This window comes from Anomaloglossus baeobatrachus, unplaced genomic scaffold, assembly GCF_048569485.1.
Source record: "Anomaloglossus baeobatrachus isolate aAnoBae1 unplaced genomic scaffold, aAnoBae1.hap1 Scaffold_347, whole genome shotgun sequence".
In the NCBI taxonomy this organism is placed as follows: domain Eukaryota; kingdom Metazoa; phylum Chordata; class Amphibia; order Anura; family Aromobatidae; genus Anomaloglossus; species Anomaloglossus baeobatrachus.
Genome location: NW_027442835.1, coordinates 1,517 through 73,605, shown reverse-complemented (window position 1 = coordinate 73,605; position 72,089 = coordinate 1,517). Strand labels below are relative to the sequence as shown.

Genomic DNA, 72,089 nt, shown 5'->3' with positions numbered 1-72,089 from the left:
ATCATCTGGCGCTGTATCCAACTCTTCCAACAGCCCTGGAGCCGGGTGGCTTGTTGGGTAATCATGAGTTAATACTGGCTTTGTTTTACCAGCCAGTATTAAGCCAGAGATTCTTAATGTCAGGCACGTTTGACCCGGCCATTAAGAATCTCCAATAAAGGGTTAAAAAAAGACACCACACAGAGAAAAAATACTTTAATAGAAATAAATACACAGACACATTAGAGACTCCATCTTTATTACCCCTGTCAGCCCTCCACGATCCTGCTCTTCTGTCTTCTTTCTTTCTAGTGTAGTAGTAGTGACGATTGTAGTGAGGGGCATCACTTGGGGCTGGGGAACCTCCATCCTAACTACAATGCTCACTACAATCGGGAAGCAGCGTGCAGCCTTCACTCCGTGAGTGATCACTGCTGGCTGCTAGCGGTAACGCTGACAGACGCGTTACCATAGCAACGGTGCTCCCGGAGCCGCGGTTAGCGGTGACGTCACCGCTAACTGCGTTGCTATGGCAACGGTGATCTCCGTTAATGACCGGCTGTGTCAGCCGGTCCCTAACAGAACGGGGAGTCGACCGTGTGCTAGAGCATGTCGCCGGTACACGGCGATACACATATGTGCACCGTGTACCGGAGAGATGCACTCGCAGGTCCTACATGACGTGTCATAGTCATGTGACCAGTGTGTAGCCAATGAGATAATAGCCACGTGACTGGTCACATGGCTATTTTGACGTCACGATAGGTCCTGCTTCTCTGCTGGCAGTGCAGGTCACCGGGAGGATTCAGCGATCATCGGATGGAATAGCGGCAGGAGACAGAGTGCAGAAGGGATCGCGAGGACCGGTAAGTGTTATGGCAATGTTTATTAACTGTTTGTGTACATTTATAATGCATTTTTATGTGTTTGTGATTGCCTCCCATTATAGCCTATACGTTCGAGTTCGGTTCGTCGAACGTTCGACGAACCGAACTCGAACGGGACCCCCGTTCGGCGAACCGGCCTCGAGCCGAACCGGGACCGGTTCGCTCATCTCTAGCTCTGACACATAGTGTGCTATATGTCACTATCTGTCTCCACTATGGGACTTGTAGTGCAGGTGACCGGATGCTACATGTCACTAACTGCCCCTCTCTGTGATTTCTGCTGCATAGTACCAACTGTATACACTCTCACCTGCACTACAAGTCCCATAGTGGAGACAGTGACATGCTCTGCTCTGACACATAGTGTGCTGCATGTCACTGTCTCCACTATGGGACTTGTAGTGCAGGTGACCGGATGCTACATGTCACTAACTGCCCCTCTCTGTGATTTCTGCTGCATAGTACCAACTGTATACACTCTCACCTGCACTACAAGTCCCATAGTGGAGACAGTGACATGCTCTGCTCTGACACATAGTGTGCTATATGTCACTATCTGTCTCCACTATGGGACTTGTAGTGCAGGTGACCGGATGCTACATGTCACTAACTGCCCCTCTCTGTGACTTCTGCTGCATAGTACCAACTGTATACACTCTCACCTGCACTACAAGTCCCATAGTGGAGACAGTGACATGCTCTGCTCTGACACATAGTGTGCTATATGTCACTATCTGTCTCCACTCTGGGACTTGTAGTGCAGGTGACCGGATGATACATGTCACTAACTGCCCCTCTCTGTGATTTCTGCTGCATAGTACCAACTGTATACACTCTCACCTGCACTACAAGTCCCATAGTGGAGACAGTGACATGCTCTGCTCTGACACATAGTGTGCTATATGTCACTATCTGTCTCCACTCTGGGACTTGTAGTGCAGGTGACCGGATGATACATGTCACTAACTGCCCCTCTCTGTGATTTCTGCTGCATAGTACCAACTGTATACACTCTCACCTGCACTACAAGTCCCATAGTGGAGACAGTGACATGCTCTGCTCTGACACATAGTGTGCTATATGTCACTATCTGTCTCCACTCTGGGACTTGTAGTGCAGGTGACCGGATGATACATGTCACTAACTGCCCCTCTCTGTGACTTCTGCTGCATAGTACCAACTGTATACACTCTCACCTGCACTACAAGTCCCATAGTGGAGACAGTGACATGCTCTGCTCTGACACATAGTGTGCTGCATGTCACTGTCTCCACTATGGGACTTGTAGTGCAGGTGACCGGATGATACATGTCACTAACTGCCCCTCTCTGTGATTTCTGCTGCATAGTACCAACTGTATACACTCTCACCTGCACTACAAGTCCCATAGTGGAGACAGTGACATGCTCTGCTCTGACACATAGTGTGCTATATGTCACTATCTGTCTCCACTATGGGACTTGTAGTGCAGGTGACCGGATGCTACATGTCACTAACTGCCCCTCTCTGTGATTTCTGCTGCATAGTACCAACTGTATACACTCTCACCTGCACTACAAGTCCCATAGTGGAGACAGTGACATGCTCTGCTCTGACACATAGTGTGCTGCATGTCACTGTCTCCACTATGGGACTTGTAGTGCAGGTGACCGGATGCTACATGTCACTAACTGCCCCTCTCTGTGATTTCTGCTGCATAGTACCAACTGTATACACTCTCACCTGCACTACAAGTCCCATAGTGGAGACAGTGACATGCTCTGCTCTGACACATAGTGTGCTATATGTCACTATCTGTCTCCACTATGGGACTTGTAGTGCAGGTGACCGGATGCTACATGTCACTAACTGCCCCTCTCTGTGATTTCTGCTGCATAGTACCAACTGTATACACTCTCACCTGCACTACAAGTCCCATAGTGGAGACAGTGACATGCTCTGCTCTGACACATAGTGTGCTATATGTCACTATCTGTCTCCACTCTGGGACTTGTTGTGCAGGTGACCGGATGATACATGTCACTAACTGCCCCTCTCTGTGACTTCTGCTGCATAGTACCAACTGTATACACTCTCACCTGCACTACAAGTCCCATAGTGGAGACAGTGACATGCTCTGCTCTGACACATAGTGTGCTGCATGTCACTGTCTCCACTGTGGGACTTGTTGTGCAGGTGAGAGTGTATACAGTTGGTAGTATGCAGCAGAAATCACAGAGTGGAGACAGTGACATGTATCATCTGGTCACCTGCACTACAAGTCCCATAGTGGAGACAATTAGTGACATGCAGCACACTATGTGTCAGAGCAGAGCATGTCACTGTCTCCACTCTGGAACTTGTAGTGCAGGTGACAGAGTGGAGCAGATTGGTCCCATGCAGCTGTGCTGCTGGGGGGAGTATATGATCACACTGCCGACACCGCCCGTTCTCCTGACAGCTGAGCAGAGCGGGCGGGTGGACAGTGTGATCAGATACTTGCGTGACAGGGGGGATTTCAGTGGAGGAAACCCCCCCTGTACTCCACACTGGAGCCCGTACCTGCCACAGCTGAATGCTGGTAAGCGTCTGCTTTCACCGCTCCACAGTAAAGTTCTCCGGCTCCTCCCCTCGATGCTGTGCTGTGACGTGCGGTAGTCACCGCCCACAGCCCTGTCACTCACTGTGAGTGGCGCCGGCATCCTGTGACGTACCCGTCTTGTTTGAGAGCCCGGAAATGCCGGGACGTCAGAGGATGCCGGCGGCCACAGCTCCAGGCGGTCATGTGACAGGCACTGAGCGTGCAGGATAGCGCCGCTCAGTGCCAGAAATGGAAATAGAGGCTATTGAAGAAGATGCAGACAATAATAAGTGAAAATCATTGGGGGAAAAAAAAAAATGGGTGGACCACCCCTTTAAATGTGCTGATATTAAAATAATTTTCATTCTTGACAGATGACTGTACTATTAGATCAGATGGACAACTGACATCTTCAATTTTTACATCAGATGACCTTGATATCACACAAGATATAACTGAAGTGAGTGACTCTATTTCAGATATACTATCATCTCTTTACAGCAAAGATCTATCATCTGATTCAATTAAACAGGTTCTACCTTCTGATTCATCACAGACTTTTAAGAAAAATAAAAATCACAAAAGTGGCATTAAAAATCGAAGTGTTCCTACAGGAAAGAAGCCATTTTCAACTTCAGAATATGAAAAAATCCATCGAAATATTCAAACAAGGGAGAAAAGATTTTTTTCAGATTCTGTTAGTTACCACAGAACTCACACAGGGGAGAAGCCATTTTCATGCTCAGAATGTGGGAAATGTTTTATAAATAAGTCTGTTTTTGTTGAACACCAGAAATTTCACACAGGTGAGAAGCCTTTTTCATGTTCAGAATGCGGGAGATGTTTTACGCGTAAATTATTTCTTGTTACACATCAAAGAATACACACAGGGGAGAAGCCTTTTTCATGTTCAGAATGTGGGAAACATTTTAACCAGAAATCAAATCTTGTTAGACACAAGAGAACTCACACGGGGGAGAGGCCTTTTTCATGTTCAGATTGTGGGAAATGTTTTGCACATAAATCGGAATTTGTTACACACCAAAGAACTCACACGGGAGAAAAGCCTTTTTCATGTTCAGAATGTGGGAAATGTTTTGCACAGAAATCACATTTTATTTCACATCAAAGAACTCACACGGGTGAAAAGCCATATGCATGTTCAGAATGTGGGAAACATTTTAATAAAAAATCAGATCTTGTTATACACCAGAGAATTCACTCAGGGATGAAACCTTTTTCATGTTCAGAATGTGTGAGATGTTTTGCAGATTAATCAAGTCTTGTTAGACACCAAATAATTCACACAGGGGAGAAACTGTTTTCATGTTCAGAATGTGGTAAACATTTTAACCAAAAATCACACCTTGTTACACACCAGAGAATTCACACAGAGGTGAAGCCTTTTTCATGTTCATGATGTGGTAAACATTTTAACTGTAAATCACATCTTGTTATACATCAGAGAACTCACACGGGGGAGAAGCCATATTCATGTTTAGAATGTGGGAAACATTTTAACCAAAAATCTGATCTTGTTATACATCAGAGAATTCACACAGGGGAGAAGCCTTTTTCATGTTCCGAATGTGGGAGATGTTTTGCAGATAAATCACGTCTTGTTAGACACCAAATAATTCACACAGGGGAGAAACCATTTTCATGTTCAGAATGTGGTAAACATTTTAACCAAAAATCATCCCTTGTTACACACCAGAGAATTCACACAGGAGAGAAGCCATATTCATGTCCAGAATGTGGGAAATGTTTTGCAGATAAATCAAGTCTTGCTAAACACCAACTAATTCACACACGTGAGAAACTATTGACATGTTTAGAATGAGGAAAATATTTTACACACAAATGTCCTATTTTTAATATCACAAAACTCATAAGGGTAGAAGCCATTATCATACATAGAAGGTGAGAAATATTTTACTTGAATATTTGTAGACCTCTAAGAAAAACTCACACGGGGAGAAACCATATATTTGACAAACTAAACAAGAAAACACAAAAGACAGTCAAAGTAAAGGCAAGTAAGTAAACAAGAAAGGGAAAGCATGTTAATGTTACATTATAATTATAATACATACAGTGACTAATAGACGTCTGTTTTCTGAAAATAAAAAGCAATATTCCATGTGCATTGAACATTTCACATTGTTATATATTCACAGTATATTACAGAAGTTAGTACATCCCATACAATGTTCTAAATATTTTATTATAACTTTTCCTTGCTCCTGGACAAAGCATTGAGGTTGCAAAACAAGCGTCAGGTGCATGGAGATACCGCTTTTTACCCTTTTTTGGACCCTGATATTTAACCTCTCCTCTGCCATCTTATTGTCTTATATCATATGATGTCCAAATGTTGTTTTTTCATTCTAATTTCTCACCCTTGTGAGTATTAATTTATTTATATTTGAATTTATATATTTGATGATACAGTATTGGGACATCACATTTTTATGTTACTTACTTGAAGCTGGTTAGTTTATTTACAATTTACATTAGGATTGTTGCCAGATCCTCCCAATTAATACCATCTGTCCCTTGGGTTGTTCCATTTTATTGTGTTTATTTTTTTATTATTGTTCAATAAAGAATATACAAATTTTTATCTTTATATTCTTGGCTTGGATATTTTTCTCCTTTGGTGTTGGTATGACATTTCTATATGCTTTGAGTCCCCACTAGTGGGTTGTGATATTGGTGTTACATCCTTGTCCCCTGTAGGAATGTGACCATCCTTGTCCCCTGTAGTAATGTATCCATGCGTATCCCCATCCTGTACTAATGTTCCACCATCCTGTAGTAATCCTTTGTCCCCTGTAGCAATGAGCCAATCCTTGTCCCCTTGAGGTAATGTGCCCATCCTTGTCCCCTATAGTAATTTGTCCATCCTTGTCCCCATCTTATAGTAATGTGTCCATCCTTTTCTCCTGTAGTAATGTTCCCTCATCCCCTGAGCTCACCCCCGCTGTACTACAGAACACAAGTGACTGCCTGACTGCAGTTTGCAACATCATGTCTGCTCTCTATCTGAAACTTAACTTTTCCAAAACTGAACTTCTTCATTTCCCTCCATCTTCCAACCTTCCTAAACCTGACATCTCCCTCTCTGTGTGTGGCACAACGATAAGTCCTAGGCAGCAAGCCTGCTGTCTGGGTGTTATACTTGACCCTGATCTCTCCTTCACCTCCCACATACAATCTCTTGCCCGCTCCTGCCGCTTGCACCTCAAGAACATCTCTAGAATCCGCCCCTTTCTCACCATGGAAACGACAAAAACCCACACCGTGGCCCTGATCCACTCTCGCCTTGACTACTGTAACTCTCTATTAATTGGTCTCCCTCTAACTAGATTCTCTCCTCTACAGTCCATCCTTAATGCAGCAGCCAGGGTCACCTATCTGGCTAACCGCTACTCGAATGCCACCTCTCTGTGCCAGTCATTGCACTGGCTGCCCATATATCACAGGATCCAATTCAAACTGCTTTTTCTCACCCACACAGCTCTCCACGGTGCGGCTCCCCCCTACATCACCACCCTCCTCTCTGTCTATCACCACAAAGCTCTCCACAGTGCGTCACCCCCCTACATCTCCACCCTCCTCTCTGTCTTTCACCCCACCCGTTATCTACGCTCTGCAAATGACTTTCGACTAACATGCACACTAATTCGAACCTCCCACTCCCAAATCCAAGACTTCTTCCGAGCTGCACCAATCCTAGGGAAAGGTCTACTCCAAGAAGTTAGGACAAATCACAACTTACTCAGCTTCAGACGCACCCTAAAAACGCATCTTTTTAGGGTGACCTATCACACTCCCTAGCCTAACTAAATTCATATAATTCCTCCACAACGTCTCAGAATATAACCCCACGTCAAACTCCATGGCACCCAAATGCATCTCAAGGTTCTGGCCAACTGGTCCAGGCAGCCATTATCTATCCCCCATTTCCTTGAGATGGCTGGATTGTCATTGTAAATAAGCACTTGTACCTTGCCCCTCCCCCCATCTCATTGTAGATTGTAAGCTCTCACGAGCAGGGTTGTCTTTTTTCCCTCTAAATATTGTATCTTCTATAACTGTTAGGCTGCTTTCACACTACGTTTATTTAACATGCGTCCTGAACGTTTTTTAACGCAGAAACGGATCCAGTGCAAATGCGTTTTCATTTCAATGCATTTGCAATGGACTCGCGTTAACATGCGTTCACCTGCGTTCACCTGCGTTTGCGTGCGTTATAGTGAGGATCCAGCGACTTGCAGTTTTTTAACATCTTTCAAAAACGCTACTTGTAGCGTTTTTGAGCTGCGTCCAACTTCTGCAAATTGCTGGATCCTGACTAAACAGCACGCAAACGCATGTGAACGCTGGCGTGCTGATAGACAGGATCCTGCTTGCTCTACTGAGCATGCACAGAAGCCAGCCTCCGTGATCAGTCTCTCTCTCTCCTCCCTCTGTCTCTCTCCCCCTCTCTCTCCTCCCTCTCTCTCTGTCTCTCCCCCTCCCTCTCCCCCACCTGAGAGCTGCGGACACTCATAACCAAGGTAAATATCGGGTAACCACTTATCTTAGTTACCCGATGTTTACGTTGGTAACGTGTGCAGGGAGCCCGGCTCCTAGCAGCTGCAGACGCTCGTAACCAAAGTAAATATCGGGTATCCAAGCAAGTATACCCGATGTTTACCTTGGTTACGAGCCTCGCAGCTGTCAGATGCCGGCTCCCAGTCTGGCACGTTTAGTTCCCCTCACTCCCGATCACATGACTCCAATGCCCGCCCCTAAACATCGAGTGACAGGATCCTGCAAAATAAGACATGCGTTTGCATGCATTTTTTGCTGTAAAAGCAGGATCCGCTTTTGCAGCAAAAAAACGTTCAGGACGCATGTTAAAAAGACGTAGTGTGAAAGCAGCCTTACTTGTTTGTATATGATCCTCCTGAATTGTAAAGCGCTGTGGAATATGTTGGTGCTATAAAAATAAAGAATAATTATTATTTGCTTGATTCTTTTGTAAAGCCTATCACATGGTATTATATGTATTTTACAGATAAAAATATTTTCATCAGTTTCAATTTCTATACCTGAATTTTCAATATGAAAATACGCAATATCCATTTTTTTTGTGTTTGATATTTTGTTCCTTTGTGCAATTCCTTGGGTCAGTGCAATATATTAAGCTATTATTATCCGGCTTTCATATAGCACTTTAATATATCTGGGTGGTGCAATAATATATCTCCTTTCTGGGCTGTGCAATAAATACTATAACCCTTCTATTTATTATGATATATTTGCACTAATTTTGATCTATTTTATTCTTGGACCATAGTGACCCATACTGATCAAATTTGAGAAATCATCTTTCTGGCTGGGTTGATGCAATAATATATTTTTTTTTCTGGGCTGTGCAATAAATATTATGAACTTTCTATATACAGTGGAACCTTGGATTAAGAGTAACTTGGTTGGAGAGCGTTTTGCAAGACAAGCAAAGCTTTTTAAAAATTTGTAACTTGGTTTAAGAGCAATGCTTTGCAAGAAGAGCAAAAACTCATCGAGCACACCTCCGATTCTGTCCTTTCACCGCACTCTGGAGGCAACTTTCTGTACATATGTACTGTATACTGTATACAATATACCATTGTACAGTATATACTATACAGCATGTCTATTGATACAGTATTGTACTTTCTTTCTGCTAACTAGTACAGCACATTGCTTGTACTGTAATCTAATTACCTGTGCAGTGTTCCTGCCCCACATGTGACTTAGTTCTGCCCTTATTTTGCGGAGAATAGATTTGGGGTGTGAGTTTTTTTTGTGTGTATTGTATTAGAATAAAGGTTGTCATATTTATACATCATTTTTTTCTCTCTATACTGTACCTCAGACACATCAACAATTCTATCGTAAGCGAAACTGCAGTTTAATTTGTTTTATGTTTTTACTGTTCTGTACAGTATTTTGTATTAGTGTACTGTAAGAATTTGATATGAATACATTATATTTTTTTGTATTACTGTATATGTGCAGACCTGCTCCTAAACCTCAGATCGCTCCTAATATCACGCAGACCATGCCGCCCACTCTCCTTTTCCCACCTGCTCTCCCTTTCTCTACTTCTCACTGCTGGTGACATATCCCCCAATCCCGGCCCCCCACAGATGGTACACCCCTCTTTATAACCCACTTCTCACTCCCCACATACTAGTAACTACCGCAATCTCTCCAATTTAAAATCCATTTCCCTCTCACCTACTCCACCGCTCCCTTCTCTGGAGAACTCTGGAACGCCAGTTCTGTCTGTAATAAACTGCACATCATTCATGATCTCTTTACCTCTAGCACTCTATCCTCTCTGGGCCTCACCGAAACATGGCTGACACCCTCCAACACTGCCTCCCCTGCTGCACTATACTACGGTGGCCTTCATTTCACCCACACTCCTCGCCCTGGCAATAGACAAGGTGGAGGAGTGGGCCTCCTTCTTTCTAACAACTGCAGCTTTAACCCAATCCCACCTCTACCCTCCCTTAGCCTGTCTTCCTTTGAAGTGCACTCTGTCCGAATATTTTCTCCCTCCAACCTTCAAGTGGCCGTCATATACAGACCCCTGGGCCCTACCACTGCCTTCATCAACCAGTTCGCTGCTTGGCTTCTACACTTTTTCTTTGCTGACATTCCCACTATCATCATGGGTGACTTCAACATCCCCACTGACACCCGCCAGTCGGCGGCCTCCAAACTCCTGTCCCTCACTTCATCTTTGGACTAACTCAGTGATAAAACAAGAAGTAACAAGGCACTCCCAATTTGGGAGTGCCTTGTTACTTCTTGTTTTATGGCTTTGGAACCTGAAGTGCACCCCGACATCTTTTGAAAATATATACGAAGGAAGTTCCGTTTTCTTCTTCATATCTATGGACTAACTCAGTGGTCCGCCTCTGCCACCCATAAAGATGGACACACATTAGACCTTATCTTCACCCGTCTCTGCTCTCTATCTGACTTCACAACTTCCCCCCTCCCCCTATCTGACCACCACCTACTGACCTTTTCAGCCCTGTCCTCCTCACCTGCCCCCCCTGTCCAGCATCTAGCACACCCCGCAGAAACCTTGCACACCTCAACATGCACACCCTCTCTGACTGTATCCTACCTCTGTCCTCCATATCATCACTCCACGACACAAACAGTGCCACCATTTTCTACAACACCACTCTCACATCAGCTATTGATTCAGTCGCTCCCCTTGTGCATGGCAGAGTGAGACGAATCAATAGACAGCCCTGGCACAGCAGCCTCACTAAAAAACTTCGGCAAGTGTCTAGGGCTGCAGAGCGGTGCTGGAAGAAAACGCACTCCCAGGAAGACTTCACCACATTCAAAAATGCAATTCACACATTTCGTTCAGCCCTCACCTCCGCTGAACAGGAATACTTCAGAACCCTCATATCCCCTGTAACACACAACCCCAAACAGTTATTCAATACTTTCAATTCCAGCCTTCGCCCACCACTGCCCCCTCCAACCTCCCTCATATCTGCAGAAGACTTTGCCACTTATTTCAAAGAAAAAAATCGACCAAATAAGACAAGTCTTCTCTGTTCAGTCACCACAACCCCTTCATATAACTCCTCAGCATCACCGAAGGAGAGCATGCACGTCTTCTCTCAAAAGCGCACCTCACTACCTGCGTACTTGACCCCATCCCATCCCACCTCCTCCCAAACCTCACCACTATTCTTATTCCTGCCTTAACTTATCTTTTCAACCTATCTTTACTGACTGGTACCTTCCCCTCTGCCTTTAAATATGCAACAGTCACACCAATCCTAAAGAAACCTTCCCTCGACCCAACCTCTACAACCAGCTACCGCCCCATATCACTACTCCCGTTCACCTCAAAACTCCTGGAACAGCATGTCCATGCTGAACTTTCCTCCCACCCCTCATCTAAGGGGTACTTTGCACGCTGCGACATTGCTAGCGATCTCGATAGCGATGTGAAATTCTAGATTGCAAGTGCGATCTTTCGAGATCGCACATGCGTAAAATGACCTACGTGCGATCTCAAAAGATCGCACTTGCAATCTAGAATTTCACATCGCTAACGGGATCGCTAGCGATGTTGCAGCGTGCAAAGTACCCCTAACTCTCTCTTTCACAACCTACAGTCTGGCTTCTTCCACATCATTCTACCGAAACTGCCCTGACTAAAATCACAAATAACTGACTTAAGGGTACTTTACACGCTGTGATATCGCTATCGATATTGCTAGTGACCATATCCGCCCCCATCAGTTCTGCGTCTCGGGCAAATCGCTGCCCGTGGCGCACAACATCGCTTACACCCGTCACACGGACTTACCTTCCCTGCGACGTCACTGTGGCCGGCGAACCGCCTCCTTTCTAAGGAGGCGCTACGTGCGGCATCACAGCGAAGTCACACGGCAGCCGTCCAATAGAAGTGGAGGGGCGGAGTTGAGCGGGACGAACATCCCGCCCACCTCCTTCCTTCCTCATTGCGGCCATCCGCAGGTACGAGGTTGTTGCTCGTTCCTGCGGTGTCACACATAGTGATGTGTGCTGCCGCAGGTACGACAAACAACCTCGCTACTGAATAGGCAACGATTTTTGGTAAGTGAATGACGTTTCACATACCAACGATTTTTGCCTCTTTTGCGATCGTTTAAGGTCGCTCATCCGTGTTACACGCTGCGACGTCGCTAACGACGCCGGATGTTCGTCACTAACACCGTGACCCCGACGATATATCGTTAGCAATGTCACAGTGTGTAAATGGCCCTTTACTGCCAAAGCTAACAAGCACTTCTCCATACTCCTACTTCTAGACCTGTCCTCAGCCTTTGACACTGTCGACCACTCCCTCCTATTACAGATCCTCTCTTCCTTTGGTGTCAGAGATCTTGCCCTTTCTTGGATCTCTTCATACCTTTCCAACCGCACTTTTAGTGTCTCCCACTCCCACACAACCTCTTCTTCCCAGCCTCTCTCTGTTGGCGTCCATCAAGGCTCTGTCCTGGGACCTTTACTTTTTTCTACCTATATAGTTGGCCTGGGATAACTCATAAAGTCCCATGGCTTCCAGTACCACATATATGCCAATGACTCTCAGATCTACCTCTCTGGCCCAGATGTCACATCTATGCTGTCCAGAATCCCGGAGTGTCTAACTGCTATAGCCTTCTTTTTCTCCTCTCGCTTCCTAAAGCTTAATGTGGCCAAAACTGAACTAATTATCTTTCCTCCATCTCACCTACACTCTCCACCTGATCTATCTATTACAATAAATAACACCATGCTCTCGCCAGTACCCAAAGTTCGGTGCCTCGGAGTGACCTTTGACTCTGCCTTGTCCTTCATACCACACATGTGATGCCCTGGCCTATCAGGTCGTCACAGGGTATTGTGCAATCTGCCCTTCTGCACAGTATCCACCCTTCTTGGTTACGGGTCCTGGTTCTTTGGTGTTGCTAACAGCTTAGCCAATCAAAATCCTAGGAACACTTTGCACTTTACCCACCAGACACACCATTGGGGGGCCTGAAGGGAATAGCGCCGCCCACATGGGGGTTGGTGAGGGGAAAGTGAAGAAAGTGACAGTTGAGCTAGAGTTGAGCTGAAGTTGAGCAAGGGAGAGGAGTGTGAAGCGGTGACTCTCTGAGAGGGAGAGGTCACCAGCTGGGAGCAGGGCTTCTGTAGTACTAGGTGGCAGAAGTTGGTCTGGGCCTGGTAGGAGCTGGAACCCCAGTCGCAGTGGATAGTGTCAAGGGCACGGACAGCCGAGGAGGGCAGCCGGCGGCCTTGAGCTATCACCGGGCAGGGGCTAGGGCACGACGGGGTACGTGGATCCCAGGCCGGAAAGTAGCTTCACGCGTTCTGGTAATTTTACCCGACGGGGTTGAAGACTTCAAGATTCATCCCCAACCCGCTCCAAAATTGGGTTCTAGCGCACCGATGAGATAGGACTTTCCCAATACAGTCCAAAGAAATCCTACGCGTGAACCCTGAGAGCAAGCTCACTCAGTTAGCCATATGGGTGAGAGGGACACAAAGAGTTTTATACCCAAGGGTCCAACAGAGACAGAGGTGCCAAGGACAGGGCCACAGGCTAACAGCAACACCAAGGACACGGACCCAAGCGTGCTCCCTAATAGCTGCAGTGGTGCTCAGAATTCTGGTTTTACAAGCTGTCAGTGTTGTTATTTCCTGGACTGAGTGAGTACACTGAAAATCCCTGTTCTTATCCCCCACGGCACCCGAGCACCAACCATCCAACGGGCCCCGGGACACAAACCCCCTACCCACGGAGGAGTTAAACATCAGCCTGCCACACAATCGTCACCGGGCTCCCCAACGGCAGCAGTGGTCCCTCACATTATCACACACCGTGGGTGGCGTCACAAACTTTCCATTCCCCCTGTAAATAGTCCCCCCCCATTTTTCTGAGTGGTCGCATGACCCCTTGGTCCAGAGACCCCTTGAGCTACCGCGGATCCGGATCCGAGCAGCCCGGCTGCTAGCACGGAGGCGGCACAACTCAGATTTTCTGGCTTCAAGAACAGCATACGAGCAGGACCCACTTACCTGGGTGACGTGCACCTTGAAAGCCGAAGACCGAAAGTCAAGATTCTGTTTCCCGCCAAGTCCGCCATTTTCTGCCATTTTTAGCGCCAAAACCCCGTCTTCTCTGAGAAAACGTGCAAAGACTAAGCTCTGCCCCTCGTCTTCCCAGTGAGGCCGGAACCGGAAGTTCCCAGAGTGCCACGGTCAGCAAGAGGGTGCTGCGAAAAGACCAAGGGGGCACACCAGAATGTGTTACTAGCGGAAGTGGAGCAGGGACGCCAGGACTCTGTTACAACGTTACTGGAAGACGCAGTGGCAAGATGGCAGAGCGAGACTGGTCCCAGAGCATGCCGTCTCTGGGACCGCGGCATGGATAGAGGAAGAAACAGAGCAGCTGTGCCGGAGGATGCAGACGCAATTCCTCTTCATTCTGAACCACTGGAGGAAGAGATGAGGAGCCTGGCGGTGGCGGTGCGAGCCCGTGAGATTGAAATCCCACGTGAAGAGAGGGTAAGCGGTTACCCAGTCCCTGTATATTGCACAAATCCGGCCAAAGAAGCTGAGGGATCCGGACCATCCCAGCTCGCGGTGAGCGCTCCACTACCGACTACCCCGTCCTCGGCGGACGCCGAGTTGCCCCACCAACCCCGGCAGCGGAACCTTCAGTTTGTTTATCAGAGTCTCTGGCTGCAGCGATCTAGAACAAGGCCCTCATTCCAGCCACAGCAGCGGTCACCCAGACACCGGCCAGACCAGACCCGGCCTTATCACGGGGCCTGTCCTCAGAGGCGGAGCACCTGGGCCCTGCAACCCCGGCTGCGGAGCAGTTGGTTCATCAGTCTACACCAGCAGGAGTGGAACCAAGATGTGTGCCTGTTCCGTTACCGAGCGGCATCCCGACGGCTGTTGGGGGCCGCCCGAGTTCAAGTAAAGCCAGAGCCAGATAGGGCGCTGAGGCCTGATTACCTGCCTCCCAGTGAGCGTGAATAAGAATGTTAAAAATGTTACATTACCAGTAGTTGCGATGCCATAGAATTGTTAGGTATCGGTGTTTTCGTTTGTTATTTTCCATAGTTTATTATTTTTCATATAGAAAACGCTAGTGAATAAGTGCCTAATCAACCAGTTTTAGTGAAAAGGGTGAAAATTACCTGATTTACAAGTAAATTGTTGAAAAGTGTACAACAAGTACATGGACTCCGTTACAAAGTTTTAAATATATTAAGTTAAAATGGACCACGGTCACAGGACTGGCGTGACCAACACAAACTTGTGTCTTGTATAATAGTTGCACCTTCTGTGCCAAGCAGAGTCGTCTAAAGTACAAAACTCGGGAACTTAACCCAGTTAAGGACCCACCTTAGGTTTCCAGGGGGAACAGGTTGTTTGGGTCGCGGGTTATTGGGATCCGGGATGTTGGGACTGGACTGTAGCAGGAAGGGGCTGCAACGGAGTAGGTTGAGCCTCCGTTGTCATGGAAACCAGTAGCGTCCCACCGTTGGGCGACGAACTCTTAACAGAATTTTAGTAACGTTTAAGTGAATTGCCTCCCCTGTGTGGGATGGACCCGTTAATAAAAATGTGTTAACCGTTATATTTTTACCTTTTCCAGTTTAAAAGCAAAACAAAAATAAACCTCTGGTATCCTGTAGCTCGCGGACGAGCTATGTTTAACCAAGGGGGAATGTGATGCCCTGGCCTATCAGGTCGTCACAGGGTATTGTGTAATCTGCCCTTCTGCACAGTATCCACCCTCCTTGGTTACGGGTCTTAGTTCTTTGGCTAAGCTGTTAGCAACACCAATCAAAGTCCTAGGAAAACTTTGCACTTTACCCACCAGACACACCATTGGGGGGGCCTGAAGGGAATATGGCCGCCCACATGGGGGTTGGTGAGGGGAAAGGGAAGAAAGTGACAGTTGACCTAGAGTTGAGCTGAAGTTGAGCAAGGGAGAGGAGTGTGAAGCGGTGACTCTCTGAGAGGGAGAGGTCACCGGCTGGGAGCAGGGCTCCTGTAGTACTAGGTGGCAGACGTTGGTCTGAGCCTGGTAGGAGCTGGAACCCCGGTCGCAGGGGATAGTGTCAATAGGCACGGACAGCCGAGGAGGGCAGCCGGTGGCCTTGAGCTATCACCGGGCAGGGGCCAGGGCATGACGGGGTACGTGGACCACAGGCCGGAAACTAGCTTCACGCGTTCCGGTAATTTACAAGACGGGGGTGAAGACTTCAAGATTCATCACCAACCCACTCCAAAATCAGGGTACTAGCGCACTGATGGGATAGGACTTCCCAATACAGTGCAAAGAAATCGTACAAGCTGCAGTGGTGCTCAGAATTCTGGTTTACAAGCTGTCGGTGTTGTTATTTCCTGGACTGAGTGAGTACACTGAAAACCCCTGTTCTTATCCCCCACGGCACCCGAGCACCAACCATCCAACGGGCCCCGGGACACAAATCCCCTACCCACGGAGGGGTTAAACATCAGGCTGCCACACCATCGTCACCGGGCTCCCCAACGGCAGCGGTGGTCCCTCACATTACCACACATCGTGGGTGGCGCCACGAACTTTCCATTCCCCCTGTAAATAGTCCCCCCCCCTTTTTTTCTGAGTGGCCGCACGACCCCTGGGTCCGGAGACCACTCGAGCCACCGCGGATCCGCATCCGAGCAGCCTGGCTGCTGGCACGAGGGCGGCACACACATCCAATCCCTCACCACCTCCTGCTATCATCAACTCAAAAATATTTCTAGAATCCGTCCTTTCCTCAATTTGCAATCTACAAAAATGCTAGTGCATGCCCTCATAATCTCCCACCTCGATTACTGTAACATCCTCCTCTGTGGCCTCCCTGCTAACACGCTCGCCCCTCTCCAGTCCATCCTTAATTCTGCTGCCCGACGGATCCACCTCTCGCCTCAATACCACCCCACTTCTCCTCTCTGCAAGTCCCTCCACTGGCTCCCAATCTTCCACCGTTTCCAATTCCAGCTACAAACACCGACATACAAAGCCGTCCATAATCTGTCTCCTCCGTATATCTCTGAACTAATCTCCCACTACACTCCAAAACGTCACCTCCAGTCCTCCCAAGATCTCCTTCTCTCCTCTCTCATTCGATCCTCCTGCAACCGACACCAAGACTTCTCCCGAGCATCTGCTACCCTTGCAAGGTTCAAACGGAACCTGAAAACTCATCTGTTCAGAAATGCCTATAATCTACAATGACCTCATTGCTTCACCACCGTGCAGAGCTGCCGCCCCACCACCGTGCGGAGCTGCTGCCTGACCACCATGCGGAGCTGCCGCCTGACCATCGTGTGGAGCTGCCGCCTGACCACCATGCGGAGCTGCCGCCTGACCACCATGTGGAGCTACCGCCCAACCGACACCCCACCTACTGTCTCCTCCCCAAAATCCTATAGAATGTAAGCCCACAAGGGCAGGGCCCTCTTCCCTCTGTACTAGTCTGTCTACTGTAACTTGTATATGTATTCTGTATGTAACCCCTTCTGATGTATAGCACCATGGAATTAATGGTGCTCTATAAATAAATAATAATAATATTACTGTAATAAGTTTGTATAAATACAGTAAATATTTCTGGGTTGTGGACGAATTGTCTACATTTCAATTATTTCCTATGGGAAAATTTGCTTTGATATAAGAGTAACTTTGTTTAAGAGTACACTGACGGAACAAATTATGCTCGTAATCCAAGGTTCCAGTGTATTATGATATATATTTGCACTAGTTTAGATTTACTTTATCTTTCATCACAGTGACCCCTAGTGACCACACTGAGTAATTTATTCTCTAGGCAAAAAATTCTGTTCATTAATATTTTGTGGATATTTGCTACTTAGCGTATTTGCACATTTGGGTAGGTGCAATAATATATATTATTTCTGGGTTACAAGTTGTTGTGATATACTTTGTTCAGACCGGCTCATATGAATATTTGGATCAACCAATTGGATTAATCTCTTTATTTTTTGCACAAATTGTGACCTCCAGTGACTTCTATAAGCATTTTTCATCCCGGGCATAAAACCTTTTTTAGTAACAGCTAATGGATATCTGTTATTTGCCATTATAAATGTTTTTCTGGTAGAAACACGTGCTTTTATGGATGATTTGTGGAGGAAGAATGTTCTCTGCATATTCCCCACTATTTATTGTCATTGTTTAGATTGTTTTTAATTTCTTCAATAAAGAAATAGATTTTTATAAAAGAGAAGACATCTTTTCTGGCTTCAAATTCAGCTTGTTTTCATAGGTTTGTTGATTAGGAGTTATCATTGTGAATGAGATTTGGCCATTCTTTTTGGTTTTGTCTAATTATCTGTATCCTAACAGTCGTTTCAGGCCAATATGGACATCAAGTCCAGAGAAGACTCATGGAAGTCAAGGAGATAAGCAGCACACTATGAGACATTTTATAACCTGCAAAACTAAAAATGTAGTACATGCTGTTTTCTGTCCCTGCGGGCACTACTACATAGGCAAGACAATAAGACCTACAGTACAGACCAAAAGTTTGGACACACCTTCTCATCTCTAGAACAACTGTTAAGAGGAGACTTTGTGCAGCAGGCCTTCATGGTAAAATAGCTGCTAGGAAACCACTGCTAAGGACAAGCAGAAGAGACTTGTTTGGGCTAAAGAACACAAGGAATGGACATTAGACCAGTAGAAATCTGTGCTTTGGTCTGATGAGTCCAAATTTGAGATCTTTGGATCCAACCACCGTGTCTTTGTAGAAAAGGTGAACGGATGGACTCTACATGGCTGGTTCCCACCGTGAAGCATGGAGGAGGAGGTGTGACGGTGTGGGGGTGCTTTGCTGGTGACACTGTTGGGGATTTATTCAAAATTGAAGGCATACAGAACCAGCATGCCTACCACAGTATCTTGCAGCGGCGTGCTATTCCATCTGGTTTGCGTTTAGTTGGACCATCATTTATTTTTCAACAGGACAATGACCCCAAACACACCTCCAGGCTGTGTAAGGGCTATTTGACTAAGAAGGAGAGTGATGGGGGGCTACACCAGATGACCTGGCCTCCACAGTCACCAGACCTGAACCCAATCGAGATGGTTTGGGGTGAGCTGGACAGCAGAGTGAAGGCAAAAGTGCCAACAAGTGCTAAGCATCTCTGGAAACTCATTCAAGACTGTTGGAAAACCATTTCCGGTGACTACCTCTTGAAGCTCATCAAGAGAATACCAAGAGTGTGCAAAGTAGTAATGAAAGCAAAAGGTGGCTACTTTGAAGAACCTAGAATATAAGACATATTATCAGTTGTTTCACACTTTTTTAAGTATTTCATTCCACATGTTTTACTTCATAGTTTTGATGCCTTCAATGTGAATCTACAATTTTCAGAGTCCTGAAAATAAAGAAAACTCTTTGAATGAGGTGTGTCCAAACTTTTGGTCTGTACTGTATGTTTGTAAGGTTTAGAGAGCACGTAAATTAAATTATAACGGGAATAAGTGTGTCGCGTCTAATTAAACATGTTCAGGAGGTGCACGCAGGAAGCAAAAAATGTTGTCTTTTCCTGGTTTAGAAAAAATGATTCCTTCCCCAGCAGGGGCAGACACTCATAAAGCCCTACTAAGAAAAGAGTCTCACTGGATTATTGAAAAGATAGCAATTGGACCTCTAGGGTTAATCGATAAAAATGATATGATAGTGTTGCTCTGAGTTTAAGAAATAGTGTAGGATATACAATGTTGCATTCTGTTAGTGTTTTTGTCGATGTTTCTATATTATTATGTTTTTAAATTGTCACATGTTTCTGAGACCCTATAAAGGGAACACAACTCACATTAATCAGTATGGACCCGTTGAAGCACCACCGCTGGTGTGAAACGGCAGCCGTAGTCCGGATGTGCTCTGCACTCACTCCCTGATGCATGAAGTCTGAATAAAACATCTACTTGCAATGACGGTGCGTGCCTCCAATCCTTTCCATTTTTGGAAGACTCTTCCTGAATGCCTACATCTAGATGGGCGTGAGAAATGGATTTCATCAGGTATCAGTACAGCCGAGGAAAGGAAGGAAACGGACCAGGAGGTCATAATATAATAATGATAATAATAGACACCCACTGCCCCTGATGAAGCTAACATAGCGACACGCGTTGGGCCAGGTTCTCCACCTCTATTTTCAGATAGGGAATCACCATGATAGGGATTTTCTGCCTATGAGGCATTGCAGTTGCTGCTCTGACTATTTGGTCACAATGCTGCTTGAAAGATAGAATGTCTGTCTCAATGTATACCTATTTATAAGATGGTTATATCTCTGATTCATTATCTGTATTGTTATACATTTTGAACTATCTATGGTGATTCTGGTACAATATTTATCTTTGAGAGGACTTATTCTGGATTGGGTCTCATTATTATTGTCCTTGGTGTTTTTTAATATGTCTGCACTGTGTTGTATTTTGTATGTGTGTTTTTAAACTTTTTGATACACAAATAAAAATCGTATTATAATCTAATTCTGGAGTGAGTGCCTTTTGGTCAAGCGCTTTTCTTGTGATTGATATAGTTGGCTTTGCTTGACAGGTGCACCCCCCCCTATTACTGATAAATTTACCGTATAAACTATGGCTGTGCACTTCTAATTGTTTTTTCTTGTAGGATTTTAAACTTAGCATGGAATAAAATTTTAAAAACTCGATCACACCAGATGTTCTCACAAAGAAGGAATGGATCGTAGATGGAAATAGTAATTTGTAACATGAACATGTTTATTATTGTAGTATAGAGAAGTTATAGACATTGATCAGACATGGAGATTGTGCGCTGAAAGTAAAGCGGGCTTTACACGCTGCGACATCGCTAGCAATTGCTAGCGATGTCGAGCGCGATAGCACCCGCCCCTTTGTACGGCCGATATGTGGTGATCGCAGCCGTAGTGAAAATTATCGCTATGGCAGCGTCACACGCACTTACCTGCTCTGCGACGTCGCTCTGGCTGGCAAACCGCCTCCTTTCTAAGGGGACGGGTCGTGCGGCGTCACAGCGACTTCACACGGCAGGCGTCCAATAGAAGCGGAGGGGCGGAGATGAGCAGGTCGTAAACATCCCACCCACCTCCTTCCTTCCGCATTGTCGGTGGACGCAGGTAGGAGATGTTTGTCGCTCCGGCGGTGTCACACATAGCAATGTGTGCTGCCGCAGGAACGACTAACTACCGTTATCGTTTCAGATCGCTCTTAAGTTTTACACACTGCGATACCGTTAATGACGCCGGATGTGCGTCACAAACAACGTGACCCCGACGATAATTCATTAACGATATCGTAGCGTGTAAAGCCCGCTTAACTGTAATGAATGGCAGATCGCTGAGATTGGGAGTTAAGAAGAAGAGGGAGGAGGAATATTGGGTATTTTTGGGGAGGGATGTAATACTCCTGTCCATATAGTGAATTTATTAATATACACTGATGAGCAAAAGGGTAACAATGTTATGAACGTGTGACTTTCAGGCTCCATATCTCATCATCCACTACATATTTGAGCATGAGACTACCATTATTTTATAGATAATCATCTCAGCTATCTCCTACGTAAATTTGACTTACAACTATTTAGCATATGATTAGTTATGCAGATTTTTGTCAGGTGACTGCATGGTTACTGTTTTGCTCCTGATGGTTGAAAAATCTGTTTTTTCCTGTATGCCGCATATTACAACTTCTTCTCATATTCACTTATAGCTCAGTGTGTTAGGTTGATTCCCAAGATAAAGATCACTAGTTTAAATCAATGGGCAGCCATGAACATTTCCCAAAAAAAGAGAAACAGCATCCTCAGTTCATCAAGACCAGTCTATCGGCCAAGAAAATTGCCAAACTGCGAAAGCCAAGAGGTGGACGTCCGGGAAAAAATATCGGAGTCAACAAGTCGGCTCGTCACAAGTAGAGATGAGCCACCCCCCTAGAGTTTGAGTTCGGTTCGGTGAACCTCTCGAACCCCATTGAAAACAATGGAAGGCAATCACAAACACCTAAAAACACCTGGAAAACACCCTCAAAGGTGTCCAAAAGGTGACAAACAACTCCCAAGACAACACAAACACATGGGAAAGTGACAAGGACAAATACCCATGCGAAAACTAAACAGCTGGATGAGGAAAAAGAGGAGGCGACACAGATATAGGCATGGCGTGCCCTTCTAAAATCATGTAAAACACAGCAAGGAGACTCCAAGCAGAGTCTCCCTTTTTTCCAAAAATTGGGCCACACACACCACTTCAGTGGCATCACTTGTGCCCTAGTTGCAAACATGATGTTTTGATTTGCATCAAGCACATTCAAAAATACGCCAGCCTTAACTTTCCCCAGGATGACACCGGGGATGGTCTAGCAAAGTCTTTGCTGATCCCAGATCTGTTCATCTTGGATCATTTTTAAAAACACAGCAAGGGTTACTCCAAGCAGAGTCTCCCTTTTTTCCAAAAATTGGGCCACACAGACACCCCTTCAGTGGCAGCACTTGTGCCCTTGTTGTACACTTCACAGGTAGATTTGCATCAAGCACATTCAAAAATACGCCAGCCTTAGCTGTCCCCAGGATGACACAGGGATAGGTAGCAAAGTCTTTGCTGAACCATGACTTGTTCATCTTGGCTCGTTTTTAAAAACACAGCAGGGGGACTCCAAGCAGAGTCGCCCTTTTTCCAAAAATTGGGCCACACACACCACTTCAGTGGCATCACTTGTGCCCTAGTTGCAAACATGATGTTTTGATTTGCATCAAGCACATTCAAAAATACGCCAGCCTTAACTGACCTCAGGATGACACCGGGGAAGGTCTAGCAAAGTCTTTGCTGTTCATCTTGGATCATTTTTAAAAACACAGCAAGGGTTACTCCAAGCAAAGTCTCCCTTTTTTTTCCAAAAATTGGGCCACACAGACACCCCTTCAGTGGCAGCACTTGTGCCCCTGTTGTACACTTCGCAGGTAGATTTGCATCAAGCACATTCAAAAATACGCCAGCCTTAGCTGTCCCCAGGATGACACAGGGATAGGTAGCAAAGTCTTTGCTGAACCATGACTTGTTCATCTTGGCTCCTTTTTAAAAACACAGCAGGGGGACTCCAAGCAGAATCACCCTTTTTTCCAAAAATTGGGCCACACACACCACTTCAGTGGCATCTCTTGTGCCCTAGTTGCAAACATATTATTTTGATTTGCATCAAGCACATTCAAAAATACGCCAGCCTTAACTGACCCCAGGATGACACCGGGGTAGGTCTAGCAAAGTCTTTGCTGAACCATGACTTGTTCATCTTGGTTCGTTTTTAAAAACACAGCAGGGGGACTCCAAGCAGAGTCTCCCTTTTTATTCCAAAAATTGGGCCACACAGACACCCCTTCAGTGGCAGCACTTGTGCCCCAGTTGCAAACTTGACAGGTACATTTGCATCAAGCACATTCCAAATCCACAAGCCTTTACTTTCCCCAGGATGACACAGGGGTAGTAAAGTCCTTGCGGATCCATGACTTGTTCATCTTGATGAACGTTAGTCTGTCCACATTGTCACTGGACAGACGCGTGCGCTTATCTGTCAGCACACACCCAGCAGCACTGAAGACACGTTCTGAGACAACGCTGGCAGCTGGACATGACAAGATCTCCAAGGTGTAAGTGGAGAGCTCAGGCCATTTTTAAAGATTTGAAGCCCAAAATAAGCAAGGCTCCAGTTGCAAAGTCATGGCATCGATGTTCATTTGGAGATACTCCTGTATCATCCTCTGCAGCCGTTGACTGTGTCAGACTTGTTGTCTCTGGTGGCCTTGCAAAGGATGGTCTAAAAAAATTATGAAACGATTCAATAAAATTGCTGTTACCAGCAACAGATACGGTGCTACTGGTACGGGTACTAGGGACCCCAACATAGAGAAATACTTTGGCGTAGTGTTGGGGCTCTATTGCATTGATCAATTCAGTAGCTAAATTTCTCTTGATTCATATGTTCATGGCAGTAATGCAGATTCCATTTTTCACATTTTCACTCTTGCATATAGCTATTGGATTTTTCAAGTCAGTATTCACACAGCAGTTTCTGCTATTTCATGTATTCCCCTTACATAGTCACTGGTGTGAATACCTTATCTCCCCATACTACTGGTACGGGTAGACTGTTGATGACGAGACCGTCCCATGTTTGTCAAGTTACAACTGGGAGATTTACTCCGTGCACCACTGGTGTTTGGTGGAAAAGCCGAGCTAAGATTGAGTAACAGCTTCTGCTGATACTCCTGCATACGTGCGTCCTTTTCTATGGCTGGAATTATTTCACATGCTACCATGCGTTCTTGTTAATCCCTCTCCCCCATCGTCCCATGCCTGCCGCCTTGGTGATGAATGTCTGGACCTTGGTGATGTTGTTATCCCTTGCGCATATGAATCCTCCTGTACTTCCTCCCCTTCCTGTTGTCCCACCCCCGACTCCGAATAGTGTTTAGCGTGTGCTCCAGCATGAAAATGACTGAAATTGTCATGCTGATAATGGCATTGTCAGCGCTAAACATATTCGTCGCCATGTCGAAACTGTGCAGAAAGGTGCATAGGTCCTTGATCTGAGACCACTCCATCAGGGTGATCTGCCCCACCTCTGCATCTCGTTGGCCCAGGCTGTACATCATGACGTATTGCACCAGTGCTCAGTGGTGCTGTCACAGTCGCTGTAACATGTGGAGAGTCGAATTCCAGCGTGTTGGCACATCGCATTTCAGGCGATGAACCGGCAGGCCGAAAGACTTCTGGAGTGATGCAAGTCGGTCAGCTGGGAGGGTTGAACGGCGGAAGTGAGCAGACAGTTTTCGTGCCCTGTGCAGAAGGCCATCTAAATTGGGATAGTGTGTTAAAAATTGCTGGACAACAAGGTTCAACACGTAAGCCATACAAGGCACGTGTGTCACCTTGCCCAGGCGAAGGGCCGCACCCAGGTTTGCAGCAATGTTGCTCACGGCCTTACCTGGCTGCAGGTTGATTGGAGACAACCATTTATGAAACTAGGACCGCAGAGCTGCCCACAACTCAGCCGCTGTGTGACTCTTATTTCCAAGACATTTCAAGCTAAAGACCGCCTGATGACGTTGCGCTCTGCTGCCAGCATAGTAAGGAGGTGTGTGTGATTCCTTGTGCACAGTTACAACGTTGGTGGCCTGACCAGGTAGGCTTGGGGCAGAGGTGGAGGACCCAGACGAGGTTGAGGAGGCAGAAGCATTGGATGAACTCATACATACAGAGGATCGACGCACAAGTCGTGGGGATGGCAAGACTTGTTCAGCAGACCCTTCTCCATCTATCACCATAGTTACCCAGTGCCTAGTCAGCGACATGTAATGCCCCTGTCCATGCTTACTGGTCCAAGTATTGGTGGTGAAATGCACCCGTTCACACACAGAGTTTGTCAAGGAAGCGGTGATATTGTGTGCGACATGCTGTTGTAGCGCAGGCACACTTTTCTTAGAGAAGTAGTGGCGACTGGGCATCTGGTACTGGGGCACAGCGATGGACATAAGGTCTCGAAAATCCTGTGTGTCCACCAGGCGGAAAGGCAGCATTTCGGTAGCCAAGAGCTTACAGAGGGATAAATTCAACCTCTTAGCTTTGTCATGGGTCGGAGGAAATGGCCTTTTATTTGTCCACATCTGAGGGACAGAGATCTGGCTGCTGTGTGTAGACGGTGGTGAGTAGTGTGTCCCTGGAAAAATGCAGGTTTGTGAGGAAAGTGCAGGTGGAGACATAATGTTGTCTTCATCCAACGTTGGTGCTATCGATGTCTGAGAGAGCTGTACACCCGCACTTGTTTCCCCTTCCAAACCAACTGACAACCTACCAAGCACACCGCCTGTTGCGGTTACAGTGGTGGAAGGTGTGCGTGGAAAACCAGGTGTGACAGTTGTCCCCACAGTCATAGAAGATGAAGAGCGCGCGCATGCACTGGAAGGGGCAGGCGGTGGTTTGCCCGCTATGCTAGGCCGCATTGCAGCACAGTGAGCTTCTCACTGGGAATTATGCTTGGTATTCATGTGACGATTCATGAAAGAAGTTGTCAAACTGGTGAGCTTTTTTCCTCTACTTATAGATTCCCAACAAATTTTACAGATCACATGATTTGGGAGATCCTTTGCAAGGTCAAAAAAGGACCAGGCTAGGCAAGGCTTAGAGGACATGTGACCTGTAGAGCCACCCCGACTTGTGCTCAGAGGCAGAGTGATGGCTGAGGATGCAGTTGTAGACGTGCTACCAGTACTCCGACTCTGTCCAGGAAGGCGCAAGATAACTTAGTTGTCAGTTGCTTCCTCCTCCACCGCCTTTGTTGACCTCCTCAAGTGCCTGACTGTGGGTTGACAGTAAGTGGGATCTAGAACTTCATCATCAAGCATTGTGTTTGCACTCCCCTCGCCCTCTCTTCCTGCCCTGACCGAATATTTAAGTTGTCATCCCAATCTGGTATCTGCGTCTCATCGTCATCAGTATGTTCCTCATTGTCTACACCAACAGGTGTTACAGTTTGTGAATGAGGGTCTACAGTATGCTCATAAACTTGGTCATCAGGGTCTGAATCTGAGTCACAAAGCTTCTGGGCATCACTGCAGACCATTTCCTGGTCTGTACTCACTGTAGCTTGGGAGCAGACCTCTGATTTCCAGGCTATAGTGTGACTGAACAGCTCTGCAGACTCAGCCATCTCTGTTACACCATACTGTGCAGGGCGGGTGGAGACTTGAGAGCTGGGAGAAAGCAAGTGTCATTGGGATGACAACTCAGAGGACTGTTATTTTTTTGATGTGGTAGTTGAGGTGGAGGAGAGGGCACTTGTTGGAGCACTTGAGATCCATTCAAGCATGTTCTTTTTTTGTGCATCATCTACCTTTGTTACAGTTGTTCGGGTCCGTAAAAAAGGAGCACATCAGATTGTCCATGGAAAGTAGTAGACATCTTACTTTTGCTGGAAGATGGCTTATCTTCAGCAGATGTTAATGTAGCTTTGCCACCTTCCCCACGGACACAAACTTTTTTTTCTTTTCCAACACGCCTGTTCCCCTTTCCACCAGCATCTGTCCTTTTGCCACTCATTTTGTTAGCGACAAGATTAGCCACTTAAAATGTAGTAGCAAAAATTGAGAGGTGGTGTAGATTGCAGAGGTGGTCTAGCTTTATTGACAGCTGAAGAACCAACACTGACTATCCCTGACAATGCAACTATGGCCCTAAAACTGGCAGCACTGTTTGCTATAAAAATAGCTTAGCAAAATGTCCATGAGGGTTGAATGCAGAGGTGGGGGGACTTGCTTGGCACAAGTGGGACACTAAATTAGTATAGCAGATACTTTGTGGATGCCACTAATTTTCACCACTGTTTGCTATAAAAATAGCGTAGCAAAATGTGCATGAGGGTTGAATGCAGAGGTGGTGGGACTTGCTTGGCACAAGTGGGATACTAAATTAGTATAGCAGACACTTTGTGGATGCCACTAATTTTCACCACTGTTTGCTGTAAAAATAGCGTAGCAAAATGTGCATGAGGGTTGAATGCAGAGGTGGTGGGACTTGCTTGGCACAAGTGGGATACTAAATTAGTATAGCAGACACTTTGTGGATGCCACTAATTTTCACCACTGTTTGCTATAAAAATAGCGTAGCAAAATGTGCATGAGGGTTGAATGCAGAGGTGGTGGGACTTGCTTGGCACAAGTGGGATACTAAATTAGTATAGCAGACACTTTGTGGATGCCACTAATTTTCACCACTGTTTGCTATAAAAATAGTGTAGCAAAATGTGCATGAGGGTTGAATGCAGAGGTGGTGAGACTTGCTTGGCACAAGTGGGACAACAATGGAGTATAGCAGCCACTTTTTGGATGCCACTAAGTTTCAGCACTGTTTTCTATAAAAATAGCGTGGCAAAAGTGGGTAGGTGGGTACAGTGGCCGGGTTCTCTGGGTCAGTGGACAGGAAAGGAAGCCTCACTTTCTATCCCTCCTAATGGTGAAATGCAGCAAGGAATTCCCTGAGCTTTGGTACACAGACGCTGTTATCTGAAGCTGTATACAGCGTTTCCACGGACTTTCCTGTCACCTATGGCTCTGAGCCCCAGGAAATCAGCCCTGAAAAGGACTGAAAAAAACTTCTGTCCCTAATCTGTAGAGCGCTGTGTGTATAGCGTACACAGCAGAAGCGGCGACAGGAGCTGCGTGAGCGGTGACTGTCACTTACCCACAGAAGGCAGATAATGGCACCGTGAGGGAAAATGGCCGTATTTATAATGCAAGGACATGTGACATTCACAGACTGTGACACATGCCCTTGCTTGTCTGGCAAAAAAGTCCACTTAGCTGTGTGTGTGTCTGTGATTGGCTGACATACTGGCCCACCCCACTGCACACGCACTTAGGGGGCTAGGGGGGGAAATGGCGATCACCATTATCCCAGCAGCACTGATCTAAACGCGCCCCCTCCCCGCACACTATACGCTGAAATTTGATAATAGTGTGAATCACAGAGTGACTCACACTATTACAGTGAAAAGCCATCTAGTAACTAGCTAGGTTTTTTGCTGATCGAATTGTTCTCGAACGTAACTCAAGCTGTCAAGCTTTTAGCAAAAAGCTCGCGTTAGAGTTCGATCTCGAGCACCCCCAAAATCACTCGAACATGAAATTGGAAAACCTCGAACATCGCTCAACTCTAATCACAAGGTCTGACAGTTCTAGCGATAAACATATTAGTGGAGGTGGTAGGAATGCTTCGTAATAGTAAGATCACAGACGTTCATGCAAGTACCGTACGACGCACATTACACAAGTCTGGAACGGTTGTCCAAAAAAAAGGTGAAGAAGCCTGTTTTTCAAAATTATCGTAACAAGTGTCACCTTGAGCTTGCAAAAAGTATGAAAAGTGGATAGTAGAAGACTGGAAACTGGTGATTTCGAGTGATGAAACAAAAGTCAATAGACTAAGCTCTGATAGGTGCAAATGAGTCTGGAACAAACAAGGGAAAGATGGGGTAATGGATGGAGAAATTGAGGGAACTATCAAGTTTAGTGGAGGAAGCTTGATGATATGGAGTTGTTTCACAGCCAAAGGCAGGACATACTTGATCGGGATCATGGGTGATCTCAATGTTGAGCTATATATTATTTCAACTTACTTCATACCCTCCAATACTATGGGTATGAAAAGGATAACAATATTGCAGCAGGACAACAACCCGGAGCATAATTTGAGATTGGTGAAGAAATGTTTAAATGACAATAAAGTAGATTGTCCCCACAGTCCCCAGTCCTTGACCCAAATGAACACTTGTGGGTAGAGTTAAAGAAAAAGCTATATACATACTCAAAAGAGTAGACCAGTATGCACAAACATTGGGACCGTGTAGAAGAGACCTGGGATCAGATTTCGGTGGAGACATGCTTGAATCTGATCAAGAACATGCAGAGAAGGATTCAGGCAGTGTTGGAAGCCAAAAGGTGGATTTCCAAACCCTAACAAATTAATACAAAAATTTATTTTTAGGAGCAAAACAGAAAAATGCAGTGACATGAGAAGAATCTGCATAACTAATCATATGCTAAATAGTCACAAGTCACATTCATGTATGAGATAGTCAAGATGATTGTTCAAAAAATGATGGGAGTCTCACATTCAAAGCTGTAGTGGATGGGGAGATATGGAGCCTGAAATTAAAAGTTTAAAACATTTTAACCCTTTTGCTCATCAGTGTCTAAAAATGTAAATGTTCAATGCACATGGAATATTGCTTTTTATTGGATTTTTAGAAAACAGACGTCTATTAGTAACTGTATATATTATAATTGTAATGTAACTTCTAACGTGCTTTCCCTTTCTTGTTTTCTTACTTGCCTTTACTTTGACCGTCTCTTTTGTGTTTTCTTCTACACTTTGTCAACAACAAGTACATCTCAATTAATTAGAAAATCATCAAAAAGTTAATTTATTTCAGTAATTCAATACAAAAAGTGAAGTTAATACAGTCATTACACACAGAGGGATCTATTCCTATATATTATACAGTCATTACACACAGAGGGATCTATTCCTATAAATTATATAGTCAATACACACAGGGATCTATTCCTATATATTATACAGTCATTACACACAGAGGGATCTATTTCAAGTGGTTATTTTTGTTAATGTTGATGATTATGGCTTACAGCAAATGAAAACCCAACAATCATTATCTAAGAAAATTAGAATATTATCTAAGACCAACTGAAAAAAAATGGTTTTATAGTAAATCTACTCAATACTTGTTCGGGGCTCCTTTTGCATGAATTACAGCATCAATGCGGCGTGGCCTGGAGGCGATCAGCCTGTGGCACTGCTGAGGTGTTATGGAAGCCCAGGTTGCTTTGATTGCAGCATTCAGCTCGTCTGCATTGTTGGGTCTGGTGTTTCCCATCTTCCTCTTGACAATATCCAATAGCCAATCAAGCACAGTCATACTGTGGTTATTAAACCAGGTTTTGGTACTTTTGGCAGTGTGAACAGGTGCCAAGTCCTGCTGGAAAATTAAATCTCCATCTCCAAAAAGCTTGTTGGCAGAGGGAAGCATGAAGTGCGCTAAAATTTCCTGGTAGACGGCTGCACTGACTTTGGTCTTGATAAAACAGAGCGGGGTCCTACACCAGCAGATGACATGGCTCCCCAAACCATCATTGATTGTATAAACTTCACACTAGACCTCAAGCAGCTTGGGTTGTGTCCTCTCCACTCTTCCTCCAGACTCTGGCACATTGATTTTCAAATGAATTGCAAAATATACTTTCATCTGAAAACAACACCTTGGACTACTGAGCAAAAGTCCAATTCTTTTTCTCCTTGGCCCAGGTAAGACGCTTCTGGCGTTGTTAATTGGCCATGAGTGGCTTGACATAAGGAATCCATAGTTGTAGCCCATGTCCTGGGTACGTCTGTGTGTGGTGGCTCTTGAAGCACTGACTCCAGCAGCAGTCCACTCCTTGTGAATCTCCCCAAACTTTTTAAATGGCCTTTTCTTAACAATCCTACCAAGGCTGCGGTTATCCCTGTTGCTTGTGCACCTTTATCTACCTCACTTTTTCCTTCCACTCAACTTTCCATCAATATGCTTGGATTCAGCACTCTCTGAATAGCCAGCTTCTTTAGCAATGACCTTTTGTGGCTTACCCTCCTTGTGGAGTGTGTCAATGATTGCCTTCTTAACATCTCTTAAGTCAGCAGTCTTCCCCATGATTGTGTAGCCTACTGAACCAGATTAAGGGACCATTTTGAACGCTTAGGAAGCCTTTGCAGGTGCGTTGTGGTAATTATTCTAATTTTCTGAGATAATGACTTTTGTGTTTTCATTGGCTGTAAGCCATAATCATAAACATTAACAGAAATAAACACTTGAAATAGATCACTGTGTTTGTAATGATGCTATATAACTATATGTGTATCACTTTTTGTATTGAATTACTGAAATAAATTAACTTTTTGATGATATTCTGAGATGCACCTGTATATGGCTTCTCCCTGTGTGAATTTTTCTTAATGGTAAACAAATTATAATTTTCAAGTAAAACATTTCTAAAACGTCTAGGTATGATAATGGCTTCCACCCGTGTGATTTTTGTGATGTTCAAAAAGATTGCATTTGTATGTAAAATATTTCCCACATTCTATCATGAAAAGGCTTCTAATCTGTGTGAGTTCTCTGATGTGAAACAAAATCAGATTTATGTGCAAAACATTTCCCACATTCTGAACATGAAAATGGCTTCTCCTCTGTGTGAGTTCTCTGATGTGTAACAAAATGAGATTTACGTGCAAAACATTTCCCACATTCTGAGCATGAAAAAGGCTTCTCTCCTGTGTGAGTTCTCTGATGCATAACAAGAAGTGATTTACGTGTAAAACATTTCTTACATTCTGAACATGAAAACGGCTTCTCTCCTGTGTGAGTTCTCTGATGTGTAACAAAATTTTGTTTATGTGCAAAACATTTCTCACATGCTGAACATGAAAAAGGCTTCTCTCCTGTGTGAGTTCTCTGATGCATAACAAGAAGTGATTTACATGTAAAACATTTCTTACATTCTGAACATGAAAACGGCTTCTCTCCTGTGTGAGTTCTCTGATGTGTAACAAAATGTTGTTTATGTGCAAAACATTTCTCACATTCTGAACATGAAAAAGGCTTCTCTCCTGTGTGAGTTCTCTGATGTATAACAAGATGTGATTTACGTGAAAAACATTTCCCACATTCTGAACATGAAAAAGGCTTCTCTCCTGTGTGAGTTCTCTGATGCATAACAAGAAGTGATTTACGATGAAAACATTTCCCACATTCTGAACATGAAAAAGGCTTCTTCCCTTTGTGAGTTCTCTGATGTGCAACAAAATTTGATTTATGTGCAAAACATTTGCCACTTTCTGAACATGAAAATGACTTCTTCCTTGTGCGAGTTCTCTGATAACTAACAGACTCTGAAGAAAATCCTTTCACCCCTGTGTGATTTTTTTTATCTATTTTTTCAGATTCTAAAACTGAAAATGGCGTCTTTCCTGTAAGAGCACTTCTATTTTGAATGCCTGTTTTGTGACTTTTATTTTTCTTAATAGTCTGTGATAAATCAGAAGATAGGACCTGTTTAAAAGAATCAGATGATAGATCTTTGCTTTGAAGAGATGATGCTTTATCTGGAGCAATGGCATTTGCTTCAGTATTTGCTTGTGTGATATCAAGATCATCTGATTTAAAAATTGAAGATGTCAGCTGTGCTTCTGATCTCCTGGTGCAGTCATCTGCCAAGAACAAAAAAATATTTTTAATATATAAAAATGTAAGGATATAATTTGTAAAATAGCTATAGAAATTGCAAGTTATGTAGCAATCTATAAATTATATTTACTGAAACAAAAACAGTTCACAATTTAACACTAGAGCTCTGAGCAGAAACCAGTAGACCATGATGTTCAATCCTCTTTGTTCATATTTGAATAATAATCCAACAAATGATTTGTCACCAAAATTAAACCAAAAAACGTCTACTCCATCAGTTAAAAAGATAGGGTGTTTCCACATTGGTTATAGCTGAAAACTCTTGAAAAATGATGTGGCTTCATAATCCAATCCATAAAAATCCACAGAACCCACAAACATTTAAGGTTTGCGTGTTTCCTGAAGCCCAAGCTGGGTGCTATGTATTGGGCAGTATAATGGTATAGTTGAAATTTTCCCTCTACAACATCCACTCAGAGACTGCCTCTACAGTCAAAATAGTAATTTAGGCTAAAGCAGAATACGGTAAATGCTATTTATTGACTATATGTTGTGGTATCACTATTTGTTTTAAGAACATCCAAAAGCAATGTTTGAAGCGAATTTCAGACTTTTTTTTTCTTAAGTGAACAGGAGACAAATCAATCTTACATTACAGCTAAGATAAAGTAAAATGTGTCACGAAAAAAATCTCAGAAACACTGGGATCAGATTCAGCATTACAAAGGTGTTATGTACAGTGACAGATGTCAGATTGGAGAAATGGGGCCTGGATAGGAGCAGAAAACTGGCTGCAGTGGAAAGCCATGAAATAAGAGCGGCTTTGGTACTAACTACTATAGAGAAAACTGTGACTATAGACATAACACATCTACTAAGATGACCGCCCTCCACCCCGACAGCCTTCACCGTCAGTGATTTAGTAACTAGAGGTGACACATCTGGAGTAATTACAGTATGTAGCTCGGGGGCTCTCGGCAATCCAAACTATTGCATGGGCCAATATCTTCTGTCAGATGAGTTTCTTGAAGAAATATTAGACATTTAGAGAGAACTTTTTTTTTTTAAACTTTGAATTTTTATTGAGATTTTCAATTTACGTTTTTCATACATAAAATAAAACATAAAATTCACAATTCTTATCGAACCTAGACAAACAATGACAGGACAGGTGAGGAGGGTTAGGAGGGGAGAGGAGAAATAGGAGGGAAGAGGGAAGGGTTTCAAGAGTCCATGCTCCTTCCATAGGACCCATAGGCCTCAGTCTCACAGATCCTCCTGTCCCGCAAAGTAGTCCCATGGTGCCCACACGGCCTGGAAGCGGTCAACTGTGTCATGCAATAGTGCCGTGAGATGTTCCATGCGTCTAACGTCCAGTAATCTATACTTGAGGCTCTGGAGTGAGGGTGTCCCTGGCTGCCTCCAATTCTTTGCAATTAAGCATCTGGCCGCCGTAAGGATGTGGGACAAAAGCTTAGAGGCCGTTTTTCCCAATCCCCCATTCCCAAGACCCAGAACATAGATCAGGGGATCAAGATCAACCTCTATATATAGTACTTTATGGATCAACCCTCTAACCCGCTCCCAGAAGGGGACTATCCCTGGACAGGACCAGAATATGTGCAGAATGGTGCCCCTGCCTCCCCCGCATCTCCAGCAACAAGCCGGTATGGAGGGGTCTATGCCATGAAGGAAATCTGGAGTGTGGTACCAAAATAGCAAAATTTTATAGATATTTTCCTTATATAGTGTGCATATTGACGTCTTGGCGGCGTTTCCCCAGATTGCTGCCCATTCCTGAGGAAGTATCCGCCTTCCCAATAGAGACTCCCATTTCCGCATGTATGGAAAAGACCCCTCGGGCCCCTCCCGTGAATCAGAAAGCAAAATGTAAATTTCCGAAATCAGCCCCTTAGTATCAGTGCCCCTTCTGCAAATTTTCTCAAAATCTGTGGGAATCGAGGCCCCTGCCCTGCCAAACAAGGAGCCAGCCAAGTCTCTGATCTGCAGATATTGGAAAAACTCTCGATTAGAGAGAGAGAATTTATCTCTAAGGTACTCAAAGGAATGGATCTGCATTGTACTTCCATCTATAATGTCTGCAAATCTGAATAGACCTGCCTTGAGCCAGGGGTGCACCATGTCCGACTCCAGACTGCTTGGGAGCAAGGGTTGGTATATGAAGGACACCAGAGGGGAGCAGGGGGATGCCAAAGGAAATCTTCTAATGCAAAATGCCCAGAGGTCCCTAGTGAACTGCATCGGTCCAAGAAGAGGGGGGGGCGAATCACACTGGGCCGGGGGCCACAGGAGCGCGTTTGGATGTATAGGCGCCAGCCAAAGTTTTTCAATCTCAGTCCACCTGTTGTATGCCCAAAGGGACACCCAACAGGGGATCCTCCTAAGATGGGCCGCCCAATAGTATTTTAGGATGTCCGGGACAGAAAGCCCCCCCCCTGTTTCTCCGAGCCATCAACACCTCCCTGGCCACCCTATGACGTTTGTTACACCAAATAAATCTAAGGATAGCCGCCTGAAGGGACTTCAGCTCCTTTATTGGTACCTTAACTGGGAGGGTTTCAAAGAAATATAATAATTTTGGGAGCAAGCTCATTTTAACCGCCGCAATGCGCCCCATCCACGAAAGAGGGAGGGGCAACCACTTGCTCAAAAGAGTTCTCAGCTCTCGGAAAAGGGGGGGGGAAGTTAAGGTTATAGAGGGAATCATAAGTAGATGTGAGGTTAACCCCCAGGTACTTGACCGCATCTGTCTTCCAACGAAACTTAAAATTCAAACGCAGGTAATCCAGGGCCACCGGGTCGAGATTCAAGGGCATTGCCTCCGTTTTGCTAGAGTTGATCTTATACCCCGAAAGGCTCCCGTACCTACCCAAGGTGCACATTAAAATTGGAAGGGACACATGGATGTTAGTAAGTGTAATGAGCACATCGTCGGCAAAAAGTGAGATTTTAAACGGTTTATTCCTGACCAGGACCCCCGAGATGTCTGGGTTGCTCCTGACCGAGGCCGCGAGGGGCTCTATGCATAGTGCAAAAAGGAGGGGGGACAGGGGGCACCCCTGCCTGGTGCCATTGGAGATGAGAAAAGGCTTAGAGATGTGGAGGGGGAGTTTGATAGAGGCCGTAGGAGCGCTATACAGGGACTTCAAGGCCCGCATAAAGCCACCCGAGATCCCAAAGACCTCCATTGTCTTGAAGAGAAAAGGCCACGCAAGGCGGTCAAAAGCCTTCTCTGCATCTAGACTCAACACCAACGCCTGTTGCTTCGTCCGATTTGCCACATCCACCAGGTCTATGACCTTCCTGGTGTTGTCCCCCCCCTGACGGCAAGGGACAAAACCCACCTGGTCTTTATACACGAGTTGGGGCAACCATCGATTAAGCCTGGCCGCCAAGAGCTTGGTGAACATCTTCAAATCGGAGTTCAAAAGGGCTATTGGTCTATAATTAGCACAGTCCAATGGGTCCCTGGGTGGCTTGGGCAGGAGGATTAAATGGGAGTGTAGCATGGATGGAGGGATAGGGTCACCCTGAAGGAAAGAGTTAAACAAGGCGGCCATGTGTGGGAGGAGCTCCGCCGCAAACACCTTGTAATAAAAATAAGTAAAGCCGTCCGGGCCCGGTGACTTCCCGCCAGGCAGGGCTTCCAGAACTTGCTCCAGTTCCTCTGTAGTAATCTCTTCATTCAAAGCCGCGGCTGCTCCGCAAGGCAGTGAAGGGAGCTCAAGGGCCGAAAAATAGTCCCCAAGTGCCCCAGCCCCGCGCGAAGCCATGCCCGGGGGAACCGGAAGGTTATAAAGCTTGTTGTAGTAATTGAAAAAAATGTCAGCTATTGAAGCGGGGTGATAGTGGATAGTGCCCTTTTCGTCGCGCAGAGCCTGAGGGCATGAGGATGTAGCGCGCTCCTTAAGCTGCCTGGCGAGTAAGGTATGAGCCTTATTACTCCTTTCATAGTATCTTTGTTTGGAAAAGGTTAGCAATTTTTCTGCTCTGCCAATTGCCAAGTCTCTCAACTTTTCCCTAAGGCTGATGACTCTCCTAAGAATAGTCAGTGATGGGGCAGCCGCCAGTCTCCCCTCCTGTAGCTTAAGATGGGCCGTTATAGAGTCCCACTGGCTTGTGGCATTCTTTTTAGCCCTGGCGCCCTCTCTAATGCATAGTCCCCTCATCACTGCCTTGTGAGCTTCCCAGAGGGTTGCCGGCGACGTGACCGTGCCCGTGTTCAACTGAAAGAATTCGACCAGTTGCTTATTTAAAAAGGCCCTAGTGTCGGGATTTTTGATCAGAGATTCATTAAGGCGCCAATGCTGAGGCCTAGGTCGAGGACCATCTTTCTTGAAGTCCATTATGAGTGGGGAATGGTCTGACCACGTAATGGATCCCATTTCCACCCTCTCAAGACGCCCCAGCAGCTGTGAGTCAATGAAAAAATAGTCTATTCTGGTGTGCGTCTGATGCGGATGCGAGTAGAAGGAAAAGGCCTTCTCTCCCGGGTGGTCCACCCTCCAAGCGTCGTATAAAGCCCCTGATCTAATGAGCCTACGAAAGTCCCGGGACAAATTTTTCAAAGCACCCGATGGAGGGTGTCCACCCACAGAGAGTCTGTCGGCCACCTCCGAAAAAGGGATGTTAAAGTCTCCCCCCAACACCGTAGAGGCCGGTGCCAGTCCGCCTATCAGATCGAGTATTTTCTTAAGAAAGCGTATCTGCCCTTCATTAGGTGCATAAATGTTGGCCATTATGTGCGGGGATCCCCCCAGTTGGCCCTCCAGAATCACATATCTACCCTCTGGATCGCAGTGAGAACCCGTAATTTGTAGAGGACAACTGGAGGATATTAAAATAGCAACTCCCCCCCTCTTGGAGCCCGAGTAAGCCGAGTAATGGATGGGAAAGCGGTGGGACGCAAATTTGAAAGTGTTTGATTCCACAAAATGTGTTTCTTGGATAAAGGCTATGTCTGCACCTGATGTTTTCAGTTCCTGTAGCAGCAATTTCCTCTTACGGGGTGAATTCAGACCTTTTACGTTAAGAGAGATAATGCGGGTCATATCTAAAACTTAGAAGTAAGAAAAAGCTAATGGCACACCTATACCGTCGGGGGCATGACTTCCCCTGTGAAGCCGGCCAGAGGAGATGGTCCATACGACAAAGGGCCGCAGCTCCCAGGGACTCTAGAAGGGGTGGTACCTGAAAGGACACATAAGGAAAAAACATCGGGGAGGGGGGAAGACAAGGACAAACATAGAAATGAACATGAATTAAGAACATTAACCAAAATGCATAAACCTTAGGCATAGATTCCCGGGGGGTCAACCCGGAAGGGAGAGACCTAGAGGGAGGTTCCCCAACCCGTCTGAGCTAAGAGAGCCACCCACCTCACTCCCCAGTAGCCCTCCCACGGGGGTCAGTCCAGTGGGCACGGGCCCGTGCCAAAAGGAAACAAGGGAAAAAAAAAAACAAAACAAAAAACCTCAACCACTAACTCCAAGTAAGGGGACCGGGCTCCCGCCAACCCCCCTACCACCCACGGCATCATTGTGGCTACAGCCCCCCCCCTTATGCAGCTCAACAGACCCAGAGGGCCGCAGATGACACAATGGACAGTCAGAGGCTTGCTGTAGAGAGAGTCACAGTATCACAAAGCATGCTCAGCCACTGGAACTCAGAGGGTATAAGAAATAGGCACCAACCAGGTTAAGAAGTGTCCTCAACGGTGAGCCGGGGAGGGGGGCGACCCGCGGCCCCTACCTCCTCTCCCCCCCAAAGCCCCACGCCCTCCACCCCTCACCTTAGACCACACGGGAGGGGGCGGCCCTTCCAACCTTTGCAAGTCCCAATCTGGGATACAGACCGCTGGAATGTCCAGTGCTTCACAGAACAGAGTGGTATCTGCTGGAGTGCGAAGGGTCGCCGATTTACCCCCTCTGCGCGCTGTTAGTGCAAACGGGTAACCCCAGCGGTATGGAACCTGGTGCTCCTTCAGGCTCGTGAGGAGGGGTTTGAGGTGCCGCCTTTTCTGGAGTGTGATGCGAGAAAGATCCGGGAAAAGCTGGATTTTCTTGCCATTGAACACAGGTGCCGTGCGCCTCATTCTAGCCTTAGCCATGATCAGTTCTTTGGTGGAGAAGTCGTGAATGCAACAAATGATGTCCCGGGGTTGGGTGGATAAATTCTTCGGCTGTAAAGCCCTGTGTGCCCTGTCCAGCTTGATGATGTTAGAAGGGGGAGCGTCCAACACTTCATTAAAGATGGATTGTAGTATGGAGTTTGTGTCCTCGGGCCCATCTGACTCTGGGACCCCCCTCACACGGACATTGCAACGGCGTCCTCTGATGTCGAGATCCTCTATGTGAGACTGCATATCCTCCATTATTTTTTGTTGCGATGTTGCCAGTTTGTGTAATTCTGATACATGGGATCTGGTGATGTCATGCTCTTCCTCCAGGGATTCAATTCTGCTAGACAATTGCTGCAAATCTCTCCTCACTTCAGCTATTTCTGACCTGCAAGTTGCTTTAACCTCACGTATGAGGCATTGAAAGTCCTCTTTAGAAGGAAGTTTACTTATGAAATCATGCATGTCCTTATAGAAGGTGTCTGGCCCTTTAAGGTGAGCACCTGCAGTAATAGACACTGGAGTTTTAGTCTGGTGCTGGGGAAGCTGGGAAGGTTGATCTCCACACCGAGGCCCAGAGGGGGGAAGCAGGCTGCTCTGTTCCCTGATATTACCAGCTGTGGCTGCAGTCCCTTCTCCCGGCAGTGGGGAGGGCTGCCCCCCGACCTCCACCTTATCTCCCACAGCCACTATGTGCTCCTGGGCCTGCTGCTGCTGTGCCTGAGGATCCGATGCAGTGCAGGGCTGCTGAGCCAAGGCATTCCCTGTTGGAACTGCTGCAGAGATTCCTCCACTTTCCCCTGTGTCCCCGCTCACCCACTCCTCCTTCTCTTGCTGCTTAGCAGGCCGGGCCAGTGCCTCCATTTCCCCTCCATGCTCCTGGAAAGATGGCGTCCGGGCCTCCCCTGGACCCTGTTCCAGGCCCAAGAAAGTATCCAGCGCCGTGGTGTGCAGCGGGGGGGCCACCGATGCCTGCTGCGATGGTTTAATCCTCCGTGGTCCCATTCTGAGAGCCGGTGAGTAGGTTTGTGCTTATGATAAGTGCTGATTTAGCTGAGGGTCAACAGGAGCTCCTCTTCCCCACGTCCACTCAGCTCAGCATCCTGGACACGCCCCCTAGAGAGAACTTTTTAACCTAGTCTAGTAAAGCGGAGTTGTACGCATTTAAGATAAACCATTGGAGCTACTATGAGTTTTCGCGAGAAAAGTAGAGGAAGTATTAGTGCTCCCCATATTGTACAGTAATCTGAATTTCTTAGGATTGCAAACATAATAGAATTCATGACGATTCTGTACATGTGATTAAATGTATTTTATAGCCATCAACCACGCACAGCTTAGCAATTTATCATGGCGTAGGTGTCATGTTCTTTGTGCAGTTTATCACAATCCTCTTTCAAGGAGATTGGAAAGAACATCTGTGCTCAATCCCCACAAAGCAGGACCTGGAGGCCATGTTTAATAGACTAGAGGAGACTCAGACCCGGGCCCTGTATTCTGTTAAACAGGACATCACACAAGTGGGCATCAGAGTGGATGACAAGGAGTCTGACGCAACATTTTTATATGTAACAATAGAGGACCAATATCTTATATCTGAACAGATGTCAGATCTCAGATATTCTAACATTTAAAGATGACATAGAGAGCCATCTCTGTATTTGTGGCCTGTCTGAAGAAATCTCTTCCCATATGCGGGAGAAAACCATTAATACTTTATCCTATGATTTACTTGGGAGGAAAGAGGACTCGCTTATGGAAATTGATATAATTCAGAGATACTGGTCCCAAATACACCTTGGCCTGAAGACCACGTGATGATGTGTCCTGCATTCATTTTTACAAGGAGAAGTAAACTATTTTGCAAGCTGCAAGATCTAAATAGAACATACAACTGGAAGACTATGACATTGTTATCCTCCCAGATCTGGCCAGGAGCACACTTCAACTTCGTAAAGCCTAATAACCACTCACTGAGTTACTTTGAGACCAAAGGGTTCTCCTACCACTGGGCGTTTCCTCACTTCAACTGTTTGCAAAACAATATGGCCGCTCCGCAGAATTAAAAAACTTGGGGGACCTCCTGACCAAATTATCTACCTTCGACTCAGATCCATCTGCCAGAATGGCCGGCACTTCGTACTCTACCTCCTTTAATCCCACATGCTAATTGGGAAACAGAGAAAGTCACCAAAATTGCAATGCTTATCCCTCAGTGATGGGCATCTCAGAGACATGAGGTCTTCTCCAGGATGACTGATCTGTACTTATTACTATCACTAGATTTACAATTCAGTCATTATTAATGCCTATAAATGGTAGGCAGGAGTTTGATTTGAGAATTCGTATCAAGAAGTATTTGTATTTTTTTTTTTTTTTTTACACCTAATGTATCATTGTCACTTCATTTCCTACTCTGATTATCTTTCTTTTCTGCTTTCTCTCTTTCGTCTTGATTTTCTCTATATTAGTGGGTATACTATACATATTTTGGGTATTTGAGTAATACGGGTCTCTTGTGGAGACTATCCCTGTCTTGGCTTCTTTAACCCCACTTAGATATTGGGACCTGTTCATAAGGTTCAGTTTTCTCCTGCTAGGAGTTAACAGTTTAGTGTGGCCTATGGAAGTTGTCCCTTCGAATATCGCATTTCTCCCCAGGTTTGTCTCGTCTATATCCTATCTTAGTCATTCTCCCTCCCTTTTTCTAATTGTGACTATGGCTAAGTTAACATTTACATCTTATATTGTAAATAGTCTTATGAAAAAGAGTCAGATATATTAGTATCTACATAAAAAAGGGTCTCAATAGATATGCTTTCGGAAACAAACATTAAGTTCTCTTCAGTTTTTACGTATTCAAATAGATACTACAATGCCTGTTCCCTTTCTACTAACCCAAATAATAAAATCGAAGGGTGTTTCTATTGCTTTCCACAAATCCCTTACACACCAGATTTTGGAGTCGCAAGTTGATTCGGACAGTTGATACATTTTCTTTAGAGCAGGGGTCTCAAACACGCGGCCCGCGGGCCGCATGCGGCCCCTGAGGCTGTTTGTTGCGGCTCGCAATCGCGGCTCTATGCTGAGGGTCGGCGCCGGCAGGAACTTTACTGCATTTGAATCCATCTGCGGTGCCGCGCAAGGAGCTGTCAGTTCTATCCCAGTTGCTGCTGCTGTCTGCCAATCAGATGCAAGGAGGTGACGTCATACAGCGACGTCACTTCCTTGCATCTGATTGGCAGGCAGCAGCCATTGGTCCAGACACAGCTCCTCTGCGCTGCACCACAAATGGATTCAAATGCAGTGAAGTTCCTGCCGGCGCCGACCCTCAGCACAGAGCCGCGATCGTCACGGGCCGCAACAAGCAGGTAAGGTACGTGCTCAAGATCAGGACCCGCTGCGTGCTGGACACAGCACGTCCTGATCGGCGGGGCCGCAAGTCTACTCCTTAGGAGACCGCAGCTGCCCGTGCCTGTGATCAGGGGTTCGGGCTGCTGCGGTCTCCTCGCTGTGCTCTGCCTAGGAAGGACGCTTCCGACTCCGCAGCATAAATTCACATGCTGCGGCCTCTGGAAGCCACACCGCAGTTCCGTTTTCACTGCGGGCCGTACACGCACAGTGGGCATGGGGTTTTTAGAAATCCCATGCCCACTGTGCTTTTACCATACATAGCAGGGTTTTGGACGCAGCTGAAGCATGCTGCATCCAAAACTCTGCAAGTACTGATCATGGGCACACAGGGAACGGAGGAAAGGTGAGGAGAATTTTTTTTGTTTGCGTATTACTAAAGGATGGGCACAATATTACAGGGATGGCCACAATACTACAAGGGTGGGAAGAATATTACAGGGATGGCCACAATACTACAAGGGTGGGCAGAATATTACAGGGATGGCCACAATACTACAAGGGTGGGCAGAATATTACAGGGATGGCCACAATATTACAAGAGTGGGCAGAATACTACAAGGGTGGGCAGAATACTACAGGGATGGGCAGAATACTACAGGGATGGCCACAATACTACAGGGATGGCCACAATACTACAGGGATGGCCACAATACTACAGGGATGGCCACAATACTACAGGGATGGCCACAATACTACAGGGATGGCCACAATACTACAGGGATGGCCACAATACTACAGGGATGGCCACAATACTACAGGGATGGCCACAATACTACAGGGATAGGCAGAATACTACAGGGATAGGCAGAATACTACAGGGATAGGCAGAATACTACAGGGATAGGCCACAATACTACAGGGATGGCCACAATACTACAGGGATGGCCACAATACTACAGGGATGGCCACAATACTACAGGGATGGCCACAATACTACAGGGATGGGTTGAATACTACGGGGATGGCCACAATACTACGGGAATTGGCAGAATACTACAGAGCACAATACTACAAGGATGAGCACAATACTACAAGGATGGGCACAATATTACTGGGCACAATACTACAAGGATGGGCACAATACTACAAGGATTGGAACAATATTACTGGGCACAATACTACAAGGCACAAGGATGGGCACTATACTACTGGGCACATACTACAAGGATGGGCAGATACTACTGGGCACAATACCACAAGGATGAGCACCTTACTACAGGGCACATGGATGGGGACATTACTGCAGCATGGGCACATTACTACAAGATTTTGGCTAAGATTACTATATGATGCTGCTAATTGTAAAACAATTACAAGAAGGTGATAAAATGTAAAAAAAAAAAAAAATCCTAAAGCATGACATTTTTTTTATTTACATTAAAAATGCTTTTCTGTACATAAACTTAACAAAAAAACTGCACGTTTGTTATAATAAACAAGCGAAAAATGTTTACAAAAGTGATCCAAGATGTATAGAAAAAAAAACATGGATTCATTAAAAATGTTCACTTTGTCCTGCAAATAATGCGGGCCCCCTCATTTTTTTTTTTTCTATATGCGGCCCATGCACCCAGCTGAGTTTGAGACCCCTGCTTTAGAGTGTGTATTGCTCACATTTATTTCCTCAACACCGAACAAAGACCATTTGGGATCAAAGTTTTGCAGTCACTGGCTGAGATCACCGGGGGAATCCTCTATCATTCTGATGGGATTCTATGTAGATACAAGTGGGAGGAGCTCTGCCTCTAGCTCCTCCCTCTGCCTCTAGCTCCTCCGTGTCCAGCTTCTCCCTCTGCTTCTAGCTCCTGTCATCATCAGAGAGTCTCATCAGTAACAACCGCCATCTCCTACCTCAGTAATGGGAAAGTCTTCATTGAATACAGATTTTTACCTCAGGATTGAAAATTTTAACTGATCAATTCCTCCAGAGAATAAGATATATGACAGAATTGCTTACTTTCATGTGCACTAATTATTTATGATATAAAAATTAAGATCATGGTTATGCTTTAAACATCCCGGCTCCATTTCATGGGGCGTGTGAATGGGAGCGCAATAAATCACTTTCTTCTGCCGAGTGGGATGAGATCTTTACGGTTACTCATAAGATCTCTGTATCTTGTCATATCCAAGAGATGAAGCAAGAAAAAGGGAATGCACAGCCAACCAATATAAGAAAATGAGGGTGCACAGTCTGCTGTAAACAATTGGTACTAGAGAGGAAAAGAAGCAGGCATTGGCACTCAGCTCAATATAGAATGCATGACAATCAATATATAAATAACCAGAAATCTTTTATTGAAAACATACCCCAATAAAAACATTTAAAAGGCAAAAAACACCAGACAAGAAAAACAATGATTAGCCGTGGTGCTATACAATGATGCAAAGTATTAACCAGCAAAGGACAAAATAGCCATAGGACATATCAATGAGTCCATTCAAAAGATGCAAAAACATACACATATAATGGCACAGCTGGATAATTGCACAAATGAAATAACCCACCATAACAGAAGTACATCACTGTTAAGTGCCTAAGTGATCAAGGTAGCAATCAGAAGTCTGGTGAACCCCCCATACCATACCATTTTGTCCTTTGCTGGTTAATACTTTGCATCATTGTATAGCACCACAGCAAATCATTGTTTTTCTTGTCTGGTGTTTTTTGCCTTTTAAATGTTTTTATTGGGGTATGTTTTCAATAAAAGATTTCTGGTTATTTATATATTGATTGTCATGCATTCTATATTGAGCTGAGTGCTAATGCCTGCTTCTTTTCCTCTCTAGTACCATATCCAAGAGATGAACTATAAGTTCATGTCCAGGTGGTATAAGACCCCCGAGCGTATTCATCACATGTTGCCTGGTACATCTGATAAGTGTTGGAGATGTGACTCAGCTGTGGGCAATATGACCAATATTCGGTGGGCCTGTTCAGGTATTAACCATCTTCAGGACAAAATCTTTGACCTCTGTAATAAACTCTTTGGTACAACACTACAGAACTCTCCAGAAGCAGCGTTACTTTCCATATTTGCAATGTCAGTTTCATCCATCAAGAAAGGTCTCTTCTGAATATCTCTGACAGCAATGAGGCAAGTCATCTCTAGACACAGGAGATCATCCTCTCCGCTCTAAGCTGGAATTGGCTGCATCTGTGGACTTTTTAATACGGATGGAAAATGTAATAATTTCAGATGATTGTCTCCGTTCTGAGTCTTATGAATAGGAGGACACGGTTACCCCGGTCTTCCTTTACCTCTCCTGACTTTGAGACTTGGTTAACCAATCCATGTTACATCTAGTAATGATATGAGGCTTTTTGTACTTGAATTGATGCTTTTCTTCCCCTTATGTGTTTCTATATTTTATGTTTTATGGTGTGTGCTCTTCTTCTCTACCCCCTTTTGTATGACATTATTGTGTCTCGTGTTTTGTATTCAAAATTATATTTGTACAAAATATTTGTCAATTCTTGAATAATGAAATAAAAACTTATTGTACCATAAACAATGAAAAATAATTATAAATTCTGCTAACGTTCTGCTGTCTAAGAAAATGAGAGCAGGTTTCAATCTATGGTAATTCACAGGTTACACCGTCCTCAGCTTTTATGCCCGAGATCGGAAATATTAAATCTTCTAAATGTACCATGTGTAACTCAGAGGCTTCAGATCTATTTCACATGTATTGTGACTGCCCGGAAAGTAGGAACTTCACCGCTCATGGAATGGTGTCTCGTCATAAATGGGAAGTTTCACAAGACTGGACCTTTGTAACAATCCGATCAGCACATTCAGCAGAAGGGAGAGAAGGAAGATTCATCAATGAGATGCCGAGATTCTAGGACGTCACCAGCATCATTACCCTCCGCTTTCTCTTAGGGGTCCACCATACAGATTAGATTTTTCTTCCCATGATTTTCTAAGTTCTCTGCACATTCTACGTACGCTGTCATTTGGCTCTGCAGATTAGAGATCTGGGCAGCAAAGAGTCAACATCTTCTAATTTCAGGGGATAGGATGGATCCTACCTGTAAGATCTGACTGATACAGATCTCACTCCAACAGAAGAGCGTCCAATGCCCAAAATAATGAGGACAGTTTTGGGTGGAGGAGCATGTGGTGGTCTAGTAGCAGAATGGTGACCATTTGATATGGCCGGACTACAACCCTGATAAAGCAGCCACAGCCGGAGACTGAGAAGAATCTGTGACTTCTCTGCATTTAGTGGTCACTACTCACCTGGGCGGTTATCTGTAGGAATCTCCTCTTTACTCCGCTCATCACCCCTCACATATGTCTCTGTAGTATTAATATGGGGCAGATCTTCCCCCTGAAACAAATATAGTAAAAGTCACAGACAGATGGAGAAGTCCCATCTATGATCAGCTCTAATCCTGCCATCTCCACCGCTCTCATTACACAAGTATAACACATATAACACTGGAGGATAAAACAAGACTGAGCACAAGACCTTCACAGCCGTCTACACATCATAGGGAGATTTCATGGCCCCTTCTCTCCATCTACCTGATGATCCTGAGGAACATCGGGATCTTCTTGTTTACAGTCCTGTGGGAGAAGAGGACGTCGACATCTCTCTGGTGTTGTCCTCTTACTGGATAGAACTGGAGGAGACACATACAGGGACTGAATTAATTCCTTACATACAGATAATTATAGGCCGTGTGTATTTAGTCCTGTCTATTACCTGGTGATGTGAGGGGCTGGGGAACCACCATCATGACGTCCTTGTACAGATCTCTGTGTCCTTCTAAATACTCCCACTCCTCCATAGAGAAATAGACGGTGACGTCCTGACACCTTATAGGAACCTGACACATACAATGATACTGTCACCCCCGATCCCTTCATAGCGTTACTGTATAATGTCCCAGCATTCCCAGCAGTGTCACCTCTCCAGTCAGCAGCTCAATCATCTTGTAGGTGAGTTCTAGGATCTTCTGGTCATTGATCTCCTCATGTATCGGGGGGTGAGGTGGAAGCCCCGTGATTGGGCTCAGGGGTCTTCCCCATCCCTCAGACACAGGGGCCTGACAGCGCTCACTAGAGGTCTTCTTCACTACTGTGTAATCCTGGTTATGGAGAGACACAGTAATAAATCTCACTCCAGACATTTCCAGAGTCCTCACCTCTCCAGTTCTGTCCATCTGTTATTCCCATAGATAAGAATGATGTAATGTGACGTCATCAGAATCTCTCACCTCTCCAGTAAGCCGGAAGAGGATCTCTAGGGTGAGGTGTAATATTCTCTCCGCCATCTTGTCCCTGTCCATATCCATCCTTCACGGGGCAATCAGGAGAATTCTCTTGTATAGAAGATCTCCACTGAGAGGATCCGATATTGTAGGGACCTGAATGGGGAGAAGAGGACGATGTAACATCATAAAGAATCCGCTGTAATAATACAATTACTGGAGATAATAAGGGGAAACATATGAGGAGACAGAACGTGTAGAAGTTGTTCGCTCTTGTTTCGTATGGACTGGAACATAAATTGAATTCCTGACTAAGACGTCTCCTCCGCTCCCAGTCACTGGTTGTTTCAGTTAATGCTTCAGCCACTGTTTGACGGCAGAGATCACGTTTGTTATCAGTGACTAAACTGACAGGAAATCCAGAGACTGGCGGGGACCCCAGCAGCGGGGGCACAGGAGTAATGGGGGAGCGTTATGTGTTACTATTGTTAGTATTTTACAGTAGTCAGTTCTTTCTTTCTACTAATAAATCCTATATATTTAGGCCATACACAACAAGCAGTTTCCTCCTCGGAGTCGGCAGCTGAATACGTTTCTCATAGACTCATCTTCCATATCACTAATTCTCCTCTCATTTACCGACACTGGAATCGGCATCAGCAAAACTGCAGGAGAAATTCATTACACGTGAGAGAAGACATAACAGCTCCTTGATGAGGGCGACATCTTCATCCTCTACTGCGTCTCTATATACCGTATTTTTCGCTTTATAAGACGCACCTGATTATACGACGCACCCCCAAATTTGGTGAAGGAAAAGAGAATTTTTTTTTTTAAATGAGGTCCATCTTATAATGCCAGTGTCCGTCTAACAAATCATATAGGGCAGTGATGGCGAACCTATGGCACACGTGCCACCAGGGGCACGCTGAGCCCATTCTGCTGGCACGCGTGCTGTCGCTCGATGCTGCAGCTTTGGTCTGCTAGTGCAGTCACGCCGGCAGATCAAATCTGTGTTGGAGCGGAGGAGACATTTCTCCTCCGCTCTGACACTCCTCCTCCCCCAGGCTGCAGTGTGTTGCCTAGGAGACGGAGGAGCGTCAGAGAGCGGCACCAGCGCCGTCTGCTGGCCGCGTGGGAACTGAGGACCCAGCAGCGCGCAGCGGTGGAGCGGGTGCAGGAAGGTAAGTTGTGTGTTGCTTTTTTTTTTTTTATATAACTCGTGTGCGGCAGGGCCAGCATGGGGTGGGAGAGGGGGAACGCACATGGCAGCGGGGGGTGGGAGAGGGGGAACGCACATGGCAGCGGGGGGTGGGAGAGGGAAAACGCACATGGCAGCGGGGGGTGGGAGAGGGGGAACGCACATGGCAGCGGGGGGTGGGAGAGGGGGAACGCACATGGCAGCATGGGGTGGGAGAGGGGGAACGCACATGCCAGCGGGGGGTGGGGGAACGAACATGGCAGCGTGGGGTGGGAGAGGGGGAATGCACATGGCAGCGTGGGGTGGGAGAGGGGGAACGCACATGCCAGCGTGGGGTGGGGGAACATACATGGCAGCGTGGGGTGGGAGAGGGGGAACGCACATGCCAGCGGTGGGTGGGGGAACGAACATGGCAGCGTGGGGTGGGAGAGGGGGAATGCACATGCCAGCGTGGGGTGGGAGAGGGGGAACGCACATGCCAGCGTGAGGTGGGGGAACACACATGGCAGCGTGGGGTGGGAGAGGGGGAATGCACATGGCAGCGTGGGGTGGGGGTGGGGGAACACACATGCCAGCGTGGGGTGGGGGTGGGGGAACGCACATGCCAGCATGAGGTGGGTGAACACACATGCCAGCATGGGGGGGAAACATGCATGCCAGGATGGGAAAAACATGCATGCCAGGATGGGAAAAACATGCATGCCAGGATGGAGGAAACATGCATGCCAGGATGGAGGAAACATGCATGCCAGGATGGAGGAAACATGCATGCCAGAATGGAGGAAACATGCATGCCAGGATGGAGGAAACATGCATGCCAGGATGGAGGAAACATGCATGCCAGGATGGGGAAAACATGCATGCCAGGATGGGGAAAACATGCATGCCAGGATGGGGAAAACATGCATGCCAGGATGGAGGAAACATGCATGCCAGGATGGAGGAAACATGCATGCCAGGATGGAGGAAACATGCATGCCAGGATGGGAAAAACATGCATGCCAGGATGGAGGAAACATGCATGCCAGGATGGAGGAAACATGCATGCCAGGATGGAGGAAACATGCATGCCAGGATGGGGAAAACATGCATGCCAGGATGGGGAAAATATGCATGCCAGGATGGGGAAAATATGCATGCCAGGATGGGGAAAATATGCATGCCAGGATGGGGAAAATATGCATGCCAGGATGGAGGAAACATGCATGCCAGGATGGAGGAAACATGCATGCCAGGATGGGGAAACATGCATGCCAGGATGGGGAAAATATGCATGCCAGGATGGGGAAAATATGCATGCCAGGATGGGGAAAATATGCATGCCAGGATGGGGAAAATATGCATGCCAGGATGGGGAAAATATGCATGCCAGGATGGAGGAAACATGCATGCCAGGATGGGGAAACATGCATGCGAGGATGGGGAAAATATGCATGCCAGGATGGGGAAAATATGCATGCCAGGATGGGGAAAATATGCATGCCAGGATGGGGAAAATATGCATGCCAGGATGGAGGAAACATGCATGCCAGGATGGGGAAACATGCATGCCAGGATGGAGGAAAAATGCCACGACAGGGTACATTTACCAGGAAGGGGTACATTTACCTGGATGAGATAAATTAACCAGGATTGGGAACATTTACCAGGAATGGGGTACATGCCCCGATGGGGGAACATTTACGATGGGCAATATGTCAGGATGGGGTACATTTACCAGGAATGGGGTACATTTACCAGGATGGGGCCGTGATGGGGACAAATATACCAGAATGTAGGAAATATATATCAGGATGGGGGACATGTTTACCAAGAAGTGGCCGAGGAAGGGGGACAGAACTACACAATGATGGGGAGGGGAGCCACTCGTACGTCTTTATGGGATTTCAGGATGTTCAGACTTTGAAATGTAGATGTGGATTACAGGGTGACATCTGATTGCATTCCAGGTTAAAATCTCTGTCTAATATGCTAAAAAAAATTGTTTAAAAGAACAGAGAGTCCTCAGTGGTTGATACCTTTTAATGGCTAACTGAAAAGATGGTAATAATTGCAAGCTTTCGAGACTACTCAGGTCTCTTCATCAGGCATGGTATAACACAAAATCTGAAGAGTCACATATTTATACACAACAGGACTTAGAATAGTGCAGTAAAAAAAAAAAAAAAAAAAAAAGAACAAGTTATATGAAACAGAACTATCTCTATGGCAGGGGGCAAACTGTTGTATATATAGTTGTTCATATAACTTGTTCACAACAGTTAGCCCCCTGCCATAGAGATAGTTCTGTTTCATATAACTTGTTCACAACAGTTTGCCCCCTGCCATAGAGATAGTTCTGTTTCATATAACTTGTTCTTTTTTTTTTTTTTTTTTTTTTACTGCACTATTCTAAGTCCTGTTGTGTATAAATATGTGACTCTTCAGATTTTGTGTTATACCATGCCTGATGAAGAGACCTGAGTAGTCTCGAAAGCTTGCAATTATTACCATATTTTCAGTTAGCCATTAAAAGGTATCAACCACTGAGGACTCTCTGTTCTTTTAAACAATTTTTTTTTATCTCTACTGGCTAACACGGTACAAAGATATATTTTACTTGTGTCTAATATGCTGCAATTTTTTTCCAGAAAGATCAATCCAACAGCTGTGTCTGGAAAGGGCAGGGGCTCAGCTTCAATGTGTGGTAAGCATGCATGAGCGTGATGCCCCCTGCTGAAGAGAAGACGGCAAAGGTAAGATTAAAATCAATTCTTTATATAATAGGATTGGTTGGCACTTCGGAAAAAAAATTGGGTTTAGGGCTACAGTTTGGGCACTCGGCCTGTAAAAGGTTCGCCATGACCGATATAGGGTATATGTCCCTCATAGCCCCCCATCCTAAAATTAGCCCCCTTAATCTGGATATGGCCCCCTTATAATGAATATAGCACCCTTGTGCTGGCACACGTTCCCCTGTGCTGCCTATGGCCCCTTTGGATTGCACACATTCCCCTGTGCTGCCTATGGCCCCACTATGGATTGCATACGTTCCCCTGTGCTGCCTATGGTCCTCTATGGATTGCACACGTTCCCCTGTGTTAGATATCGCCCCCAGGGCGTGTATATATATACACACAGTGCCTACAAGTAATATTCAACCCCCTGCAGATTTAGCAGGTTTACATATTCGGAATTAACTTGGCATTGTGACATTTGGACTGTAGATCAGCCTGGAAGTGTGAAATGCTCTGCAGCAAAAAATAATGTTATTTCTTTTTTTTTTTTTTTTTTTAAATTGTGAAACGTTTATTCAGAGGGTCATTTATTATTCAACCCCTCAAACCACCAGAATTCTGTTTGGTTCCCCTAAAGTATTAAGAAGTATTTCAGGCACAAAGAACAATGAGCTTCACATGTTTGGATTAATTATCTCTTTTTCCAGCCTTTTCTGACTAATTAAGACCCTCCCCAAACTTGTGAACAGCACTCATACTTGGTCAACATGGGAAAGACAAAGGAGCATTCCAAGGCCATCAGAGACAAGATCGTGGAGGGTCACAAGGCTGGCAAGGGTTACAAAACCCTTTCCAAGGAGTTGGCCCTTCCTGTCTCCACTGTTGGGAGCATCATCCGGAAGTGGAAGGCTTATGGAACTACTGTTAGCCTTCCACGGCCTGGACAGCCTTTGAAAGTTTCCACCCGTGCCGAGGCCAGGCTTGTCCGAAGAGTCAAGGCTAACCCAAGGATAACAAGGAAGGAGCTCCGGGAAGATCTCATGGCAGTGGGGACATTGGTTTCAGTCAATACCATAAGTAACGTACTCCACCGCAATGGTCTCCGTTCCAGACGAGCCCGTAAGGTACCTTTACTTTCAAAGCGTCATGTCAAGGCTCGTCTACAGTTTGCTCATGATCACTTGGAGGACTCTGAGACAGACTGGTTCAAGGTTCTCTGGTCTGATGAGACCAAGATCGAGATCTTTGGTGCCAACCACACACGTGACGTTTGGAGACTGGATGGCACTGCATACGACCCCAAGAATAACATCCCTACAGTCAAGCATGGTGGTGGCAGCATCATGCTGTGGGGCTGTTTCTCAGCTAAGGGGCCTGGCCATCTGGTCCGCATCCATGGGAAGATGGATAGCACGGCCTACCTGGAGATTTTGGCCAAGAACCTTCGCTCCTCCATCAAGGATCTTAAGATTGGTCGTCATTTCATCTTCCAACAAGACAACGACCCAAAGCACACAGCCAAGAAAACCAAGGCCTGGTTCAAGAGGAAAAAAATCAAGGTGTTGCAGTGGCCTAGTCAGTCTCCTGACCTTAACCCAATTGAAAACTTGTGGAAGGAGCTCAAGATTAAAGTCCACATGAGACACCCAAAGAACCTAGATAACTTGGAGAAGATCTGCATGGAGGAGTGGGCCAAGATAACTCCAGAGACCTGTGCCAGCCTGATCAGGTCTTAGAAAAGAATTAGCTGTAATTGCAAACAAGGGTTATTCCACTCAATATTAAACCTAGGGGTTGAATAATAATTGACCCACACTTTTATGTTGAAAATTTATTAAAATTTAACTGAGCAACATAACTTGTTGGTTTGTAAGATTTATGCATCTGTTAATAAATCCTGCTCTTGTTTGAAGTTTGCAGGCTCTAACTTATTTGCATCTTATCAAACCTGCTAAATCTGCAGGGGGTTGAATACTACTTGTAGGCACTGTATATATATACACACACACACCCGCCCGCATATTCGGCTTATAAGAGGCACCCCCTACTTTCCCCCAAAATTTGGGGGAACAAAAGTGCGTCTTATAAAGTGAAAAATACGGTACATATTTGTCCGGAGTCCGTCACTGACTTCATCACCACCACTAAATGGAGAGGAAAATGTTTACATGGACAGGGGTTTAGATTTGGCATTGGTATTTTTTTTTTTATAGCCCTTGATATGTGGTTTTTTTTTTTGGGGGGGGGGGGGGGGGCATTTTCCCCCTAGGCTTCTGTATATTACATGAAAATGGCTAGAAAATTAAGCAGGTTCTCATTGCCCCCATATCCTATAATTTCTTGATTATTGGGGGCTGTTTAGTTGCTATAGTAGTTAGAGGCCTATGTACAATGTACAAATGTTTATTAATCTCTGCCAGAGGCGGCGTCCAATAAGCTGTTAGGCCCCAAACACATCAGACTAAGGTCAGCGGTAGCTGCTGATAGTATAGGGGATTGGTCGCTGTATAATATATATGGAGCCTCCCGACAGATGACATCCGGGCAGAGAAGGATCCGGCATGCTGAATGTCAGAGACGGATCCGTTTCTTCTTCCTGGAGATAATCCTCCGCTCCAGGAGTCTGGAGGCAGCTCTCCCATAGAGACCACAGGAAAGCTGGAGTGTTGGTGTATGGGGGACAAGCAGTCAGCCCAATGATGGTTCGGCCGACAGTTATCTAATGTGCATAGCAGGGGTGGGGAATTAATTTTCCTGAGGGGCCACATGAGAGACCCCATGACTGTTGTGGAGGCCAAACCAATAGGCTGAAATTAATTCTGCTCATTATTAATATTTACATATTATTTTATATTTGCCATCATTTAATATTGATCAGAAATAAATACACTGACATTCCCCTATATATTGTATAAGCCCCATACAGCACCCTACAAACAGTATGAGACTCACACGGCACCCTACATACAGTATAAGCTCCCCACAAAAAGTGGCTTGCAAAAGTATTCAGCCCCTTGGCTTTTTACCTATTCGGTTACTACAGCCAGTGTTTACATATTTTTCTAATCTGATTTGTGTGTGATGTATCAGCACTACCCCATCCTGGCATATGGCCACATCCTGTCCTGCTATATACCCCATCCTGGCATATGGCCACATCCTGCTATATACCCCCATCCTGGTATGCGCTCCCATCCTGCTATACAGGGCTGTGGAGTCGGTAAGCCAAACCTTCGACTCTGACTCCTCAATTTCCCTTGCACCGACTCCGAGACTCCCACATATATTGCTTATAGTTAAGTGAAAAATGTATTGTAGTATTATTAGTAGTAGTACAATGTGAACAGGAGACATTTAATCATTTTTATGATACAATAATCAAGATATTTAGATAGAACATAAAATATATTTATTGGCTACAACTTTAGAACACAAAAAACTGTAATAAATTGTAAATATGTAATACACTATGTAATATACAGTAGATTGCATATATATCCTGTGTGTGTGTATATATATATATATATATATATTACATATTGTATTACATATTTACAATTTATTACAGTCTTGGGTTTTAAAGTTGTATTCCAATAAATACAACATAAAATATATCTAAATATCTTGATTATTGTATCATAAAAATGATTAAATGTCTGCTGTTCACATTGCACTACAATACATTTTTCACTATAATATAAGCAATATACTAAATGTTATTATTTAGTATGTTTTTGTGAGAAAACGGTTTTTTGCCACTTATATAGTGTTATATATAACACTATGTAATATACTATGTAAGTGGCAAAAAACAGTTTTCAACAAAAAAGATACTAAATAACATTTGTACAATCTATGAATTTGTTGTAAGAAATAGAATTGCTTCCATCAGATCCTCCTTCATAGAGGACCTCAAATCTGACCTAATAACGTTAAGGCTAGAGAACAACCTCTCTACAGTAACTTGGGTTGAAGGCAAAGCCGTAACCACATGGGCAACATCTCTAACAATTTCCGTGTATAAAGGAATTGCCTCATGCACAGTCAGTTTTGATGAATGGTTGAAATTTTCTATTTCTTTGAGAGCAAGTGAAAAATGTTACTGAAATCTGGTCAATCTGCTGCTATAGGAGACGGAGTGAAATCGTTTTCCTTGCGGCAACGCTTTGCCTGCTCCATGTCATCCAAATACTTGTCAAAGTTAAACTCCTCATCTGATGAGGATGAAGATATGGCAGCAGTAGCACTGTCAGGCCCCAAGTCCTCTTGCGCCTGGCAGTCCTGTAGTCGCTCATCCTAACTGCTACCTCACTCAAAGCTTCTTTTCCTTTAGTAAGCTGTTGATCATCAGGCAGTATATGATGACTTGGGGCCACAAAAACAGCTGCCAGAAAAATTTTATTTTACAATAGCTGTGTCTCTCCGTTTCATTGAAGCAGAAATGCCATCTGGGATTAAACCTCCTCTTTGGGACAGGCAAAATAGCAAGTTCTTCCACTCCAGTATGAAAATGCCAGGAGTTAAATCCTTAGCTGGTAATTGTTTAGTCACGGTAAATGGATGATTAAGCAATTCCTTCAATTCCGCCACCTGTGTCCATTGACCTTCATTTAAGGTTACTTGAGGGTTCACCATATCTATAAGGAATACGTAATTACTTACCGGTAATGTGTTTTTTCCGAACCCATGATGGCACCACGAGAGAGGATCCACCCATCCAGGACAGGAAACCTTCAGGTTAAAAAAGGGCGGTCCTCTCGCCGCTTCAGTTTGATTACAGAGCATGAGAGGACCTCCACAAAAAAACAACAGGTTAGTAGAAGGCCACCACCAGAAAAATTTGTGAAAGAAGGAAGAAAGGAAGGTGAACCAACCAACAATCCCCAGTGCAGGGTGGGAATATAAGGGTGCCGTCATGGGTTTGGAAAAAACACATTACCGGTAAGTAATTACGTATTTTTCCCTCACCCTATGACGGCACCACGAGAGAATTACAGCGAAAGAAATATTAGGGAGGGACCACAGCCTGTAGAACACGCCTCCCAAAGGTGAGGTCGGAGAAGGAAAGATCCAACCTATAATGCTTATAAAAGGTCGAGGGTGAGGACCATGTGGCAGCTTTACAAATTTGAGCAATGGAAACATCCGCCCGTTCTGCCCAAGATGAAGCTACAGCCCGCGTGGAATGTGCCTTCAGACCCACCGGAACAGCAGCACCCCTAGCCGCGTAAGCTAACTCAATGGCGTCCCTAATCCACCTGGCCAGCGTGGATTTGGAACACTTAACCCCCTTTTGAGGCCCCTGGAAAGAGACAAACAGAGACTTGTCCCTCCTCCAGGAACTGGTGACAAGAAGATACTGGATGAGACAACGACGTACATCCAGACAATGCCAACGCCTTTCCTCCGCACGCGTCGGGTTAGTACAAAAGGATGGCAATACAATCTCCTGGGACGTATGAAACCGAGAAACAACCTTGGGGAGGTACGCAGGGTCAGAGCGCAAAACTACCCTATCGTCCAGTATTTGAGTGTAAGGCGGGTCAATAGAAAGGGCCTGAATGTCGCTAATCCTACGGGCCGAGGTCAGGGCTACCAGGAGGACCGTCTTAAGGGAAAGACATTTAACAGATATGGAGTCAAGGGGCTCGAACGGAGGATCCGTCAGGGCCCCCAAAACCAGGTTAAGGTCCCAAGGGGGAGGGAGACTACCCGTCTAGGACGCTGGCGTGAACTAGCCCTGATAAACCGAGCCACCCAAGGGTTCCCCGCGACATCATAATTGTAGAGTGCCGCTAACGCGGAGATCTGGACCTTGAGTGTGCTAACCGCCAACCCCTTGTCCAACCCGCACTGCAGGAACTCCAGGATGGGACCGATGGGAACCTCCCCAGTTACACTAGCCCCCGAGGAAGATAAGAACTTTTTCCAAGTTCTACAGTAGATCTTGGTCGTCACAGGCTTTCTACAACCAACAGTGTGGAAACTAAATTGGGGGAAAACCCCTTACTGATCAGTAACACCCTCTCAAATTCCATAACGTCAGGTGAAACTTGACAGTCGGAGGATGGCACACAGGTCCCTGGGACAGGAGATTCGGAAGTTCTGGGAGGACCCACGGGTCGGTCAGACATCCAAACCAGCCAAAAAATACCATGGTCGCTTTGGCCAGAAGGGAGCAATCAGAAGGACTCTGGCCCCGTCGTCCCTGATTTTTTTCAGGACTACGGGGAGAAGGACCAGTGGGGGAAATGCATAAGCTAGGGGAAAGTCCCACGGGATTGACAGGGCGTCCACAGCATACGGACGTTCCTTGGTATTGAGAGAGCAGAACTGAGGAACCTACCTGTTCAGTTTGGTGGAAAAAAGGTCGATGGCTGGAACCACCCACCTGGCCGTGATGAGGTTGAAGACGGACGGGTTGAGCTCCCACTCCCCCTCGCGCAGGCGAGTGCGACTCAGAAAATCCGCCGCAAGGTTGTCTTTCCCCCTGATGTGAACAGCAGTGAGGGACAGAAGGTGAGTTTCTGCTAGTAGCAGAATCCTGTCGGCTATCATCATAAGGGACCTGGATCTTGTGCCCCCCTGATGGTTCAGATAAGCCACCGTCACCTGATTGTCCGACAACACCCGGGTATGGTGACCAGTCAGTTAAGGGAGAAGTCCAGTCAGGGCCCGTTCCACAGCCAGCAGCTCTCTGGTATTGGAGGAGGAAGCTGCCTCCCTGGGTGACCAGATACCTTGAATCGGACGGTCCAGCAGGTGAGCCCCCCATCCGGACATACTGGCATCCGTGGTCACAATTCGGGACACCGGGACAGACCATGGGACTCCCCTTGTGAGGTGCACAGGAACCAGCCACCAGTGAAGGGAGGCGATGGAGCTGGAGCTCAGAGTAATCCGATTGTTCAACCTGTCCCCCAGAGACGACTGATGTCCCAAAATGTCCCACTGGAGGGCTCTGGTATGTCCTTGAGCCCATAAAACTGCAGGGAGAGTAGAGGTCAGGGAGCCCAGAAGAGACATAGCCCGTCGCAGGGACATGTACGGAACCGCCACCGCCTGCTGCACCAGAGAGCGAATCTTCTCCACTTTGGAAGGTGGTAGACGACATTCCTGTACGAGAGAGTCTAAAGTAAGTCCCAAAAAGACTTGCACCGTGGCTGGAAGCATCCTCGACTTCTCCCTGTTCAAAATCCAGCCGAGACCTTCCAGCTTTGAGGAGACAGTCTGAAGCACGGTAGTACAATGGTTCGCTGAATCCCCCACCACGAGGAAGTCGTCGAGATACGGGATAATGAGAATTCTGTCTTCCCGCAGGTGGGCAGTGATTTCCAGGACGAGCTTCGTGAAGATACGGGGCGCAATTGCCAGGCCAAATGGTAAGGCCCTGAACTGTAGATGACGCACCGACCCGTCGAGCATCACCGCCACCCTGAGATATTGCTGGGAGGGAGGAGCGATGGGAACATGATAATACGCGTCCTTCAGATCCAGGACAGCCATATGACAATTCGGGTAGAGAGACTTGATTGTGGACTTCATTAATTCCATCTTGAAGGACAGGATTTGCAGGTGGCTGTTCAGGCCTTTGAGGTTTATGATGACCCGAAAGGAGCAGTCCGGTTTTCCGACCAGAAAAAGAGGGGAGTAGAACCCCTCTCCCCTTTCTGCCAATGGGACGTCCGTCAGGACCGCCCGGCGCAATAGGGACGTCATTTCCCCCTCCAAGGCATGTTGTTCGCTCGGGGACGTCCTCGGGGATGTCTGGAGAAAGCGCCTGGGAGGAACACTGCGGAATGGAAATGTCAGACCTGATCGGATGATATTGAGAATCCACGGGCTCGAAGAAATACGTTCCCAGGCCGGAAGACAGTAGGTCAATCTCCCCCCACCTGGGGAAGGGAGTCATTGGGAAGACTTCTTGGATTGGGAAGGCCCCTGAACAAGAACCCCTTATCCTCCTTCTTTCGATCCGACCAGGTACTCCTATTCCTGGGGGTGAACTTACGGGTGAACTGCTTCTTACGAAAGGATCACTTGAAGGAGGGAAAGGACGGGGTCGGAAAGTTCCTTTTTCTGTCTCCCGCCTTCTCAAGAACATCATCCAGAACCGATCCAAAAAGAAACTCGCCCTGACAGGGAATGGAACACAATTTAGACTTAACCTGTAGATCCCCCGGGCAACATTTCAACCATAAGGCCCAACGAGCCGCATTAGAAAGGGCCGCAATCTTAGCAGCTAGTCGAGTGAAATCTGCCGACGCATCTGAGATGAAAGCCGCAGCTCTCTGCAGCCGGGGCAGAGAAGAAATAATCTCGTCCCGAGGAACCTTGGCTCTCAGCTTCTCCTCTAGTTCGGACAACCACATCGCCAGAGACCGTGCCGTACATGTAGCTGCAATGGCAGGCCGGAGAGCACCTGCGGAGGACTGCCATGAAGTTTTAAGCAAGACATCCGCCTTCCGATCCATACATCACATCTTGGACTGAAGGCTGCAATTTCCCCTCAGTAATGCCCATAGTGTCCCTGACAGCTTTAATCAATTTGCTCGTGCCTTCTACTGGGAAACATTGGTGGACGTCAGCCTCACTGTCAGAGGAAGAAGACGCAGAGCCAGAAGACCCACACTCCCCCTCGGATCGACTGGATGGTGAGGCCGGGGAGGCCTGTCTATGCTGCTTACGAGGAGGCTCTTTCAGGGACTGCAGAGAACTCTGGACTTCGGACCTGATGATGGTACGAAGATCACTAGCAAACCCAGGAGTCTCATCAGAAATGGTCTGTTGGATACAGTCCTTGCAGAGCCGTTTGGACCAGGACGGAACCAGTTCCCGGTTACAGAGGGCGCATTCCCTGTTATTCGATTTGGCCGTACACTTCCGTGTTTTTTTAACCTATGCATGACAGGGACGGAGGGGAGACACAACACCAGGAAAACAATGAACAACAGGTACACATGCCCGAAGACCACTCACCCATAGGAGATGAAGGTTCGGTATCGGTTCTGGGGAAGGAGCTTTCATCAAAGTCTTCCCTCTGGAGGCGCCTTTGCCGTTAGATGCATCTCGGGTCTGTTTAGAGGCCCGGGTGCCACGCTTGCTGGATAAGCTGGCATCAGAGCCAGAGTCGATCCTGCGACGCTCCGGTGGTTTCACCACCTTCTTGCTAGCAGGAGGGGAGGAGGACTCACACACTGAGTGCCGGTCCTCCTCACGGTGCACATCCTTGTCCATATTCCCAAGGCCTTTGCTATGGTAACAAACACCTCCGTTATGCAGGAGGACGTTAGCACGTTCCTCCAGCTCAGAGCTCCGTTTTTAAACTGAGCGCTGGAGCACTGGAGTACGTCCCCTCCCGCGCCTCCGGACCCACTTCCAGGGTCTGACATCACCGCCGACGTCAGCGCATGTCAGGTGCGGCTGCCGCGCATGCGCAACGCCCGCACGCAAAACACGCCCTCAAGATGGCGGCGGCGTGCAGCACACGCGGCCGCGAGCAGCCCCGCCGCCCTGGAAGGACCGGCCGGCTGCTTGACTTACCTGCCGCCTGACGCGCACCACCCGCTCATGGACGCAACCCCCGGGGGTCCGCCATGGCGCCTCCAGGCACCCGAACGGAGCGAGGCAGGACCCGTGCCGCCGCCAGAACCGCCCGTCGGGACCAGGTATCAGTTGCTAGAAGATCCACGGCCCTCCAGGGCTGCAACCTGAGGTATCCGTCCAGGACAGGAAACCAAAACTGAAATGGCGAGAGGACCGCCCCTTTTTAACCTGATGGTTTCCTGTCCTGGATGGGCGGATCCTCTCTCGTGGTGCCGTCATAGGGTGAGGGAAAAATGATTTTAGTTCAAGCAATCGCTCAGTCATTAAATAAGTGCTGCCTCACCGAGTGGCTTGATCAACAATTGCCCCTTTCCCAGCACGTCTCTTCAAGATAGAATACATTTTAGGGGTTCTGGCGGCAATAACCAATTTCCTTACCTTTTCCAATCAGATTTCCAGCATGTCCGCCTAGATTCACACATCCGGCTTTTCGCCGGATTGGCGGATGCGGCACACGCCAGTACAGTACTATAGAGTACAGTGGCAGCACAGCAACTTACGGGTCACATGACAGCATGTGACCGGCGTTTGTCGCGCTTCCACTGTACTGTATACACTGTACTGGAGTGCGCCGCATCCGCCAAACCGGTGAAAAGCCGGATGTGTGAAATCGGGGTCCCCCTTGCAGACTCTCTCTTATTGCCAGCTGCAGCGTGTGCACAACACAGCGCATGTGATGAATATGAAAGTGTTTTGAAGCAGCTTCAACAAGATCATCTAATCCTAAAGTATCATTTTGCTGTTCTTCTGTTGTAATATGTTTGTTCCTCAGTTACATGAACAGCACTGTGGCTCCATCTCACATATACTGAATCCTAAATTTTCTTCTAGATGCTGTTCATTACTCTCATTCATCAGTTTAATTGTACTTATGTTTGAAGCATTGCCCTTTACAATAGAAATAAAATGTTCTTTTTTGAGTTTGTAATCTTGCAGAACGTTTTCCACTAAGGCCTAGAGAAACTGGCTGGTATGATGAGCTTTAGTATCTTTTACTGCCAGAGTCTTGCTAACAATTTCTTTGTCACAAACATATTGAACATTGATGGCAAAATAATTCAGTGAAATGCAGTGACTCTGGCATCCCAGCAAAGGCAATGGGTGAAAAGATAGGACATTCAGACACATAATATTGTGAGGATCCTCACAAAGAATGAGCATGTCAGTTTGTGGTGTTTTTCTAATCTGCTTTTGCTATTGAAAGCATTATTTATGAGCTCAAAAACCTTTCAGGTGATGCAGTTTTTTAAAAAGCTGATCTGCTTTTGCAGCTGACAAAAGTATCCTCAAAAAAATGCAGCAAAAACGCTGTGTGAATGTAGCCTTAGATCAGGAATAGAACAGCCATTTATAGGACATTTCATAACTTTCCCAAATTGCTATGAAAAAATATTCAGCACATTCTGCATTGCACTACTGTCCCCAATTTATTATATATTTTAGGAGTCGGAGTATTTTATACCGACTCCACCTCCACAGCCCTGTTGCTATATTCCCCCATCCAGCGATATACGCCATCATCCTGCGATATACGCCATCATCCTGCGATATACGCCATCATCCTGCGATATACGCCATCATCCTGCGATATACGCCATCATCCTGCGATATACGCCATCATCCTGCGATATACGCCATCATCCTGCGATATACGCCATCATCCTGCGATATACGCCATCATCCTGCGATATACGCCATCATCCTGCTCTATGTCCTGCATCCTGTGGCACACAAAAAAAAAATATATATATATACGTTTATACTCACCTTTCCTCGCTCCACGCAGCATCGCGATGTCCTCCTGCCTGTTCCGGCGGCGCTGTGTGGAGCCGGCCACGATCCCTGCAGCATCGCGATGTTTTCCTGTCTGTGCCGGCGGCACAAACAACACAATGAAGACCAAGGAGATTTCAAAACAAGTCAGAGACAAAGTGTTGAGAAATAAAAGTCAGGGTTGGGTTCTAATCATAAAATGGAAAGAAAATGTTACTACAACAAACCTGCCAAGACAGGCCGCCCACCAAACTCTCAGGGATCATTCCATGGTAACTTACGTTACAGTCACAAGCCAAAAACTGAGTTAATAATGGCTACAGACTGTTCTTTGAAAGCAGGCACTAAATGAGTGACTGTATATTGTACATTGAACTGTTCTCAATAGATTTCAACAGTTTGATTTTTCAACAATACAAATTAAATATAAAATACGTTTTTACTTGGTAACTTACGTTACTTTTTGTGTAACGGAAGTTACCAAGTAACATTGTATATTGTATTTAATTTGTATTGTTGAAAAATGAAACTGTTGAAGTCTATTGAGAATAGTTCAATGTACAATATACATTCACTTATTTTTGTGCCTGCCTTCAAAGAACAGTCTGTAGCCATTATTCAGTTTTTGGCTTGTGACTGTAACGTAAGTTACCATGGAATGACCCTGAGCCCAGGCAATGAGGGCATTAATCAGAGAGGCAGCACAGAGACCAAAGGTAACCCTGCAGAAGCTACAGAGTTCCCAAGCAGAGACTGGAGTATCTATCCATACAACCACAATAAGCCGTACACTCCACATGACCTGGCATTTATGGAAGAGTGACAAGAAAAAACCTTTACTTAAAACCAAAAATTAGAAGGCTTGTTTTCAGTTTATCAAAAGACGTGGGAGACTCCCCAAATGTATGGAGGAAGGTGTTGTGGTCAGATAAGACCAAAATTGAACTTTTTGGCCACCAAGGTAAATGCTATGTCTCACACCAAACCAAAACAGCTAATCAACTCAGAACACCATCCCCACAGTGAAACATGGTGGTGGAAGCATCATGCTGTGGGGATGTTTTCGGCACCAGGGGCAGGGAAAATGGTCCGAGTCCAGGGGAAGATGGATGGTGCAAAATACAGGGATATTCTTGAGTAAAACCTGCTTCAGTCTGTCAGTGATTTGAGACTGGGATGGAGATTAATCTTCCAACAAGACAATGACAAAAAGTTATTGCTAAAGCCACACTGGAGGGTGTAAGGGGAAATGTGTATATGTATTGGAGCGGCCGAGTCACAGCCCAGGCCTTAATCCAATGGAAAATATGTGGTCAGACGTGAAGACACTGCTCACCAGAGGAATGGAGAATCTGTGGTCAGGCGTGAAGACGCTGCTCACCAGAGGAATGGAGAATCTGTGGTCAGACGTGAAGACGCTGCTCACCGGAGGAATGGAGAATCTGAGGTCAGAGGAGAAGACGCTGCTCACCAGAGGAATGGAGAATCTGTGGTCAGACGTGAAGACGCTGCTCACCAGAGGAATGGAGAATCTGTGGTCAGACGTGAAGACGCTGCTCACCAGAGGAATGGAGAATCTGTAGTCAGACGTGAAGACGCTGCTCACCGGAGGAAACAGCTAACTTCAAAAAGATTGAGCAGTTTTGTCTTGAGGAAAAATCCCAGTGGCAAAATTTGGAAAGATCAGAGAGACTTATCCAAAGTGAGTTGTAGCTGTAATTACCATAAAAGGAGGCTCCACAAAGTACTGACTTTAGGGGGTGAATAGTTATGCAAAGTGAAACTTTCAGTTATTTTGTCCTATTTCTTATTTGCTTCACAATAAAAAGAACACCAAATGTTCACAGTTGTTGGCAGGTTCTGTACATGACCTGATGGAAACCTTCAAAACACAGGGAAATTCCAGGTTGTCAGGTCGCAAAACATAAAAAATGCGAAGGGAATGAATACTTTCACAAGTAGCTCCCTATACAGTGTGTCCACCCATATCCTCTCCACTGCCATTAACTTGAGAACGGTGACAGCTAAAGGCATAGAAATGGTGTCTAGGTATAGTAAAGTAGCCCTGCGCTACGCAATGAAACCACCTATAGCGCCACCTGGTGGAAAACAACGGAGTTAGCATTTTTATCTCGAAAACTGAACGAGATAAGAGAAAAAAAGTGAATTACAAAGTTGTAGGGCATCATCAATTCAATACGAATCAACACCTTCCATACAGCAATGCTATGATTACAACGTGTAAACCTCACAAGACTGCGGACGTGAAGCGATACCTCATGGAGACCTTCCTACAAGTCATTTGGTATGGTGGCTGCGTGGAGTGGCCTCCACGCTCACCTGACCTGACCCCATTGGTCTTTTCTTTCTGGGGCATCATCAATTCAATACGAATCGACACCTTGCATACAGAAATGCTATGATATGAAACCCATGACCCACCCAAAACATTGAATGCTGGTCACGTATATGGCGCTCATTTAAATTTGATGCTGAAAGTGGCCCCCGTCAGCTGCAATGCTCATCTGGATTCTGGACAGCATACTGTATCTTGCTGCACGTTGTGCAATATGGTAGGTGACACGTTTGCACAAGCATCTGTGATACGTCGTTGTAGGTCCTGCGATGTTGGTGGAGGGGTCGCATACACCTGCTGTTTGATGTGACCTCACAGAAAGTCCAATGGGGTCAGGTCAGGTGAGCGTGGAGGCCACTCCACACAGCCACCATACCCAATGACTTGTAGGAAGGTCTCCATGAGGTATCGCTTCACGTCCGCAGCCTTGTGAGTTTTACACATTCTAACCATAGTATTTCTGTATGCAAGGTGTCGATTCGTATTGAATTGATGATGCCCTACAGATTTGTAATTCACTTTTTTTCTCTATCTCGTTCAGTTTCGAGATAAAAATGCTAACTCCGTTGTTTTCCACCAGGTGGCGCTATAGGTGGTTTCATTGCGTAACGCATGGCTACTTTACTATACCTAGACACCACTTCTATGCCTATAGCTGCCGCCGTTCTCAAGTTAATGCCGATTGACAGGATATGGGTGGACACACTGTATATCCTATATACCATATGAACTACATACAGACCCCTGTAAACAGTATAAGCCCCCACACAGCCTCTATATACGGTACGAGCCCCCACACAGCCCCCCTATACACGGTACGAGCCCCCACACAGCCCCCCCAATATACGGTACGAGCCCCCACACAGCCCCCCCCCCCATATACGGTACGAGCCCCCACACAGCCCCCCCCCCATATACGGTACGAGCCCCCACACAGCCCCCCCCCCCATATACGGTACGAGCCCACACACAGCCCCCCCCCATATACGGTACGAGCCCCCACACAGCCCCCCCATATACGGTACGAGCCCCCACACAGCCCCCCCTATGTACGGTACGAGCCCCCACACAGCCCCCCCTATGTACGGTACGAGCCCCCACACAGCCCCCCCTATGTACGGTACGAGCCCCCACACAGCCCCCCCATACACGGTACGAGCCCCCACACAGCCCCCCCTATATACGGTACGAGCCCCCACACAGCCCCTCCTATATACGGTACGAGCCCCCACACAGCCCCCCTATATACGGTACGAGCCCCCACACATCGCCCCCCCCATATACGGTACGAGCCCCCACACAGCCCCCCCCCCCTATATACGGTACAAGCCCCCACACAGCCCCCCCCTATATACGGTACGAGCCCCCACACAGCTCCCCCCCTATATACGGTACGAGCCCCCCACACAGCTCCCCCCCTATATACGGTACGAGCCCCCCACACAGCCCCCCCTATATACGGTACGAGCCCCCACACAGCCCCCCCTATATACGGTACGAGCCCCCACACAGCCCCCCCTATATACGGTAAGAGCCCCCACACAGCCCCCCCTATATACAGTAAGAGCCGCCACCACAGCCTCTCTATATACGGTATGAGCCCCCACCACAGCCTCCCTATATACAGTATGAGCCCCCACCACAGCCTCCCTATATACAGTATGAGCCCCCACCACAGCCTCCCTATATACAGTATAAGCCCCCAGGGCCGGCTCCAAGTTTTTGTGGGCCCTGGGCGAAAGAGTCTCAGTGGGCCCCATCCACACATAGACATGCACAGATACATGCACATACAGGCATACGTACACATTCATATTTAAAGAGAAATTCACAAAAACACATATAAATAGACATAAATCTAGACACAGTCATATACACTGACATACATAGATACACATCATACATGCACACACACACACACACACACACACACACACACATTATTTTTATATATTTATCCTGTATATATATATTTCTAATATTGGCAAGCCGGCAACAGCCTCACTCACCTCCTGGCTTGTCTAACAGACATGGCCGCACATAGAGCACACTAACACTGCTGTATATACATCACAAGAGAGGCTGGGGACAAACACATTACTGGGGGAATATATATTACTGAGGAAAGGGGTATACAGCAATGGGGGGCATACAGCTCTAGAGGAGGGCAGTGACTGAGGTGGGGGGGGACAAACAGCTGTGAGGTGGGGGGGTGACATGCAGCTCTGGGGGTATACAGCTCTGGGGTGGGGGGGGGGGGGGACATTAAGCACCTGGGTGGAGGGAACATACAGCTCTGAGGGGGTAAACAGCACCTGGGTGGAGGGGACATACAACTCTGGGGGTATAGTAGTTTGCAGCCCCCATATTGTGTTATGAAGGCCCCATTGTCCTCCATATAGTATTATGTAGCCCCCATATGCACTATGCAGCCCCCATATAACATTAAGCAGCCCCCATATAGCATTAGGCACCCTCATGTAGTATACAGCCCCTAAATACCACAGTGCATATATATAACATTAAGCACCCTCATGTAGTGCAGAGGCCCTATATAGTACATTGCAGTCAGATAGCATTAGGCACCCTCATGTAGTATACAGCCCCTATATACCACAGTGCAGAGCCAGATAGCATTCGGTATCCTCATGTAGTACACAGACCTACAGTTAGGTCCAGAAATATTTGGACAGTGACACAATTTTCGCGAGTTGGGCTCTGCATGCCACCACATTGGATTTGAAATGAAACCTCTACAACAGAATTCAAGTGCAGATTGTAACGTTTAATTTGAAGGTTTGAACAAAAATATCTGATAGAAATTGTAGGAATTGTACACATTTCTTTACAAACACTCCACATTTTAGGAGGTCAAAAGTAATTGGACAAATAAACCAAACCCAAATAAAATATTTTTATTTTCAATATTTTGTTGCGAATCCTTTGGAGGCAATCACTGCCTTAAGTCTGGAACCCATGGACATCACCAAACGCTGGGTTTCCTCCTTCTTAATGCTTTGCCAGGCCTTTACAGCCGCAGCCTTCAGGTCTTGCTTGTTTGTGGGTCTTTCCGTCTTAAGTCTGGATTTGAGCAAGTGAAATGCATGCTCAATTGGGTTAAGATCTGGTGATTGACTTGGCCATTGCAGAATGTTCCACTTTTTTGCACTCATGAACTCCTGGGTAGCATTGGCTGTATGCTTGGGGTCATTGTCCATCTGTACTATGAAGCGCCGTCCGATCAACTTTGCGGCATTTGGCTGAATCTGGGCTGAAAGTATATCCCGGTACACTTCAGAATTCATCCGGCTACTCTTGTCTGCTGTTATGTCATCAATAAACACAAGTGACCCAGTGCCATTGAAAGCATGCCCATGCCATCACGTTGCCTCCACCATGTTTTACAGAGGATGTGGTGTGCCTTGGATCATGTGCCGTTCCCTTTCTTCTCCAAACTTTTTTCTTCCCATCATTCTGGTACAGGTTGATCTTTGTCTCATCTGTCCATAGAATACTTTTCCAGAACTGAGCTGGCTTTATGATGTGTTTTTCAGCAAATTTAACTCTGGCCTGTCTATTTTTGGAATTGATGAATGGTTTGCATCTAGATGTGAACCCTTTGTATTTACTTTCATGGAGTCTTCTCTTTACTGTTGACTTAGAGACAGATACACCTACTTCACTGAGAGTGTTCTGGACTTCAGTTGATGTTGTGAACGGGTTCTTCTTCACCAAAGAAAGTATGCGGCGATCATCCACCACTGTTGTCATCCGTGGACGCCCAGGCCTTTTTGAGTTCCCAAGCTCACCAGTCAATTCTTTTTTTCTCAGAATGTACCCGACTGTTGATTTTGCTACTCCAAGCATGTCTGCTATCTCTCTGATGGATTTTTTCTTTTTTTTCAGCCTCAGGATGTTCTGCTTCACCTCAATTGAGAGTTCCTTAGACCGCATGTTGTCTGGTCACAGCAACAACTTCCAAATGCAAAACCACACACCTGTAATCAACCCCAGACCTTTTAACTACTTCATTGATTACAGGTTAACAAGGGAGACGCCTTCAGAGTTAATTGCAGCCCTTAGAGTCCCTTGTCCAATTACTTTTGGTCCCTTGAAAAAGAGGAGGCTATGCATTACAGAGCTATGATTCCTAAACCCTTTCTCCGATTTGGATGTGAAAACTCTCATATTGCAGCTGGGAGTGTGCACTTTCAGCCCATATTATATATATAATTGTATTTCTGAACATGTTTTTGGAAACAGCTAAAATAACAAAACTTGTGTCTCTGTCCAAATATTTCTGGACCTAACTGTATATAGTACAGTGCAGACCCAGACAGCACAGTGCAGAGCCAGATAGCATTAGGCACCCTCATGTAGCATACAGCTTGTATATAGCACAGCCTGTATATAGCACAGTGCAGAGCCGGATAGCAATAGGCACTCTCATGTAGCATACAGCTTGTATATAGGCTATATACAAGCTGTATGCTACATGAGGGTGCCTATTGCTATCTGGCTCTGCACTCTGCTATATACAGGCTGTGCTATATAACATAGCACAGCCTGTATACAGCACAGTGCAGAGCCAGATAGCAGTAGGCACCCTCATGTAGGATACAGTGATTAATACTCAGTGGCGTAACTAGAGTTTGATGGGCCCTGGTGCAAAATTTGGACCGGGGCCCCCCTCCACGTACACCGAGACTTAGGGTACGGAATAATGACACTGACACTTGGGGTACAGGATAATGACGCTGACACTTGGCTCTTACCCTCAGCACCCAGGTTTCCCATGATCTGAAATCCCTCTATCAGTACCCTGCTTCCCCATGCTCTGCTATACATCTTTCCCTCAGCACCCAGCTTTCCCATATCAGAGCATGGGAAAGCTGGGTGCTGAGGGAAAGAGCCTTTTTCCCTCAGGACAAAACATTTCCATCCCATACTTGTATCTTTGTCCCCCCTTGTATATAGATCTCCAAATACTATAATGGCCCCCACATAGCCTTCCGTATAATATAAAGGGTCCCACATAACCCTTGATATATTAGAATGCACTCCCATAGTTCTCCATGTATTACAATGCATTTCCCCAAAGTTCTCCATGTATTATAATTCACCCCATAGTTCTCCATATATTATACTGCACCATAGTCCTCCATATATTATACTGCACCACATAGGCCTCCATATATTATACTGCACCACATAGTCCTCCATATATTATACTGCACCACATAGGCCTCCAGTTTTATAACGCACACCCATAGTCCATGTATAAGGTAGCCTCCATATATTATAATGTAGCCCCCATAGTCCTATATGTATTATAATGTAGCGCCATAAATCATCATATTGTATTATGCAGCCCCATACTCCTCCATGTATAATGCACCCCTAGTCCATGTATAAGGTGTCCTTCATGTTTATTATGTAGTCCCATAGACCTCCATGTATCATGCAGCCAGCACCCCCAGGCCTCCATGTGTCATGCAGCCAGCAAAATAAAAAAACAAGTACCTCTCTTCTCCTTCCGACCCCTGCGACCGCGGTAGTTACTCCCCTGCCCCCATATCTCACACACCCTGCTCCCCATACAGCCTGCACCCCCATATCACACACACTACACCCCCATATGTCACACACCCTGCTCCCCATACAGCCTGCACCCCCCAGATCACACACACTACACCCCCATATATCACACACACTGCTCCCCATACAGCCTGCACCCCCCATATCACACACACTACACCCCCATATGTCACACACCCTGCTCCCCATACAGCCTGCACCCCCATATCACACACACTACACCCCCATATCTCACACACCCTGCTCCCCATACAGCCTGCACCCCCCATATCACACACACTACACCCCCATATGTCACACACCCTGCTCCCCATACAGCCTGCACCCCGATATCACACACTACACCCCCATATCTCACACACCCTGCTCCCCATACAGCCTTTACCCCCCAGATCACACACGCTACACCCCCATATCTCACACACCCTGCTCCCCATACAGCCTGCACCCCCCAGATCACACACTACACCCCCATGTCACACACCCTGCTCCCCATACAGCCTGCACCCCCCAGATCACACACACTACACCCCCATATCTCACACACCCTGCTCCCCATACAGCCTGCACCCCCCATATCATACACACTACACCCCCACATCTCACACAGCCGGCACCCCCCAGATCACACACATTACACCCCCATATCTCACACACCCGCCCACATATCTCACCCTGCCTGTACCCCAACTTACCCCTCTCAAACACTCTGCACTCCTTCACATCCTTCTGTCACAGTCTGCAGCCCTCATATGCCACTCACCCTGCAGCCCCCCTCCCCCTCATGTCCCCTCTTTTCTTATTACCAGTCATGTGTCCAAATCTCCTTCAGGATTCAGTATCTCTTGCTTTCTGCCCGGCATCCTGTGTCTCCTCCCACACAGTCACATGGGCGTGACATCATCGCAGGTCCTGCAGGATGGATTATTCCGTCTTCTGTGCAGGTCAGTAGCTCTCCTGCAGCTCAGAAACGGCTGGTGGGCCTCTCCAGGTCAGGGGCCCCTCTACTGACACTGGGCTCCCCTGACGGTCGCATTGTCGGCTACTACACAGCGGCACTACACATAGGGGCCCGGCAGCCGGCTCTGCAGAGCAGCTGCCGGGCCCCTATGTGTACTAGTGCCGCTGTGTAGTGGCCGGGCCTGTGAGTCAGGGGAGCCCAGTGTCAGTAGAGGGGCGGCTCACTCGTTCCCCCACTGATCCGGTCTCCTCG

The 72,089-nt window shown here is 46.3% G+C and overlaps 2 protein-coding genes across 2 annotated transcripts in view; one reads left to right on the top strand and one right to left on the bottom strand.

Moving 5' to 3' along the window:
* LOC142272291 (uncharacterized) overlaps positions 1-6,833 on the top strand; it is a 25,995-nt gene extending 19,162 nt beyond the window's left edge. The window contains exon 2 of the mRNA XM_075332503.1: positions 3,801-6,833. Coding sequence (XP_075188618.1) covers positions 3,801-4,702 — 902 coding nt within the window. The 3' untranslated portion in view covers positions 4,703-6,833. The remainder of the gene's footprint in view (positions 1-3,800) is intronic.
* Positions 6,834-31,428: 24,595 nt separating this feature from the next.
* LOC142272290 (uncharacterized) lies at positions 31,429-59,262 on the bottom strand. The gene is made up of 7 exons (XM_075332502.1): positions 58,284-59,262; positions 48,217-48,290; positions 47,323-47,502; positions 47,118-47,241; positions 46,937-47,034; positions 46,649-46,739; positions 31,429-32,871 (listed from the first exon to the last, which is right to left on the bottom strand). The coding sequence occupies exons 1-7, from the start codon at positions 59,260-59,262 to the stop codon at positions 31,763-31,765; spliced, it is 2,655 nt and encodes an 884-aa protein (XP_075188617.1). The 3' UTR covers positions 31,429-31,762.
* Between the last annotated feature and the right edge of the window lie 12,827 nt (positions 59,263-72,089).

Excerpts from the sequence above, each read along its gene's own strand:
- LOC142272290 (XM_075332502.1), bottom strand. The coding sequence starts at position 59,262 with ATGACGTCCCTATTGCGCCGGGCGGTCCTGACGGACGTCCCATTGGCA. Across the intron at positions 48,291-58,283 it reads GCTGGACCGTCCGATTCAAG|TTTTGCTGATGCCGATTCCA; the intron begins GTATCTGGTCAC and ends TTTCTCCTGCAG. Across the intron at positions 46,740-46,936 it reads ATGTTCCTCAGGATCATCAG|GGGGAAGATCTGCCCCATAT; the intron begins GTAGATGGAGAG and ends TATTTGTTTCAG.